At 43.7% G+C, this 54,986-nt stretch overlaps 1 protein-coding gene and 1 long non-coding RNA gene across 2 annotated transcripts; one reads left to right on the forward strand and one right to left on the reverse strand.

Moving 5' to 3' along the window:
• Window positions 1-1,174: 1,174 nt before the first annotated feature.
• LOC311233359 (uncharacterized protein) lies at window positions 1,175-41,287 on the forward strand (the record flags this gene model as incomplete). Its single annotated transcript, XM_084320335.1, has 12 exons — window positions 1,175-1,299; window positions 16,700-16,777; window positions 17,461-17,565; window positions 20,122-20,235; window positions 31,978-32,036; window positions 38,398-39,068; window positions 39,164-39,261; window positions 39,363-39,601; window positions 39,730-39,891; window positions 40,055-40,444; window positions 40,573-40,650; window positions 40,859-41,287. The coding sequence occupies exons 2-12, from the start codon at window positions 16,747-16,749 to the stop codon at window positions 41,285-41,287; spliced, it is 2,376 nt and encodes a 791-aa protein (XP_084176461.1). The 5' UTR covers window positions 1,175-1,299; window positions 16,700-16,746.
• LOC311233226 lies at window positions 5,285-5,879 on the reverse strand. Its single transcript, XR_014620015.1, has 4 exons — window positions 5,759-5,879; window positions 5,616-5,663; window positions 5,445-5,525; window positions 5,285-5,335 (listed from the first exon to the last, which is right to left on the reverse strand). It is a non-coding gene; the product is annotated as an uncharacterized lncRNA (long non-coding RNA).
• Window positions 41,288-54,986: the final 13,699 nt, after the last annotated feature.

Below are 54,986 nucleotides of genomic sequence, written 5' to 3' on the forward strand. Positions count from 1 at the left end.
TGCATACGGTTGACATTGGACAACCGTATGCAACCCAAAGCCAACCGTGCTGCCCTGTTCTGGACAATATGTAGTCTAAACAAGGGACTAAACACGTTTCGCAATTATGCCACAACAATGTGGAACGCCCTACCCAAAGCTGTAAAGGAATGTGAATCCCTGCCCACATTCAAAACCGCTCTTAAAGAGCACCTACGGGAGGCTGCAATTCGAAAATGCCCAAAACCCCCACCACCTCCTAATAGACAGTCTCCTCCCCACCGCATGTATATATTCCCTCCCCGCCGTATGTATATTTCTCTCCCACCCACCCACCCCCTCCTAATGTATACAGTCCCCTCCCCATCATATGTATATACTCTGTCAGGATCCATTCTAGGGGTAACAGTACTGTATATTGGAATACCGTTTATGTCACAAATGTATCAGTACTAAATACCTATATGTCCCTATGCCATAAATATCATGTATGTTGTGTATGTCATAAATGTCTATATGAATTGAAAATGGGGGACCCTGATGGAAACAAGACAAACGTCTTTCTCAGGTCTACATCCCCTTAACAATTGTATGTATTGAGCCGTACTGTATTGTACCCATTCTGCAATCTGTTAAATAAAGTTTTCATTCATTCATTCAGTCTCCTGATCTCACCTTTGGTGGCAGATGACCAGATCACCGAACAATAATCAACATGACACAGGACTATACTCTGAATAATCTGACGTAGACAAGACAACCCAGTACTGCTACATGCTCAGGACTTTATTAAGCATACCATTTGATGGAGAAGCATATACAAGGTCAAGGTGGGAATGCTTGTATCAAGGTGATGCTCCCACAGTTAGCATACCAAGTGATCAATTGCATATTTGCATCTCGTTATGTTAGTCATAGCCTATTTATAGGCTACTGTTGTTTGACAAAAGACACTCATTAGCGCCACTCGACTCCTATACAACCCAGTAAGCATGCTATTCATTCAGTTGTCTGTGTCAATGTCTGTCAATAGGTAGTAGCCTACTACTATTCATTCAGTTTCTCAGAAGAAACGTGTCAGACTCAGCTGAGCTCCCGATCGACGATATCCGTTGAGTTCATTGTGTGTGTGTGTGTGTGTGCGTGCCGGGGGGTGGGCGTGAACCGACTCATCACTCCGCCAGAGTTCCCCTTCGCATCAGTGACGCCAGTCCAGTTGAAGACGAGCTGCGAAATACAAGAAGTAAACAAGTGTGTTCTGTTGGACATTTCTGTGGGGATTATTAGACGTTGTTTGCGGATTCAACCAAGGCATTCAAGGTGAGACTGTAGCAATATTCCTTCTAGATAACGCTCTCTTAGCTAACGAGCTAACGCTCTGCGGCTAACGGCTGCTAGCTTGTTGTCCTGAGGTTTAGAACAAAGACGAGAGTAGCAGCTAGTTATTAGTTATGTTTCATCTGCCACTCGTTGAAGAGTGTGATCACATGTTCACGTTTCACTGGAAGTATTGTTACCAACGTTAGCTAGCTAGTAGATGTGTAAGTTAGTCACAAGCTGACTGGTTGTATACAAATAAAAGTGCTACTTGAGCTCTTTGAGACACAACATTCATATCTTAACGATCCTGGCCAAGTCTATGAACTATTGATTGATTGATTGATTGAAAAGTTTATTAACAGATTGCAGAATGGGTACAGTACAGCTCAATACATACAATTGTTAAGAGGATGCAGACCTGAGAAAGACTTTCGTCTTGTTTCCATCAGGGTCCCCCATTTTCAATTCATCATATGACACACATGACATACAGATAGACAGTACTGCTACATCTATACATTTATGACATACCAGATTTTCAAATACAGTACTGTTTGTGATACTAAAAAAATCCAGAAGAAGAGTATATACATTTGACATAGAAACTGTGCATTGGGGGAGGTTGGGTAGGTGGGGTGGGGCTGTACATTGGAGGTGGGGGGGGGGGGGGGGGGGGTTGGGTAGGGGGGGACACACTGTACATTGGAGTACTGACATACATTTGACATGGAAACTGTACATTGGAGGAGGTTGGGTAGGTGGGGTGGGGTTGGGTGGGGCTGTACATTGGAATAGCCATGCTTGGTCTTTATTGTACAACTGGGTTAGGACATTTGTAGGGGCCAGTTTTGAATTGCAGTCTCCCGTAGGTGTTCTTTGAGAGTGTTTTTGAAGGTGGGTAGTGATTTACATTCCTTTACAGCTTTGGGTAGGGCGTTCCACATTGTTGTGGCATAATTGCGAAACGTGTTTAGTCCCTTGTTTGAGCCGAATCTGGGTTTTACATGATTTGTGGAGCTCCCTCTGGTGTTGTGATCGTGGTATTCACTGACCTTTGGGAAGTATTTTGACATGTACATGGGTACCTTGGTCGTGTAGTGTATCTTGTAGACCAGGCCCATTGCAAGTTGCTGTACTCTGTCGTCTACTCTAAGCCATCCTAGGTTGGCAAAGTGTGCAGGGGTGAGGTGGGTTCTAGGAGTCAGGTCAAGCAGTAGTCTGACTAGTTTGTTTTGAGATGTTTGTAATTTGGTTTTTAGTGCCTTTGAGGTGCTTTGGTACCATGAGGTGCAAGCATAGTCGTAGTACCCTTGAATGAGTGCTCCTGCCAGAGTCTTCAGGGTATTCTTGTTTACCAGGGAGGAGATCCGGTACAAGAATCGAGTTCGTTGATTGACTTTTTTTATTACATTGGATGCCATTTTGTCACAGGAAATATTAGCCTCTAGGATGGAACCCAACTAGACCCAGGCCAACGCTTCATCATGTGATATGAAAACCATAGAGGTGCATCATTGAACAACGTTTCTCCTGAACAGCTGAATAATTCATGATGATGGTGAAATGCTCATCTCATCCCGACCAGCCTGAATCACAGCCAGCAGCCTTCTGTCTGCAGCCATTGTGCAGCTTGTGCTGATTACAGGGGGATGGTTGGTGAGAGGATGGTGAGGGGGATGGTTTATGGTCTGCATGGTGACGGAGGTGTTTACAAGCAGCTCTAGGCAATAGGGGGTATCTGCAGAGCCAGGCTGGACGGGTTGGAGGCGGTCTGGACAAGTATTAGTGGTCTGGACAAGTATTTGCACTACTGCGCACCATTTTCAACTTCACTTTCGTCTCGTTTAAGGTACATAGACAGTAATGTTACATCTAGACATTTATGACATGTAATAATAGAGTAAACTTGTAAATAGACAGTAATGTTACATCTAGACATACCAGATCTAGTAATAATAGAGTAAACTTAACTTTCGTCTCAGTAACAATGTTCATAAAGTGTACATCTAGACATGATGTGTACATAGACAGTAATGTTACATCTCTAGACATACCAGATCTAGTAATAATAGAGTAAACTTAACTTTCGTCTCAGTAACAATATTCATAAAGTGTACATCTAGACATTTATGACATACCAGATCTAGTAATAATAGAGTAAACTTAACTTTCGTCTCAGTAACAATGTTCATAAAGTGTTGAGTGCTACAGTGTAGGTTAGTTTATTAGGACAAGTGCATGACAGTAAGGTTAGTTAGGGTTAGATTTTTTTTATTTAGATAATGGTTGAAGTAGTGAGTCTTTAGTCGACGGCGAAAGATTAGACGGGATTCGGCTGTCCTAACTGGGGTGGGTAGTTCATTCCACCATTGTGGGGCAAGGACTGAGAATAGGCGACTTCTCTTTGATGACCCGGAGCTTGGATAGGAGTAGGAATAAACTGTACATATACAGCACTGTTTGAACCTGGCACACAACATACTTCACATGTCATTTTTCTTTTTGTGGAGACGAAGATGATGAGTACCGGTCTTCTCCTCAGACATATAAAATCAGTTTTTCAATACAAGTACGACTCAAGATACGGAACATTAGTATGCAAAATAAAAAATTAACACAGATTTTGAGTGTGAATGAAAACTTTATTTCAACAAGATTGCAGAATGGGTACAATCAGGGGTGTAGCTCCAGATTCTGGGCCCCATGAAAGAATGTATTAGTAGGCCCCCAGTGAATGCGAGCGCGCGTAAGCGCGCAAGCGAATTTTTTTTTGGCAATTTTTTTATTGATGAAAACGCATAATATGGTTTTTACCTATACATTCGGATCAGCAGTTCAGCACCTGCACTGTTGGTGGGTGAGCCTAGTAAAGGATGTCGCATTGCGTTCATCTTCAATGAATGGACCAATGCAATAGTCTACCAAAGCCCCCCTCTCTCTCTATATATCTCTCACACACACACACACACACACACACACACACACACACACACACACACACACACTTCAGAAACAAACATAGTATCAATGAGAGCATCAATAATACACCTGAGTGATGTCTAGTTAAAAAAAAAAAAAAAAAAAAAAAAAAACTTTTTTTTGGGGCCCCCCCCCAGTGCTGGGCCCATGGAATCATCCTAAGCTACCCCCCCCCCCAGCTACGCCCCTGGGTACAATACAGTACGGCTCAATACACACAATTGTTAAGGGGATGCAGACCAGAGAAAGAAGTTTTGTCTTGTCTTCTCGTACTAAAAACGTGACTGTTAGCACAGAGACGGCTGCAGTTACACACAGGGCCATTTTCGTTTCGTTTTCAGGGTCAGTTTTGCTTTTCAGAACGCAACGTAATGGCAGGCAAGTTAGGCCCAGTCCACACGAGCGCTGGATTTAATATAACCATGATTGTATGAGCGCAGTTGCACTGTTCGGCCACACACAACTGGGGATTTGCTACACTGCAACCCCGGTCTTTGAAAACCGGAGTCCAGGGTGAAGTTTTGCGGTTTTGTGTGGGCATAGCAACCAAGGTTGGAGGGAGGGAGTAGAATAAATTATTCGATATCAGTATAATAACTGGACTTTGAGAAGTCTTTATTCATGCAGACAGACACGCAGTTAGTTGGGTCGCTGATGCGTTTGAGTCTCTGCACTCCCTCCCCCCAAGGGCAGCATCGCTCATCGGTGAACCATCACATCTAAATGCCATGTGAACACAACAAAAAGTAGCTCTCATCTGTGTACCTAAAAACAGTTCTGTAGTCTTCATCGCCAAAGCCAGAGGTATGCTCTATGTATTTCGAGTCCAATAATAGAATCTCCTGTATGCGTGGCTTCAAGACCTATAATGGGTATGTAAAAATAAGCACAGCATGTCAGTCAGGTTTCTGTGGGAATGTGGATTCTGCTATTCTCCCAGAACGGCAGACATGATTAAGTTTATAAGACACGCATTACTAATTTCACTTACACATAGCACAAAGTGGTTTTCGGTCCAGGCTGGAAAGACTATTGCATGTTTCATCTTCATGTCAGCCTAATATTTATGAAACATGAGTTTACCATTAGAGTAGGGATGTGCCATTATGCTTATTCAATTTACTAACTGAATAATTATATTTATTTCATCAATTAATTACACTTACCGGAAATGAAGCTAACGGGTTGATACTTCGGTCCTTCCAGGTAGGAACAACATACATGTCTTCTATATAAATGTCCATGTCCTGATGAGGAAAAAACAAACATGATTATTAATAGTCTGCCTTCAGTACCAAAAGTTACTTTTAAATGTGTAATTAAAAAAGAGGTCATACACGTTTCAGAGCCAGTTCACCAATGAGCTTCAGGCATGCATTTCCAATCTGCAAGAAATCACAATTAAGACATTATAGTGAACATGACTGAAACTCTCCCTTCGGTAATAAATGTTAATCTGTTAGACCATGTGACTACTCACAGTTGAATCCATATAGCTGTTCAACCCAAGGCTCCAAAACTCATCCCGTGTCAAACAAGTTTGTCCTTCCTTCACAATTATTTCTTCCGAAGGCCTCTTTCGGTCCAGGACATAACTGAGCTGAAGATAATAACCATTGTTGTGATACAGATGAGTAGTTTTACATAGAAAGTAATTATTTGTAGAAATTTGCCTACCAGTTGTTGTTGGATAGGGTTTCGGGACTTCGCCCAGGGTTGGTCTGGTGAGTAGTCATTGTCCACTGGAATCTCAAGTTCTACAGGGATGGACATACACAAAAATATAAGAGAAATAGTAACAATGTTTAATAAAACTAATAGTGTAGAGGTAAGAATTACTGTAGGTAGGCATATGTTTTTATAGGCCTGCTTCTGCTGCAGAAGCCAGGTTCTATGGTGTAATAGTTAGCACTCTTGACTTGGAGCAATTAAGAGTTCACTATTTAAGGTGGTGGGTGGCAGTTTAATATGATTATTGGACAAATCATGCATGGTTTCAGTCAAGGCGGCTAAACTTGAATTTAAGACATTTTAAGACTTTCTAAGGACCCAGGCATGCAATTCCACTTACTTGTCATTGCTGGGGGCAGACCTGAACCCGCTTCAGGGAGCACACCTTGAGCTGCTTCCAGTGACACTGTAAGCAGATGACAAACACAGCTTAGTAAGGAACAGTGAACTTGATGAATGAAGACATTTATACATTATTTCCTAGATCAATTAAAAACAGGATTAATGCATTAAATATCTTTAATGCAAGTGCAAGTAGAAAATGTACCCAATACAGCCTGGTGGTAGCTGTTTATTGCCACCGCTGTCGTCCCAAATAACTTTTTGATGTTGTCCATTCGCTTCTTGTTTTTGTTGTTGTTGAAGTGTTCTAGGATGTTTCTCATCAGGAACAGATGGGTCGATGGTAGTTGCTGCGTTAAAAAGTAATTGTTCTTTCTCATTTGTGCAAACAGTTGTTCTGCAACTTGACTGTTTACATGTCCTGCAGTTTGAGGGACTATTATTATTATTATCTGGTATGTCTAGATGTAACATTACTGTCTATTTACAAGTTTACTCTATTATTACATGTCATAAATGTCTAGATGTAACATTACTGTCTATGTACCTATGTAAACGAGACGAAAGTTAAGTTGAAAATGGTGCGCAGTAGTGCAAATACTTGTCCAGACCACTAATACTTGTCCAGACCGCCTCCAACCCGTCCATCCTGGCTCTGCGGCTCTGCAGATACCCCCTACTCGCTCTAGGGGGTGAGAGCATGGAGGGGGGGGTGTTCTGGGGCTGACAGAGACTGAGTGCAGATTGAGTATAATACAGTACGGCTCAATACACACAATAGTTAAGGGGATGCAGACCAGAGAAAGACTTTCGTCTTGTTTACATCAGGGTCCCCCATTTTCTATTCATAATGACATACGCAACATACAGATATACAGTACTTTTACATTCATGATACACAAGATATTCAAATATACAGTACTGTTAAACAGAGATCCTAACAGAAAATACATACGAGGGGGTGAGTGGGAGGGTGAGCCGTGACCCCTTCTTGTCATTTTGGTCAGCTAGCAAACAACAGAAGGATACCTGTGTACAATAATGTGGAACGCCCTACCCACAACCGTGAAGGACTGTGAATCCCTACCCTCCTCCAAAACCGCTCTCAAAGAGCACCTACAGGTGGCTGCAATCAGAAACTGGCCCCTGTAAATGTCCACCCCCCCTCCCCCACACCAATGTACAGTTTCTACCCCTCTGGATGTATATATTTTTTTATGATATTTTTACTACACAGTTCTGTATATCTGTATGTCATAAATGTCCTGATGAATTGAAAATGGGGGACCCCGATGTAAACAAGACAAAACTATTTTTCTGGTCTGCATCCTCTTAGCAGTTGTTTTGTATTGAGCCGTACTGTATCGTACCCATTCTGCAATCAATAGACCGGAATAAGTTGCCCGGGGGACCACATTCTTTATGCATCTAACCGATTTGTTCAGGCTTACTGACGTTTTCCCAGTCCCTCCTCCTCCCTGTTCGCTAAGTGTTGGTGCAGCAGAGGTACAAAGAGTGCCCCAAGAATGTGAAGCATCCACTGTATCACTCAGGCCATGGTTAGACTAGTGTTTTTGTGGCGTTTTTTTATACGTTTTTGAATACGTTTCATGTCCCTATTACACAGAAATGCGTTTTTTGGCATTTTTTTGTGGATACGGCTGAACCGCTAAATTGTGTTTGCGTTTTGGAGAACCGCTAAAAAACGCGCCGACAACAGCGTGTAGTCTGCACGGAGCCGTTGTTGCGAAAACGCCCATGCGCAGTAGATACCATCTGCGTGCCCTTCCGGTGACACTGTCCCAAACCAAATAGCTGCAGCTACTATGTGTTGTCAAGTTATTGTTATAAGGACCCCAGTCCAAGCTACAACAGTCTGCATTCCCTTAACAATTGTTTGTATTGAGCCGTATTGTATTGTACCCATATGCAATATGTTAAATAAAGTTTACATCCATTCATTCTGCTAGCATTACCGATTGGCACTGCCACTGGATAACATGAGCTAGTGTTAGCCATCAAACCCTGTTAGCTCAAAGCTCCTCTTTCAACTTAACAAGCATTAAACAAAATGGCCCAGTCATCTATTCACCTTTGTTTAATACACACAGCGTTGTCTCTAATGTTATCTAACCACTGATAGCTCCCGATATCATCAGTTTGGTGCTGGCTAAGTAGCGTGAGCTAACGTTAGCTTCTAGCCACAATGCTATACTGTTATAATGGCAAATTCCATTGACGTTAGCATGCAGCTAACAATGCTACCGATCTTTTTTTAGACTAAACTATCCGCTCTTGGTGGTCACTTGGGTTGATGTTAGTTTTGTTTCATCAACAAATGACAGGCAGAACACACAGTGAATGTATCCGTTTTGTTTATTGCACTTTTATTAGGCTTTGCTGAAAAATAATTGCTGCATTGAGTAAATAGGCAAGATGGTGGCGCGGCAGGCGCCTGCCTTGTTGACATTTTCTTTGCTGGAGCTTCCAGGAAGTGTATTGGCACATTCAAGTTCTGATTGGTTGAAATTGCCTTCATGTTTGCCACCTACTGCCACCTACTGCTTTTGCAGTGTACTACATCAGTGTGCTCAGGTGACAAAAACGAGAAAAAAAAAACGAAAGTGTGACTCGAGGCGCACGGCGTTGCGGCGAAACGCATATGACAATGATACGAAAATGAAACGAAAGGTGTAACCGCAGCTTCAGTGTTCACACTATTCTAAAGTGATCAGAGTGAAACTATGGTGTATTTCACAGTGAAACTCTGGTGTATTTCAGATTGAATCTCTATGGTGTATTTCACAGTATATTTCACAGTGAATCTATGGTGTATTTCACAGTGAATCTATGGTGTATTTCACAGTGAATCTCTGGTGTATTTCAGAGTGAATCTCTGGTGTATTTCAGATTTAATCTCTATGGCGGGATGCATGTAAAGCAGTTCTGCGTGGTAAAATTATTGGATACAGTGCTCACTTAAAGGAAAACGCCAAAATTTTGGGAAATTAGCATATTTGCCATCTTCCCTGGAGTTAGACAAGAAGATACATACCCATACGAGAAGGCCTACCGGGAGGAGGTTGAGGTACTGGAACGCTGGTGCCAGGACAACAGCCTGCTCCTGAACATTGGTAAAACCAAGGAGCTGATCGTGGATTATAGCAGCAGGAGACACACACACCGCTGATGATTAACGGGGCTACCGTGGACAGGGTGAGCAGCTTTAAGTACCTGGGGGTCCACATCTCAGAGGATCTGACATGGTCAACACACATAGACTCAGTAGTAAAGAAAGCGAAGCAGCGCCTCTACCACCTGAGACAGTTAAGGAAGTTCAGAGTATCGGGGAAGATACTCCAGTCCTTCTACTCAGGAGCTGTAGAGAGCATCTTGACCGGAAACATCACTGCCTGGTATGGAAACAGCACGGCACAGGACAAGAAGGCCCTACAGAGAGTGGTGCGCTCAGCCGAGCGTACCACGGGTATTGCGCTACCTCCCCTGCAGGCTCTATACAACAAGAGGTGCAAATCCAGAGCCTGCAGGATAATGAAAGACCCCCACCACCCCAATAACAGCCTGTTCCAGCTGCTGAGGTCAGGCAGACGCCTGCGAACCCCAGCCACTAGGACGGAGAGGCTTAGGCTCAGCTTCTTCCCCCAGGCCATCAGAGCCTTGAACAATGAACATTGAGTGCCACAGAACACTGAACTACTGAACACAGAACACTGAACTATCCACACACAAGCACACATGAGCACACACACGACACGCACGCTGTGCACGCTCACACACTAGCAGCCACTTTAACAAGAGCGGGCACACACTCATGCCGCACACACGCACACTTATGGCCAAGAGGAAAGGCCACTTTAAACTAGTATAACAACAGGAACAGTGTATTGCACTACTAAAGCTACCTAGCATGTCCTATATGCTCTGTAAATAACTATGTACAGATACCGAGATGTCACACCATGTTACCTGTTACCTTGTTTATTGTTGTTTTTTATTGGATTCTATTATATGTTGTACCACTGTATATTGCACATCGTCGCGGGCAAGACCACCCGCATTTCATTGTATACTTGTATGCCGTGACAAATAAAACTCTTGACTTGACTTCTTCTCTGTGCGTGCATTAGGCTTAGGGAACAGCCGCTCCGTTAGTGTAGCTTAGCTTCATCACTGGAAGTGGGTCAGACCTGTACCCTGACGTTCCCTACAGTGCCCTATAGTCACGAAATACACTCCAAATACAACTCCAAAACATTCCTGTAAACATGTTGTGACCTGTGTATTTACCACGTGGAGAAATAAAAAATTATTGAATTCGACAATTACGTTTTCTAAGCAAATATACTCGGAACTATTTTTTGCCGAACCACTCCTCTCGGTGCGCAGTCAGTGATTTCACGCAACCAGGGACCGAAACTAAAGCCTGCCGCCCGCCAGGGGCGCTCAGTTTTTACCTTTGGCGCTTGACACTTAGAGGGCTGCCCGCCGTGTGGCGTGTAATCAATCAAGTTCATAACGATACTCTTATTTTGAAAATCTGTGCGGGTCTCATTTCCGCCCCAAGCGCATCTCCAGTCATAATATTGATGGCTCCGGTAGTTAGCAATATTAGGTTCGTATGATACTCTTATTTTGAAAGAAACCGTGGCAACGAGTCATATCCGCCCAGCCCTGCAGCGGGATACTATTGGCTAAGGGCTTCTGCTCGCAGTGCTCGTGTCAACACAGTCACAGAGGCAGTCTGCTCTAGTCTAGAAGAGCGGACCTCCATGAGCTACCGTTACTGTTTAAACAATGACCCAGTCAACTATTCACTTTTAGTTTAATACATGACGAGGCATTGTCTAACGGTATCTAGCTGGCTAGCTACTGATAGCTGCTGATATCAACAAATGCTCCAGCAATAGTCGACTCTAGTGCATAATACCTCCGTTCCCTCGTTAGCTAGCTCACGTTAGATCTATCTGTCCCAGTAAACTAAATTGTCTTAACGTTATCTACCGGGCTAGCAGTAGCTACAGATAGCTCCTGATATCAATGTCTTATAACATTGATTGAATGCGTATTCTAGCTGAGGGCATGTTGAATGTGATTTGACAAAAGAACCGTAACGTTATACCAATAGGGTCCAGCTGCATCGCCGGAGAATCCTTGCATGCTGAATGTAGGGTCTAGCTGAATATAGGGTCTAGCTGCAGGGCCGGAGAATCCTTGCTGGAGCTGGAGGCTACTCAAGTATACACACAGACAGTGGAGCTGTTTGCAGATAGCGAGCATTTTGACTTATTGCGTGGTGGCGATGTCTCGCAGATAATACAACTACAAGTATGATTATATAATATATATTTTATTTAAAAAAATTTTTTTATATAAAATATATATATATTTTTGTAATCAAAAAAAAATTGGCAGGTAAGAAATATGCTTGGCGGTTAGATTCTTCCCATCTACCCGCCACTGGCCGGTGAGTCAAAAAGTTAATTTCGCTCCCTGCACGCAACGCAGTGATACTTACTAACGTGACGTCGTGTTTGTTTACGTTCTCATTTCATTCAAAGGATCTGAACCGATTGAAGTTTATGGATACCATGACTTAAAATCCTCTTACCTTGACGATTAAAAGCCTCCCCAATTTAGAAAACAGTATTCCCATGGCTGGTGTTGATATGCTGCTACTGTAGCTAACGAAAACCAACAACCGGGCACTGAAGCAGATAACAAGGGTAATAACTTCCGGTCGGGGAGTTCCAAAATAAAAGAGCGACGACTATAGCAGCGGAAATACGTTTATTTTGTACATTATCTAACGTTAACACGAACCTAAACTAACCTTACAACTAACCTAAAGTTAGTTTAGGTTCGTGTTCGATACTGTATCGATACAGGGACGCCAAGTATCGATATTACATTTTTTTATTAATAAAAAAAAATTGTATAAGGAAGTTGCATTGTTCATTTCAATACCTGTAATAGTACAGTAGTCCACGCACACATGTGCATTCAGTTAAGTTGGAATATGACTAATACAAACAGTTCAGTTTGTCAGGTACATGCAACACAGATTACAGTGTTGACATCCATCTGCTTGAGAAAATACCATGTTCTGCAATAAAAATTATTGAAGTGAGATGAACAGACTGAACTTTATTTTATTAGATAAAACATGTTGACTCAGCATATCGCAATGAATATATTTAGTATCGCAATACTATCGTATCGTGACTCAAGTACCGTGATAGTATCGTATCGTGAGGCCTCTGGTGATTCCCACCCCTAATAGTTGTAGTACCCTTGAATGAGTGCTCCTGCCAGAGTCTTCAGGGTATTCTTGTTTACCAGAGAGGAGATCCGGTACAAGAATCTAGTTTGTTGGTTGACTTTTTATTACATTGGATGCCATTTTGTCACAGGAAAGATTTGCCTCTAGGATGGAACCTAGGTATGTAATTTCATCTTTCCTTGTGACAATATTGTCACCCACTGTAACCGAGAAGCCGTTGGTCTTGCTGAGTTTGTTATTTGATCAGAAGAGAATGGACTCTGTTTTACCCAGGTGTAATGATAGTTTGTTGTCAGTGAGCCAGGTGCAGATTCTGCTGAGTTCAGAGCTGAGGGTTTTTTCAACCTGTAACTTGTTCTTGTCAGAGACCAGCAGGGCTGAGTCGTCCGCGAACAGGAACAAGTTGCAGTCACAAGCTGACGACATGTCATTTGCATAAATTAGGAACAGTAGTGCTCCTAGTATGCTTCCTTGTGGAACACCACAGCTCACTGGGAGGAGGGGGGTAGAGTACCGTTTACTTCCACCATCTGTTCTCTCCCCTCCAGGTAGGATTGCATCCAGCTCGCTGATAAACTATATAAAAAAAATGCTTTTAGCTTGTCAATCAGAATGGAGTGATTGACTGTGTCGAAGGCCTTTTGTAGGTCCAGCATGACCATGCCGCAGTATTTGCCCGCGTCCACCTCTTGATGTGGTCGTTCAAATGTTGGTGACTAGCTGGTTGCTAGCTGACGAGGTTAGCATGTTGGTGGCTAGCTGACCAGGTTAGCATGTTGGTGCCTAGCTGACTGGAGGTTAGCATGTTGGTGGCTAGCTGACTGGAGGTTAGCATGTTGGTGGCTAGCTGACTGGAGGTTAGCATGTTGGTTGCTAGCTGACTGGAGGTTAGCATGTTGGTGGCTAGCTGACTGGAGGTTAGCATGTTTGTGGCTAGCTGACTGGAGGTTAGCATGTTGGTTGCTAGCTGACTGGAGGTTAGCATGTTGGTTGCTAGCTGACTGGAGGTTAGCATGTTGGTGGCTAGCTGACTGGAGGTTAGCATGTTGGTTGCTAGCTGACTGGAGGTTAGCATGTTGGTGGCTAGCTGACTGGAGGTTAGCGTGCTGGTGGCTAGCTGACTGGAGGTTAGCATGCTTGTGGCTAGCTGACTGGAGGTTAGCATGTTGGTGGCTAGCTGACTGGAGGTTAGCATGTTGGTGGCTAGCTGACTGGAGGTTAGCGTGCTGGTGGCTAGCTGACTGGAGGTTAGCATGCTTGTGGCTAGCTGACTGGAGGTTAGCGTGCTGGTGGCTAGCTGACTGGAGGTTAGCATGTTGGTGGCTAGCTGACTGGAGGTTAGCATGCTTGTGGCTAGCTGACTGGAGGTTAGCATGCTTGTGGCTAGCTGACTGGAGGTTAGCATGCTTGTGGCTAGCTGACTGGAGGTTAGCATGCTTGTGGCTAGCTGACTGGAGGTTAGCATGTTTGTGGCTAGCTGACTGGAGGTTAGCATGTTGGTTGCTAGCTGACTGGAGGTTAGCATGTTGGTGGCTAGCTGACTGGAGGTTAGCATGTTGGTTGCTAGCTGACTGGAGGTTAGCATGTTGGTGGCTAGCTGACTGGAGGTTAGCATGTTTGTGGCTAGCTGACTGGAGGTTAGCATGTTGGTTGCTAGCTGACTGGAGGTTAGCATGTTGGTTGCTAGCTGACTGGAGGTTAGCATGTTGGTGGCTAGCTGACTGGAGGTTAGCGTGCTGGTGGCTAGCTGACTGGAGGTTAGCATGCTTGTGGCTAGCTGACTGGAGGTTAGCATGTTGGTGGCTAGCTGACTGGAGGTTAGCATGTTGGTGGCTAGCTGACTGGAGGTTAGCGTGCTGGTGGCTAGCTGACTGGAGGTTAGCATGCTTGTGGCTAGCTGACTGGAGGTTAGCGTGCTGGTGGCTAGCTGACTGGAGGTTAGCATGTTGGTGGCTAGCTGACTGGAGGTTAGCATGCTTGTGGCTAGCTGACTGGAGGTTAGTGTGCTGGTGGCTAGCTGACTGGAGGTTAGCATGCTTGTGGCTAGCTGACTGGAGGTTAGCATGCTTGTGGCTAGCTGACTGGAGGTTAGCATGCTTGTGGCTAGCTGACTGGAGGTTAGCATGTTGGTCGCTAGCTGGCTGGAGTGATGATGATGAGGGCTAGACAGGATTGAAGATAATGAGGGCTAGACAGGAGTGGAGATGATGAGGGCTAGACAGGTGTGAAGATAATGGAGTGGGGATTGTGACATTGTAAAACATTTCACACTGAGTTGTGTTAATAATACTAATATACACTTGTTTGATTTCTTTTAATGATCCTATTGATTTCTTGCACAACGATTCCCGCTTTTTAAAACAAAGGAATAACAATGCTGAGCTGAACAATTCAAATGCTTTGTTTATTTAATATATAGTATTTTATTATTATTATGTGTTGTTAAAATATCCATGTTTTGTCTTAGATGTGTGTAACTCTCATTGAGCGTTTACTAACGTGCACCCTTTGACCCCTTGATTTTAATATTTTTGAAGAAAGTGCACTTTTTTATACTGACCGAATCTATTTATTTATTGGACTGACCGATCAACAGTGTAGGGATTAGTGTTGTCAAAAATATCGAAGTATCGATACATATCGATACTGAATATTTAAAACGGCTTCGATACTCATTTCCCGAAATACCGGTACCAGCTGGCGAGTGTTCTACAGCAAGTTGTTGACACGCTGTTCAGAGCGCGCTTGCCCCTCTGCCTGCTCCAGCCCTCCCCCTCACAGAGTCACAGAGCCGTCTTCAGTTTGTAAATAAACATTTTAGCAGTGCCAGTGCGGATCTCCATAAAGAAATGAAAGAGGTTCGTGACAGCTGCTCTTTCAACGTCACTGTGACTGAAGCATTAAACCATTAACTCTAGTTTAATACATGATACGTTGTCTACTGATGGCGCATAATATCAACAGCTGATTCGTTGTAACGTTACAGCTACCAGCTAACGTTAGCTACTACTAGCAGTTAGCTCTGTTAGCTTAGCTGGCCACCGTTATAATTACTGCATGGAAACGGAGTAACGTTAACGTTTAAACGTTATGTCGAGGTCATACAATACTACAGTCGACATAAGGTTAACGTTACCCCGTTTCCATCAAGTGTTTAAATAGCAGCAATCTTGTTGAAAATGTAACGTTACTAAAATGCTCCGAGCATAGTCTCTCTCTCTCTCTCTCTCTCTCTCTCTTGCTCGCTCGCTCTCGTTATCTTTAAATAAAAATCGAAACTGTTACTAACTGTAATACAAACAGTTCAGTTTGTCGAGTACATGCAACACAGATTACAGTGTTTACATCTGTCTGCTTGAGAAAATACCATGTTCTGCATTTGCAATAAAAATTATTGAAGTGAGATGAACAGTTATTTTTAAATGTGTGATCTAAAGATAAACAAAGGGTTTTAAAAGTGTTATATTTATCTTCTCTTATAGTACCAGAGAGAAGCCGAGGAGAATCAACCAGCAACAAAAGCTAAATTTGTTTAAAAAAAAATATATATATATTTTGAGAAATGAGAAAATAAATGAAAGAGGTATATATATATATATATTTTTTTTGGTATCGAAATGGTATCGTAGTATCGATACTTTTCAAGGTATCGTATCGAAGTCGAAATTCCAGTATCGTGACAACACTAGTAGGGATCCCATTCTGGCAGTGTCATGTCTCTTGTGCTTTGAAGTGTCATGTATGTCTCTTGTCCCTGTTTTGTCCTGAACATAGAAATACAGCTGTTTGCCGTATCATGCTTTAAATTGCTCCTTGCAGGACTAATACATTTTTTTAATTGAATTGAATTGTAATTGACTGTTTTGGGGAATTGCATTAATTAGTCAGAAACATCCCACAAATCAGCCAGGGTGCCAGTAGGGCTTCACTATGTGATCCGAGTGACATTTTTCAAGAATATTCTTGTCTGAAGAAGAACATCCGATTTAGATTGTGGCATTAGGCCTAAATAGTCTACTAAACGTTTTACATGTATCCTTGTTGTAGCAAAACTCCAGTTCCAGTAGAAGACGTCCAAGATCACACCTGCTAGAATGAAGGAGGAATCAGAGCAGCAGGACCTCTGTAAGTCAGAACAAGACCTCCTACTGAAGACACTTTAGACTCCAGACCAGGGGTGTAAAGTACTTGAGTAATTGTACTTCGTTACAATACCTAAGTACTGTTTTTGGGGATTTATTTTGTACTTTACTCGAGTATTATTCGGTTTGTATACTTGTACTTTTACTCAATTACATTTCAGAGAAAATAAACATACTTTTTACTCCTTACATTTAAAATGCAGACCTACAAAGTACAGGTCCAACCATTTTAATTCGTATATTTGTTTCTCTGGCCACACTAACGTTAATGTTATTAATCCTGCGGCCGCACTTTATTTAAAAACAGCCAATCAAATCCCCATCAATTGAAAATGAACCGCCCATACCCATGCTGATTGGTCCTTGTGCAAGACTAGAAAGCGGGGATCTTTGATTAAACACCTGCTATCAGAAGAATAGACAGTCAGAAAAAAAGTTTTTACTTTTACTTTTTAGTACTTAAGTACATTTATAAGTAGAAACTTTTTTTTACTTTTACTCAAGTGTGTTTTTAAGCCAGATACTCTGACTTTTACTTGAGTAATACTTTGAGACTGTACCCATACTTTCACTTAAGTATAATTTCTGGGTACTTTTGACACCCCTGCTACAGACCCACAAGTAAATAAAGACTAGTATGTTGAGTTGTGTTTCTCTCTGTCCCAGATCCACCCAGAGCTACCAGATCCACCCAGAGCGACCTACTGGTTATTAAAGAAGAAGATCAAGAGATTAAGATGAAGGAGGAGCCCACAGACCACCAGGAGATCAGTACGTTGTTTCTTTCTCTTATCTGGATTTAGGCCCCGTCCACACGAACGCTGGGTTTAATGTAACCGTGATTGTATGTGCGCAGTTGCACTGTTCGGCCACACACAACCGGGGATTTGCTACACTGCAACCGCGGTCTTTTGAAACCGGTGGCCAGGGTGGAGTTGTGCGGTTTTGCAGTTGCGTGTGGGCATAGCAACCGAGGTTATTCCCAGTGTTTACAGCAGAGCTGTCGCAATTATTCCCCATGTTCACGGCAGACCGCGGGGTAGAGAGATTAGAGCAGAGCCAACTACACCAGTGTTTACAGCAGAGCTGTCCCAAGTAGCGTTATATGAAAATGATTGTAACAAACTTTTGTTCAAAACGTATCGTCTGTGTTGAAGAGTGTTGTGATCGACGGATGTCTGTTGACGCTCAGAGTAAACATGTAGCTGCAGCTAAACAAAACTCATGTGTTGTCAAGTTATTGTTATAACTTATAAGGAACCCAGTCCAGACTGCATCCCCTTAACAATTGTTTGTATTGAGCCGTATTGTATTGTACCCATTCTGCAATCTGTTAAATAACGTTTACATCCATTTCATATCGGTAACGTTACTTCTTCTTCTTCAGTTAATTAATGGCAGATCGCGACCCAACAGGAAGTTTAGTGAGCGTTCAGTCTTTTCTGATTGGTTGAAATGGCCTTCATGTCTGAACAACATCGCCGCCTACTGCTTTGGCATTGTATTACATTGTACTAAATGTATCGGTTGCTGGGTTCCAGCTCTGCCCGTGAGTACGCAGTTATACGCGGTTGTCCACCTGTGTTCACCGTGTGGACGGAGTTTTATTTTTTCAAACTTCGGTCATATTAAATCCAAACTCTCGTGTGGACAGGGCCTTAGTCTTCTCCTTCCTCTGCTCCAGCATGTTTGTATGTCTCAGTCTTTGTCTCCATAGCTTTCTCTCCTCTCATTCTTTCATTTGATCAAACTCTTGTTCACATTTAGCCTAACTATTTGGAGCACTTTATTCTGGTATCTTTTATAAATGGAACACCTTTGTCCTGTTCCCCTGTTGGATTGAATTATTTGCAACCAGTAGGACTAAGCTGATAGAAGTGGTCCTAACTGTGATGTATTATTATTAGGGATGTCCGATATTATCGGCCGACCGATATTATCGGCCGATATCGGCAGTAAAATGTGATATCGGAAAATATCGGTATCGGTAAAAAAAAAAAAAAAATTTTTTTACATTTGTTTAACCTTTATTTACCCAGGCAAGCAAGTAAGAACCAATTCTTATTTTATTTATTGTCAAAAGTATGCATGTTGGTTTAATTCAACAACAAGAGATATGTAATGTTAATTTTTACTTTTTTACTTATCATATTTTGCACAGATAATGCTTACATTTAGAAAGCCTTTTGAATGCATCCAGTGAAATTATTAATTACCTGAAATTATTCAGTTTTTTTGGGGGGAAACCCTGCATATATCGGTATCGGTTGATATCGGTATCGAAATTAAGAGTTGGACAATATCGGAATATCGGTATCGGTAAAAAAGCCAATATCGAGCATCCCTAATTATTATTATTATTATTATTATTATTATTATTATTATTATTATTATTATTATTATTATTATTATTATTATTATTGTTATTGTTATTGTTATTATTATCTAAAGGGGTCAGTGGTCTTGCTTCGCTTGTTCTGATTTGCTGCTTGTTAAGTTACCAATTTTCTTTCATATATTTTAATAAATGTAATGGAGGAAAAGGAAGTATGTTTGACTTTAAATACAGTTCGGTATATACGTAAATATAATAATTAGTCAAATATACTGTAAATACTGGAGTATTTCCTTAGTTGCTGTCTCTCTCTGCCCCAGATCTACCTCCAACGTCAACCAATCATGAAAGAAGAGGCTCAGGACTCAATTACATCCCGTCTTAGATTTTGTATAAAGATAAAAAAAAAAACATATATATTTTTTTTGGATACACTTTTTCTCCTTTTTCTGTTTTTCTCCCATCCCAATTTAGTCGTGCCAATTCCCCCCTCCCCTGTCTTGATCGTTGCTCGCATGTGCCCCCCACTGGCCGGTCATAGGGAGGGTTGATAGATACTATCGCATGTCCCCTCTGATACATGCGGAGTCAGCCAGCCACTTCTTTTCACCTGCCAGCGCGGACTCTCATTGGCGAGGTGCAATGTGTGGGAGGCTCACACTACCCTCGACATCTCCTGTCCTTGCTGTGCAGGCGCCCTGACCGACCTGTAGGAGTCGCTCAACGACCAGATTACCACCCATCGACTCCCCTCCCGCTGACTCTGCCAATTGAGTATATATGACGGCCGGCCCAAGCCGGAGGCAACGCTGACAGCCGGATTAGATACCGGTGTATCACGCGTTGGTGACGAGCGATTAGACTGCTGCGCCACCCAGCCGCAAAAAAAAAAAAGATTTTGACAAATATGTAATCACATAGGAAATCAGAAAGTGGGCAAATACTTTTTCATGCCACTGTAAGTACTTAGTTTCTGTCTCCCTCTGCTCCAGATCCACCCAGTGATCCACTGATGATTAAGAAAGAAGAGGCTCAGGACACGCTAGACCCACCCATGGATATTTCCACTGGGCTGAAGGAGGAGCCCACAGACCAACAGGATATCAGTATGTTACTTTTCTTTTTCTTGTCTTTCTTTTCTCTTCTTGTCCTTCCTCTGTTGCAGCACAGTTGTATGTCTTTGTGTCCACAGCTTTCTCTCCTCTTTCTTTCCATGAAGCCTCAATCTATTTGTTTTACCATAACAAAGTGTGGTATTTTCACATACATTGTTGAAGAGTCTGATGGATGGAAAGTAAACTAAATGGCCATGTGTTTCATTACTCTCTATGACTGTCTTGCACTAGCTGGTAGACCCTCCTGTACAGTGTTGCGTTGCTCATATCAACACTGGTTGCACGCACGCTAATGACGCCACGTGCACGCGCGCTCCCGGGCGCGTGTGCACGCTCCCGCGCATGCGCATATTCGCATAAATGTTCCCTCGCATAAGGACAGACTAAAGACGATGCCTAATTGCCTCTACGAATGGAATGTAACACCTGACGACCGCCGCTATTGATATGCAAAGTAGCCAGGTGGGTACTGCGAGTTGGCGCATCAGTCGAGTGCAGCGCATTCCTGTGTGCACGCGCTTCTGCTCACAAAACTTTGGTTGCACGGAGTGCAACCCCGTCCCATGAGCAACGCATCACTGCTCCTGTATATGGCTGGTCCCTGGTCAAATACAGTTGGGAATAAATTAGGGATGTTCGATATTGGCTTTTTTACCTATACCGATATTGTCCAACTCTTAATTTCCGATACCGATATCAACCGATACCGATATATGCAGGGTCCCCCCCCAAACGGAATAATTTCAGGTAATTAACATTACATATCTCTTGTTGTGGAATTAACACAACATTATGCATACTTTTGACAATAAATAAAATCTGAATTTGTTCTTACTTGCTTGCCTGGGTAAATAAAGGTTAAATAAATGTAATTTTTTTTTTTACAAAAACCGATCATTTACGATATCAATGCCAATATCGGTAGGCCGATAATATCTGACATCCCTAGAATAAATCCATAGGGAAATCTTTAGGTCCAGAGATGGAAGACTCTGTGCAACGTGGATACAATCTTTTTAAGTTTCTAGATGTGAGGTTAAGAATTTACCTATGTGAATTCTTGAAAATTATTTTTAGAATTTTTATTCTGTCACCTATTGATTAACACATTCAGGGCCATTCGATTTCCCCATCATGTGCTAGCACGGCCAGGTTTTCATTACATAGTTTCACTGCGTCACCTTGTTTGTAGAGCTAAATCTATATTTTATATTATAGCTATGGATACAATACCATGGTCATTTGACAGTAACTATCTTCCGTACTTCAAGATGCAAAAAAGAATAAATGTTTTCATGAATACGTTCACGCGTTATCCTGTGGTGAATGAGTATAATTTCAGAATGATCCAGGCTAATTCCTGGGAGGCTGGCTATAGGGCGCAACGTGAATTCTACTAAAACCATTTGCGTTTCGTCCCTGGACACGCTACTATTTTCAAATCAAATGCATATGATACGTATTATGTTTCATCATGAGTGCATGATAGTGGGGGGGGGGGTCGTTTCTAATTATTTGATTGCCAGTAACGTCATTCGTTATTACCACAACACACGCCGATCAGGGGGATGGGTATGATAACCTTGCACGATCAAGCTGAAATTGACGTCAGATGGTCCTTACCTGTGGTCGGTGGTATTCCAAAAAGAATATTCCAATTATTTGATCGCCATCTGGTCCATCCTATGTCCATCTGGTCCACGACATAACCCACCACAACATATTGATCAGGGGTCCCGAAAACGATTCTATGTGATCGGGTGAAGCCCTAGGTTTCCCATTACTAGAAAAGTCCATCCGGAGACATTAAAGGAAAACTCCAACATTTTGGATAATTAGCTTATTTAACATCTTCCCTGGAGTTAGACAAGAAGATACATACCTTTTTTGTCTCTCTGCATGCATTAGGCTTAGGGAACGCCCGCACCGTTAGCGTAGCTTAGCTTCATCACTGGAAGTGGGTCAGACCTTTACCCTGAAGTTCCCTACACACACATGGGGCACACGCTGATATATAGGTAAAAACGGTCGGATTCCCCTGGTCCGCACCGTACCCCAACCCCTCCACCGACCCGCCTTCGACCCGGCTGCCGGACACCGCCCCGCAGAGCCCCCGCGAGAACCACGCCAAAGCGTGGAACCCACGAAGACAACACAGAATGGGCCGACTTCCGAGCTTCCGGCGGCGGAGAGAGGAGGGCGATGGGTCGACTGCTCCTCCAGCCGCGGCACGAGCCCAGCCCTGCTTCACACCTCAGCCTGATCAACCCAGCCCTTAGAGCCAATCCTTATCCCGAAGTTACGGATCTGATTTGCCGACTTCCCTTATCTCTCAGGCACGCGGAACACTGATTCTGCCTCCTGTTCTGGGGCAGCCTTTGATGGTTTGGCTGCTGAAAGGGTGAATCTGGAGGGGATGCGTCTTAACCCTACTGTGGTTAACACCATCCAGAACGTGCGCACTCCGTCCACTACGGCGGTTTACGCAGGGAAGTGGCATATGTTTCAAGAGTGGTGTGAGGTTGGGGGCCTGGACCCGGTGTCATGCCCCCTGGACTCGGTTCTTTCCTTCCTCCAGTCTATCCTGAATAGGCTGTCGGCCTCGACGGTGAAGATATACGCCGCAGCTATATCTTCTTGTCATGTGGGCAGAACACTGTTCAGCCACCCTCTCGTGAGACGTTTCCTGCTTGGCGCACGGCGTCCCAAGCCTGTGGAATGTGCTCTGTCTCCGAGTTGGGACCTCCAACTGGTCCTGGGACGGTTGTTGGGGGCCCCATTTGAGTCTCTTGAGCAGGCGCCATTGGATCGACTGTCCTTTAAGACCGCGTTCCTTTTGGCCATCACCTCCGCTAAGCTCGTGGGTGAGCTGTGTGCTCTCTCGGTGCGGTCAGAGTGCCTGTCTATTCGGGCCGATAGCAGTGCGACTCTGAGGCCTAATCCGGCCTTCGTGCCAAAGAATATCCGGAGCTCTTATCGCTCCAGGGATATTGTGCTTCAGGCGTTTCACCCTCCTCACGCTAGTGAGTTGGAGGCGAGCCTTCACCTGTTGTGTCCTGTCTGTGCGCTGAAGGTTTACCTTAGTCGCACGCAGGATCTCAGGGCTACCGATCAACTGTTTGTTTGTTACGGTGGCTCTCACGCGGGTAAGGCTCTGTCCAAGCAACGCCTGTCACATTGGTTGTGCGAGGCCATTGCCCTTTGCTACACTTTGGCTCGACAGGTTCCCCCCGCAGGCGCCAGGGCACACTCCACTCGTGGAGTGGCGGCCTCCGCTGCCCCTTTTGGGCGGGCCTCGGTGGAGGACATCTGCGCTGCGGCCTCCTGGTCCTCCCCGGGTCCTTTTGTTAGGTTTTACCTCATGGACATGACTGGGGGCTCCATCTCCCAGGCAGTCCTGAGGTCCGGGACCTCTCCTGCATCCCGCCATCAGGTGGGCTAGCAGGTGGGTGTGGGCTAGCAGGTGGGTGTGGACCGCGGAGTGCTGTGTCACACGTGGTCCCGCTTGCACTGTGCTTTCAAGGGTGCCTGGTTCCCTTTTTCGCACATTGGTTGTAGTTGACTGCCTCCGCCCTTTCGTTAGGACGGGCGGGTGGACGTGACTCCCCTCCTCCCTGGCAGGGGCTTATGGGCCCTCAGGGGGTGCATTTGACGTGGCCGCGCGTCCGCTCTGCCCCTTTTGATCTCATAATGGCGCAATTGGCCAGTATGAATATATAACGAAGGTTATCCTATAACCCTAGTTATATGAATACTGGCTGAGCGTCTCGCTCTTCAGCGCCCTGAGGTCCCTTGGATGTTTTTCACGTATGGAATTCAAACTTGGAAGGGCGTGGATGTGACTACTTCCTATGTCTTGTAGGCACTAGGGCTGACCCCTATTAGTCGATTAGTCAACTAATCGGTAGAAAGGAGCCGTAGTCGACTGCCAACCTCTTAGTCGAAATTTATAATTTTCTTTTTTTTTACATTATTTCCAAAAGAAAAGAGGCCTAGAAGCGTGGCTAACGCTAATGGCATGCATACCAGAGGCCAACTGCCTACGAAAACAGGCACAGAGGCACTGAAAGAGGATTTCACCCATCTGATGAACACACTAGACTAGACAAATATCAAGATGTATCCCATCAGTGGACCAATTGCATGCTTTTGCAGAGGACAAGAAGCCTTCAGTCGGGGCACCCTCGTGGCGCATACCATAGTGCCTTGCGCACCTACGCGGCCGACCCCGGTTCGATCCCAGCTCCCGTCGTTATTTGTTGCATGTCCTCCCCACCTCTCCTCCCGCTCGCCCTCTCCTCTGTCGGTCCTGCGTGGCCAATAAAGCTGTAAAAATGCTAAAAAATTATAATAAAACACTTTAATCGCCGGAAATGCCGAAACTCGTCATTGCCCGCCATGCTCATTCTGCCGAAGACGCCGTAACACGTCTTTGATATCAATATTTCAAAAATCTTTGATCGAAATCATATTTCTCCTCCGGGGACCTGAGATATACTGCTGAGCTCCACTCAACTCTCTAACGGTTCAAGAGCGCCATCTGGTGGCCGATCGGCAGATCGCCCAACAGGAAGTGACACGCCAAACAGGAAGTGCTCACCCATATTTCGTCCGGGCACTCGCGATCGTTAGCAGGACTCCATCTCGACACACTGGATAATCAATCGCTCGCCCTAACTCAATAAACGTTATTTGGATGTATATAGTATTATACAACCTGGAAATGGTTCATCTATCTAGATCAACATCCCATAATAGAAAACTGTCTACTCCAAGCTGATCGCCCAACGGCCCGAGGAGACTGGGGTAAGTTTCAGCGTTTATTATTACCGTGTTCGATATAAACTTCTCTGATGATCATATCACCCACACTAGATGAATCATCTAACGTTGCCCACGGAATTATAAACGACCCCCCGCCCATCCGGTCAACATCAGATGATAAGTAGTAACTTCTAGAACCACCTCCAGTTGAATTTTTTTATCTGGCACCGATCGCTATCAAACTGTATTTCATCATCAATATAATGCATTTGGGGCTATAAATCAAGTTCTGGAGAAAGCTGCAGAAAACGATAAAAACATACTTATACTTTAGACTGTATTTTAGTATGAATATGTGAATGAAAAGGTATAACGTTGCTCAGTGACAATAAATTGTCTCTACATCTGGGAAAAACAGAGGCCATACTCTTTGGGTCAAACGCCAACCTAAAGAAATCCCAGGGTTTTAAAATTAGAGTAGGTGAAAACATTATTGAGGATAAAGAGGAGGTCACCTACCTGGGCTTTATTTTAAATAACAAACTTTCTAACGAAAAAATGGCACAAAAAGTTATTACTAAGGTCAATCAAAAAACCAAATTTTTATTTAGAATTTCCTCGTTCATAAATAAAAACGCTCTGAGGACCCTAGCTGGAGCCCTCATCCAATGTCACTTTGACTATGCTTGCACTTCATGGTACAGCAACATATCAAAACAAATGAAGACAAAGCTCCAGACCTCCCAAAACAAACTAGTGAGACTCCTGCACAACCTTCACTTTAGGACTCACCTAACGCCAGCCCACTTTAGCAGGCTGGGATGGCTTAGGGTTGAAGAAAGGGTACACCGGCTTAAAATGCTACTGGTTTTTAAAGTACTAAAAGAAACGGTCCCCAAGTACCTAGTCAATTATTTTAATAAAGTAGGAGATGTCCACAAACACGCCACAAGAGGAAGCCCCACGGACCTGGTCCCGCCGAGAGTCAGGACATTCATGGGGAAAGATGCATTTTTTTACTCTGCTACGGTAATGTGGAATGCCCTGCCAACATTTATAAAACTCCTGAACTCCCCTCTCGGATTTAAATCCGCCCTAAAAACATGGCTCAGCAGCAACTCAAATTGGTCTTAAAATGTTTTTTTTATCTCTTTTATCATAACTTGGCTTTTATTTCTTTTATCATGAGTTGCTTTTAAGGGTTTGCGGATTTTCTTTTAACATTAGTTAACTGTATGAGTTGTCAGGTTAGGTGTTTTTATAAAAAAAAAATAGAATGTGTCCTGTCAGTGTACATGTCCATTTGTGTTTCTGTGCCTTTTTATGTTCCATGTATGGACCACAATGGAAACAAGCCTTGGCTTTATTGTGTTTTATCCATTTTTGACCTGCGCTATTGACACTGTTATTGTCTTGTCTTTTTTTTTTTTTTTTTTTTGGTCTTTTTCCCCCTCCATTTTCCTCCGATTTTCTCCCATCCCAATGTTAGTCGTATGCCAATTCCCAGTCCCTTCCTGGTCGCTGCGCTTTACCCCCCACAGTCAGATCATTTGGGAGAGTGGAGGCTACCACGTGCTTCCTCCGACACACGTCCAGCCAATCACCGCTTCTTTTCACCTGGCAGCGCGGATTCTCATTGAGAGGGCGTAGCGTGTGGGAGGACCACACTATCCCCCTCACGTCCAATCCGCGCTTAGCAGGCGCCCCGACCGAACTGTAGGAGTCGCTGTTTACAACGACCCGGACCCACCCCGCCAGCTTCTCCCACCCTCTGATATAGCCAATTGTATCAGTGCAGACGGCCAGCCAAGCTGGTGACAACCCCGGAGCTGTGAGCTGGATTCGAACAGGCGAACCAAGCTCACAGCTCCGGGGCTGGTGACGAACGCAATCTCCGCTCGACCACCTAACCGCCTATTGTCTTGTCTTTAAAAAAAAAAAATTGTCATACGATTTGTGTCAAAATAAAGTATTCAATCAATAAAAAAAAACACCCTGAACAATAGATATAGGACATTGAATGGGCCATAATAATGTCAATTTAGCAATACAATTTAAAAAGTTATAGCCCTGCAAAGAAGGGGAACTTCTCCATAGACAAATAGAGATGGCAAGGGATGGTAAATTATGAATTTAACCATGGCGATCAAAGTGTTAAGCACCACCCACAGCCCAAATGGAATAAAAAAAAAATATATAATTATAATTATATATATATATATATTTTTTTTTCGACTAACGGCAAATTTTGGCCAATCATAGTCGACCATCCAAATCCTTAGTCAGGGACAGCCCTAGTAGGCACGCACAGGAGTAGGCGTGGTCACGTACAGTAGGTGCAGGAGATGACATCTCATAATGGCAGAGCGAGACGCTCAGCCAGTATTCATATAACTAGGGTTATAGGATAACCTTCGTTATGAAAGCATGACTCAGACTTCAGCAATAATCATGAGCATTATAAAATAAAACACACATGGCATGGTGGAATACCACAAACATATTTGTTGATGTTTCCTTTTTTTAAGTAAGTAAAGAGGCCTATGTTCATATCGGTGAGCCCAATTAGTAACACAAAAAGAGAGACGTGTAGCCTATTTTTTTATTTTATTTATTTATTCATTTTATTATTATTATTTTTATTTGTTGCCATGCCTAAAATAATATTCAAGCATAGGGCTAAAACATTTTCTTAAACAATAATATAATTTTTTGTTATATGAAAGAATGTTATAAAAGCTTTTCTATACATGTCTGATTGATTGAAAACGTTATTAACAGATTGCAGAATGGGTACAATACAGTACAGCTCAATACAACAACTGCTAAGACTGGAGGATGAAGACCAGAAAAAGACTTTCGGCTTGTTTACATAAGGGTCCTCCATTTGCAATCCATTAAAACAGTTAGAGACATACAAATATACAGTACTTTCATTAAAAGAAATTGGGTTATTTAAAAAAAAAATTTAAATCTTTTTTTTTTCATTTAGGGGCACCTGTGCCCCTAGTGAAAAAGCTTAGCGTACAGCCCTGACGGGTAAAATGACCAGGTTTCACATCCCAACAGGCCACCTTGTCTAGTAGAATAGAAAAGACATGAATGATGAAATGAGCACATAAAGTGCAGACATACTATAAAATCAGTTTTTTACAGTTAAATTTTTTTTTCTGGATTACTCTTTAACAGTTCAAAGTCGTCTTTACATTCTGTTTGGTAATGCGGCTTCTCTGTTACAGTAGGTGACATTATTGTGACATGATTGTCACAAGGAAAGATGAAATTACCTACGTGGGTTCCATCCTTGAGGCAAATCTTTCCTGTGACAAAATGGCAACCAATGTAATAAAAAAAGTCAACCAACGAACAAAATTCTTGTACCGGATCTCCTCTCTGGTAAACAAGAATACCTTGTAGACTCTAACAGGTGCACTCATTCAAGGGTACTACGACTATGCTTGCACCTCATGGTACCAAATCACATCAAAGGCCCTTAAAACAAGGCTACAAACATCACAAAACAAACTGGTCAGACTACTGCTAAGGGCTGACCTTCAAAGCTTTTTTTGGCCTTCGAAGCTTCGGGGCCGAGATTTGATTTTAATTTGAAGCTTAGAGATTAAAAAAATTATAATTTTATCATTTTTATTTATTTCTTTTCTTATGTTGTGAGACTTGTACAGCACTTTGGTCAACTTTGTTGTTTTTAAATGTGCTCTATAAATAAAGTGGATTGGATTAATTAATTAAATTAATGAGTTCAGAGCTGCGCTGCCTCTGCGGCTGCTCTCCGTTACACAGCCAATGACATTACATTACATATTATGTTGCAACCTTCGTCTATAAAGCAAAAATGGTTTGTATATGGGTCGGGACACTGCTGCTGACTGGTAGGGGTGGGATGATACATCGATCCAGATCGATATATCGATCTATTATCAATAATCAAATAGGATCGATGCAACGTAAAAAGATCGATTCATATTGCGATACTCTTATTTTGAAAATCCCTCGTATCCGCTCGGCTCGGATCAACAGCACACAGCATTAGAGTCTAGAGCGTCACTAGAGCAAGGCTAGTGTGCTTATTCTGCAACCGAAAACATGTCCCTGCTGTTTTATTCCGCCACGGGTCAAATGCATCTAACCTGCTTTGCAATCCTTGCCATTCTATTATGCCCACGATGCGTTAAAGATCGAAAATAACGTTACGTTAGCGTAAGCTAACCCAGAGCCATAGGCAGAGAGAAGTGGGGACTGGGAAGGAGGGTGCATTCTCGAAATAGCCCTACTAACAGGATCTGGCACCTTCGGACTCCCAATATGCCTTTTCCAGCCAAAATACAGCTCTGTTTATGTTTATTTGGATCCCCATTAGCCACAGCAGTGCTGGGGCTATTCTTCCTGTCTTCTCTGTGACAGTGAATAGGATATTAATATCGAAAAAAAGAAAAACGAACCAAAAACAGTGAACAGGAGGTCTATTTGTATTAAAAACAATAGATTGTTTTTCATTTAAATGTCTGGAAGAGCTCAAAAATAAAAATGTCAAATGATATTTCCATTGCCTTTTTTTGTTTTTAAATGTTACTGATTGTGTTAAATGGGCATATAATATTGTCTCATATCGATCGCAGGCACCTGAATCGAATCAAATCGTATCGTATTGTGGCAGACTTTGTGATATCGGAAAATATCGTATCGTTGTCCAAAGAATCGATATCGTATCGTATCGTGATGAAACTGGTGATTCCCACCCCTACTGACTGGGTGTCTTATCAAACACAGGTAAAACAAAAAAATACTATAGAGAATTGTCAGTGCTGTAAAGTTTAAATCTTAGACAAACGAAACACTTTGTTTTTATGAAATATTGTAAGCAGTCATTTGAGGCTTTATAAAAGCAGCAAGTTGTATTCAACATGGAGAACAGTTAATGAGGAATCTCCATGTGCTTGTTGTAGTTAACAAAGAGAGGCAGAGTTAATAAGGTGTATGGCGTCCGTTGCATTGGAATTGGAGGCGCAAGATTTTGCAAAAAAAAAAAAAATTATATATATTATAAAAAGAAAATGTATATTCAAATTTTATTTTCCCATTCAAATCCCGTGCCCATCGAACGAAGCATTGAAGTATTTAAGACAGCCCTATTGGCCTTACTCCTAGAACCCACCTCACCCCTGCACATTTTGACAACCTAGGATGGCTTAGAGTAGACGACAGAGTACAGCAACTTGTAATGGGCCTGGTCTACAAGATACACTACACCACTGGGATACCCATGTACATGTCGAAATACTTCCCAAAGGTCAGTGAATTCCACGCCCACAACACCAGAGGGAGTTCCACAAATCATGTTCAACCCAGATTCGGCTCAAACATGGGACTAAACACGTTTCGCAACTATGCCACAACAATGTGGAACGCCCTACCCAAAACCATGAAGGAATGTGAATCCCTACCCTTCTTCAAAACCGCTCTCAAAGAGCACCTACGGGTAGCTGTAATTAGAAACTGGCCCCTGTAAATATCCAATACCTCCCCCCCACCAATGTACAGTTTCTTCCCCTTCGGATGTATATATTTTTTATGATCTCTTTTTACTACACAGTTCTGTACATCTGTTTGTCTTGTATGTCATGATGAATTGAAAATGGGGGACCCCGATGTGGTCTGCATCCTCTTAGCAGTTGTTTTGTATTGAGCCGTACTGTATATATATATTTTTTATCCACTTTTTCTCCTTTTTCTATTTTTCTCCCATCCCAATTTCGCTGTCCCAATTCTCCCCTCCCCTGTCTTGAATGTTGCTCGCATATGCCCCCCACTGGCCGGTTGTAGGGAGGATAGAAGCCTTGCATCACGTGTCCCCTCCGATACACGAGGAGGCAGTCTGTCACATCTTTTCACCTGCCAGCGCGGACTCTCATTCGGCGAGGTGTAACGTGTGGGAGGCTCACACTACCCCCGCCATTTCCTGTCTCTGCTGTGCAGGCGTCCACCAACCGACCTGTAGGAGTCGCTGTCCACAACGTCCAGATTACCACCCATCGACTTCCACCCTCTAACTCTGCCAATCGAGTTAGTATGACGGCCGACACCCGGATTCGAGACCGGAGTCTCTTGCATTGGTGACAAGCGCGATCTCCGCTGCGCTGCCCGAGCCGTACTGTATTGTACCCATTCTGCAATCTGTTATGCTGGGTGCATACTCTGACCTTTATCCTGTTTTGTAACAGATTACACAAGCCTATTGGAACGTGAGGTTCTGATATGATTTGCTTAATATATCTGCATTATTTTATCCCACTTTATGCTTTGATCTTGCTGCTTGTTTTACACATATTTTATGTCTTATTTCTTACTGATGTAAAGCACTTTGAACTGCAACCCCCTGTATGAAAGGTGCTATACAAATAAAGTTATTATTATTATTAAACCTACCTTGATGTGATTCCTGCTTGTTCTCCTTCTCATGCTTGGCTCTGAAGTGCCTCAGCATTGAGGACGTATTGTTATTATAGGCCAATTGCTGATGACACAGCAAGTACTTGACCCGTAAGAAAATCGAATTGCATCCAAACTGGTATCTAGAAAGCATAATAAATAGGCTACACAACACATGTCTAATCATATAGAAAACGAATGCTACTCTAATTTGTACACTCTCAGAATTACACATTATTAAGGAGTACAATGCACATACCTTATTAGGACTGATCAGATCAAAGTGTTCCCACATTTGAGAACGGCTTCTCCTCTTAGCTGGCTCCATGGTGATCAAAACAACTCTCAATAACGACTACGCACACTCCTACTAAAACCCCCACACAGAGTGACATGTTTTGGCGTTTATGCAGAGTAGAATGCCGAGCAAACAAAGTCTCGCGTTACGAAACAGTCGATGCTATTGTCGTGCTATGTCGAAACCAGCCACACGATTCACTGCCTGCTTCTCATTCATTACAGACGTGAACGAGAGCAGCACCGTGTCCTGTTTGAGTGATTCTGCACTTCCCCCTACGCAGGTAAGAATGTGGACGATTGGGTTTTCATTTGGTTGTTATTGTTATTGCTTTGTGCATGTTGCTGTTTTTGCGAAAATGCCAATGACATGCTAATTTCAATGTAAAAGCGAGTTGCCTGGTTGGATAGCATATCAACAGTTAGCCGGTCAATGTTAGCTAGTGAGCATAGACCACTGCATTTCCGCGTTACATTGAGCTCACAGGAGAGAGAAAATGAATGAATGAGAGCCTTGGCGTAAGTGGTTGTAAGCTGTGGGGGTGCTGGAGACCAATATCCAATATACTTTTATAATAGAGTCTCCTGAACATGGAGAGACCAATCCCAAGTCGATTGTTGTTGTTTTTATCTTGTGTAACGTTGTTGTTTTTATCTTGTGTAACCTTAGCCTAAGTGATTGTAGCTATGGCTGTGGGGGTGCTGTAGACATGATCCTGAACACAGAGAGACCAATCCCAAGTCGATCGCAATATTCTCGGCCGAGCTATAGTAATTTTTTCGCAACTTACTAGAACTAGACCCTAGACACCAATGTACACGTTCACGTCACTGAGAAAAAATACTATTTTAACTTAACCGTTGTGCTATCTGTACTCGAGAAATTATAGTTTTTTTTCGAGGAATTTAAACGTCACAAACTAAACTAAACCGTTTTCTAATCTATCTCTCCTCTCTCTCTGAACGAGGAGCGGGGCTGTGCTTTTACACACACTCGCGACGCGAGTCGCACACATGCACACACGCACGCTCTGTGCTCTCTCTCTCTTGCTCTGTCTGCGGGGCTCTGCTGTGCTTTTACACACACTCGCGACTCGAGTCGCTCACACGCGTGCTCTGTGCATACCTGGTCAACCCTCCCGTTTTTCCCGGGATTCTCCCGTATTTGACCCTTCTTTCCTCCCGTCTTCCCGTTTCAATATTTTTCCGTAAATGTCCTGTATTTTGCCCTTCTTACTAAAAAGGCTACATTACCCGCTGTGAAGACGACAGGCAGCAGCCTGGAGCCCCTGCCAGTAGGGACCCCCCAGAGGGCTGACATAATGACTGTACTCAACAAAAGCGACCGCAATTCAAATGGATGATATGCAATGAAACGACTGTAGGAAACCCCCTTAAGGGCCCCATGGCACTTGTGTTTGGAAAGAAAACTAAAGAAAATCTTCACGTGTAAATAAAACTTTGCGCCAGCAATACCTACGTATAATAAACAAGCAAAATGAAGAGGATTTATCCATCTAGAGCAGAAGAAAAGATGAGGAGGATAAAAGAAAGAAATACAGTGGTAAGTAGAGCATAAAAGCTACTGTTTAGTAATGGTATAGCCTTAATTAATGGGTGAGATAGTTAAAACTCCAGCTAACATTAGCTATCTAGCTAGGTCTCACGTTATTTTCAGTTATCCTAGCTAGCTAACTGTAACGGACAGGGACACTCTTATCATGTTTTTCACACTAACATGCAATTGTCTAGGGTCTCATTGCTTCATTTTATGAAAAATATGCACTTTGCTTTTCAAAAGCTCATAAACACTGTTGGTGACTTGAGCATATTATTAACTTAGCTACTGTAGCTGCTCTTGTCATTTTAAGCTATGAAGAATAAGATAAGATATTCCTTTATTTATCCCCTTAGGGAATTGCAGGCATCATAGCAGCATGGGGGAGGGGGGGTACAGGTAGTATAAGACATGGTACAGGTGACATAATTATAGTACAGTGGAGAAGTAAAAATAAAATAGAATAAAAAAGCAGTAACCCATACTTTTTGTGAACGTGTTTTTGATACTACATTCTGTTGAACACACACCTCAAAACCGTACCTAAGGAAAATTGGCTCAATTGCAAGAAAAATAATAGACAGTTATGATATTACATTCTGCTCAGCATAATTTGTATGCAAAATATTGTGGTTCCCTGCTTTAGTCTTTTGACACATTTCTATACTAAATGCTTTTGTAGTCCTGTGTCATACCTAAATGTCATATAAGTTAATTGTATAGAAACAACTCACCAACAGTGACTATTGCACAACTGATTTGACAATTTTTTTTTGTCAAATCAGTTGTATAGAAAATCTCCCTTATTTTAAAATCCCAATGTTGACAGCTATGGCTCTGTTTGCGACGAGTACCTGCCCGCACCTGCTCAGTGTTGAATTCAGTAATGAGATTGTTGCCGTCTGACTACGCCTAGGCTTCTTCTGACAACGAGAGAGAACGAGTGAAAATGCGACATTGTTGTTTTCCCCTCGTGTAACCTTAGCCTTAATGTCAAGTCTATCATCCACATTCATTCATTTTCTCCCCCGCTCTCTCTCCCTGAGCTCAATGTAACGCATAAGTGCTGTGGTCTATACAGGTGTCACGTGACCAGTTCACGCCGAGTTTCTTTGTTGTAAATCCAAAATGGGGGAGAATAATTGACTGTTTTCTTATAAAAAATATACTTGTTTTATGGATAAAAAATAGTCCTTTCAAGGCAATTGTTTAAAGGGAAAAGTCATATGTTATGTTTAGGGATGTCCGATATTATCGGCCTACCGATAGTGGCATTCAAATGTAATATCGGAAATTATCGGTATCGGTTTACATTTATTTAACCTTTATTTACCCAGGCAAGCAAGTAAGAACAAATTCTAATTTTATTTATTGGGAAAAGTATGCATAATGTTGTGTTTTTTGGGGGGGGGGGGAACCCCACATATATCGGTTGATATCGGTATCGGAAATTAAGAGTTGGACAATATCGGTATATCGGATATCGGTAAAAAATCCAATATCGAACATCCCTAGTTATGTTAGAATGTTATGTGACCTCAGGGCTCTATGCTAACCTTTTTCCCAAGGAGCACATTAGGAGCACACAAAGAAATTTAGGAGCACAGTGAAAATTTTTCAAGTAACAGTTTATTAACAAACTATTTATTACATGCATATTATACTGTGTGTGTGTGTGCGTGTGCATACTAAGGGACAAACATCTGTCCAATAGCACATACCACCAAAATCACACATTGGCCCATGCCTACTAGACGCAAAGTATATCGGTTGTCAAGCTGCAATTTGTATGTTGTGTTGTCACGATACCAACATTTTGACTTCGATAGGAAAGGTAATGGAATATATTATTAGATGACAGAACATGAAAAATTCTTTATACAATTCTTTAATTCATTATAATTTAAATGCTATTGAAACGTAAATAATAAAATTATTCTGTTACAGCTGCTGAGCTTAGCTATATACTATTATTAGCTACTGTCCATCAATATCTTCCTTTTGAATGAAATAGGTTCAGGAGAGAGAGATGTAGGGAGAGGGAGCGAGACACGCATACAGCCCCCCCCCCCTCCCTCACTATGCCTCTGAGCGTTCCCAGGGATAGCTTACACAGGGATTAAAACGCTCCGTCCTGTGCAGTCGCAACTAGGGGTGTAACGGTACACAACCATGGTTCGGTACGTACCTCGGTTTTGAAGTCACGGTTCGGTACAGTGGGGGAAAGTTTGGCTTTCCATGTTCCACTCAGGGGTGATGTAGTGTGCAGTAACTAATTGTACTTGTAGGGCTGTCAACAAATATTCTATATTGAAATTAATAATTGATTTGTTAAATAATTTTTTTTTAAATAATTATATTAGATTGTGAAAAAAAACAGCCCCCGGTCGGCGTACCTTTACACCACTAGTTGCAACAGATTTTCCATCAATTGGCTACCTGTGTACAAAAGGCTGGGAAATTATTTAGCGGACTATCCCTTTAAGATATCTTGTTGTATGTACCTCGCTAGTGTTGTGAGCTCAGAACAAGAGTTTAAGTTCAGTTTGAGACATACGCTAGTTGGAAAACTGACCGTTAATATAGTTATTTCTTTCATGTGGGATCCAGTCTGAGATCCAGATTGTTGAGTCAATGACAGAAAGTAAGTGGCCGCAGTTTATTGTTTACCTGCAAATTTAACTGTTCAGTGTGATTTGACTGGAAGAGGCGCTAAGTTGGCTAAAGTGATCCTTCTTATGATTGAGCTAATATACCAACCGTCGTTATTAGGGATACCCCGATCACGTTTTTTGTCACCGATCGTCTATGAGCCATATCGGCCGATACACTGCCGATACTGATTTGGTTTTGTTATAGCAGCTGGCAGTATTATACTGTAGGTCTAACACAGGCATTCTCAAAGTCCGGACTCCGGTCCAGATCCGGACAGAACCACAACTGTCTCTGGACTCTGGAGCAAATTATACTTTTCATATGTATTATGTATGAGATAGCGCCAACACGCAACAAGTCGAAATTCTCCGCTATATCCACTACAAGCAGCGTCTTTGCATGTCCAACAGCTCCACTGTCTGTGCGTCTGTCTACTCTGCTTTGGTCCAATAATAATAATGTGGAATAATGTGGAACGTCCTACCCACAGCCGTAAAGGAATGTAAATCCCTACCCTCCTTCAAAACCGCTCTTAAAGAGCACCTACGGGTGGCTGCAATTAGAAACTGGTCCTGGTAAATGTCCAAACTCCCTCCGATGTAAAGTTTTTTTCCCCCTCGGATCAGGGATAGAATTGATACGATTTTATCGATACGATTCCATTATCGATTCCCTTATCGATCCCCGATAAATTTATAATTCAAATAAATAAATTGGAAATGCAACATGCAACTTGACATTTCTGATTGTCATTTATTGTTGAGCCCCATGTCAGAAAAATACAAAAACTGTAACAATCTTTTTTTAACTATACACTTAAATAAAATAATGTATTTCAGATTCTCTTAAACTAATTTTTTTATTTCTTTTTTGAAATTTTTTATTCTTAAACAACCCTTGTGCAGGCCTTGCGCCTTTCTTGTGCTTTTTGCCTTTTTTGTGTTTGTGTGCACTGCACAATGGTGGCTGTGTTGATGATTATGTCATGAAATTGGGTCCATGTAGTTATTTTACATATATTTTCAATATGTCAAAAGATTATCATTTGAATCTCTCTCAATAAAAAGTTATACATATTAGCTTTGAAGAGGACCCTAGTGGCAATTTTCGTGCCATTGACTCCCATGTTAAACGCTGTTCCTTGAATCTGTAATTATACATCTAATTATTCATTTAAAATATATATAAAACAGATTTTTTGAAGGACAGAGACTTTGTAGAAAGCAATCACCTGCTTTTGTACAGAAGATGGCGCAATTTCTCTATGTTCCCCCTTACAACAGGGATATACAAGTGTCAGTATGTAGGCGGAGCGCTCGGATTGGTACAGCCTTGATTTACAGATATCTCTGCGGGGGAGGGTCGCGGTGCGTCTCGTGTGTGTGTGTGTCCGCCCGCCAAGTGGGCCAAAACAATATTCGCGTGAGGCGGTGTTTGTTTACACAGGTGCGACTGATGAAAGCAATTGTTCGGGTGATGCGTGGGTTGTTTACCACAGGTGCGACTGATGATGGTAAGTGCCACATAATCACATAAAACTAAGGTCTACTCTGTTAGAATTACGTGTTCACTACTGAATTCATCCAAGACAAGACACATATAGATTACTTCACCCATTTAGCATAGCATTTAGCGTATATTCATTCATATTCACACATCCATTCATTCACACATAATCATTCATTCACATACACTGTACATCATGTCCATGAACGCTGTCCAGGCCCTAGCCCAGGGGTCAGCAACCTTTACTATCAAAAGAGCCACTTTTCCCCCGTCCCACAAAACGCAGTGTATAACGTTTTATATATCCCCAAGCATACCCCACATTTAGCATAAAACGCCTGACAATTGCATACCCAAAGTAATTTGCGATTTTTTATAGTTTATACTTATAGCACAGTTTGTTGCATTAATGGGATTATAAATCAACAAAAAGAGAAATTTTGACTTTTTATTGCTGTTTTTACCTGTTATAACAAAGGAAAACCTCAAACTCTTATTAAGAGGAGAAAAAATACTGGCTGTGTAGACCTATTTTTAAATAAAACACAGAAGAGGAGACAACACTGATGTCTGTAGACCGACTTTGAAATAAAACCCTGAACTATTCAGGTATATTTGAGTCCTTCCCTTATTTGTTGAACATTATAGAATAAAAAGTAGTCCACTTTGAAAAAAGACTACCATGTGTAGACCTACTTTGAAATAAAACACAGAAAAGGAGAAAAAACACTGGCATCTGTAGACTTACTTTGAAATAAAACCCTGAACTATGCAGCTCTATTAGAGTCCTTCCCTTATTTGTGGAAAATCTATCAAATAAAAAGTAAATTTTTTGTTGTTCGCAAATTTCGCACCACATATCAGGCATACAGGTAAGCCTTTTGTTGACTAAATATCTTAGTTGATGAAATATTTTTTCATTTCAGTGTCACAGTATGACATCGATCTCCAAAAAAAGAAAAAAAAAGTTAAAAGCGAACGAGGAGGAAGGCCCCGCATCTAGCTCTGAGTCGGGCGAAGGGGAGGACGACGCCGACTGGGTCCCGGACGAAGTGGAGGTGGAGGTCGAGGAGGACGAGGACATGACCGCCGTCCAGGGAGCCGCAGCTGATAGGCTAAAGAGCCGCATGCAGCCTCGGAGGCGCAGGTTGCTGACCCCTGCCCAAGCCCTATTCGATCTGATGAACGAGGAGGAAGGCCCCGCATCTAGCTCTGAGTCGGGCGGAGGGGAGGAGGACGAGGTGGAGGCGACGAGGAGGAGGAGGAGGACGAGGACAGCGGTGATGCCGCCGGAAAGGCTGCCGCTCCGGGCTGGCGAGGAGGACGAGGACATGACCGGCGTCCATGCCCTAGTCCTATTCGATCTGTTGAACGAGGAGGAAGGCCCCGCATCTAGCTCTGAGTCGGGCGAAGGGGAGGAGGACGAGGACGAGGTGGAGGAGGACGAGGTGGAGGAGGAGGACGAGGACAGCGGTGATGCCGCCGGGGAGGCCGCCGCTCCGGGCTGGCTTTCCCGCAGCGGCATAGAGTGGTCTCCGGTCAGTGACCTGACCCATCGCTACCTGCCGACAGCCGTACCTCGGCCCGGGATTACGAGGTATACATTTGGTCATTTAGCTGTACGAAAGTGTTGAGTGCTATACAGTGTAGGATAATAGGACAATTATATTTTTATTTTATTTTTCATTTTAGGTACGCCATCGCTCGTATTTCGGAGCTGGAGGACACGGTGACATTCTTCATCACTGAAGAAATCGTCGAAATAATTGTCACAATGACCAACCTCCACGGTTAGTTATTTTATCTTAGTAATTTGTAATTACTTTTATTGTAAGTAATCATGTCATCTGTATATGTGATAATAAATAAATAAATCTCTTGAATATTGAAGGGCGTCGGGTGAATGCCCAGTGGAGGGACACCAACTTGGTGGAGGTCAAGGCCTACATTGGGCTATTAGTCCTTGCTGGTGTGTTCCGCTCCCGGGGCGAAGCCACCCGGAGTCTGTGGGGCAAGAAAACCGGCCGGCCGCTATTCCGGGCCACCATGTCTCGTAAAAGGTTTGCCCTTTTATCCCGCACCCTCCGCTTTGATGACCGGACGACCAGGGATGGTCGTCAACCCGATAAGGTATTTATTATTTCATGCCTCGTGTTGCTAATCTGTGCATTTATTTATTTATGTATGATATATGATGTGAGACTAATTGTATTGGCCTCATCTAATTTCTTTTTGGTTTATCTTGTTTGACTATATAGCTGGCACCTATCCGCAATGTGTGGGATAAGTGGGTTGCGCGGCTTCCCCTGGCCTACTACCCGGGCACCGACGTCTGTGTCGACAAACAGCTCGTCGCCTTCAAGGGGCGCTGTTCCTTCAGGCAGTTCATGCCCAGCAAGCCGGCCAAGTATGGGCTGAAGGTAATAATACGAATAATAAGAATAATAATAGTTGGTTAGACTAGAAGTCTTTATTTGTCATGCAGTGTCATGCACACACACGCGAGATGGGCGACGCACAGGAACACACACACACACACATGCACTGAGTCGCTGATGAAATGTCTTTCTGCACTTTCCCCAGGTCTGGGCCCTATGTGATGTTCAGACGTCATACGCCTGGGCCATGCAGCCATACCTGGGCAGAGCGCCCCCAGGTGCCGCACCGGAGAAGCATCTGGGGAAGCGGGTGGTGACGGACCTCACGGCTGGCCTGGGGGCAGGCCACACCGTCACCACAGACACATTTTTTACCTCGTATGAGCTGGCCATGGAGCTTCTGCGGAAACGAAAAATGGCTTTGGTGGGCACCATGAGGCGCAACAAGCCGGAGCTGCCTCCGAAGGTGCTTAGCATCAAGGACAGGCCTGTGCTGGACTCCCGCTTCGGGTTCACGGCCACGGCAACGGTCGTGAGCTATGTCCCGAAGCGGGGGAAAAATGTCTTGATGCTGAGCACCAAGCACCGGGAGGAGGTAATAATACATTTAATTTGTAACGCACCCTACATTCCTGAGAATCTCAGAGTGCCACAGAAGAATAAAATATAAATAGATATACAAAAATAAAAGACATAAAAAACTAAAAAGTCCTTTCTAAACAGGAACATAGGAAACATAGGAAGCCCCAGATCATACTTGACTATAACTACTGCAAGGGGGCGGTGGATAACCTGGATAAGGTATGTATTCTTATTTTATAGTGCATGCCTGGTGTAATTATTCTGTTTATTTATCGATATATGATGTGAAAATTAGGGAGGAGATATTATTTAATTTTTTTAGACTATTGCGTAATTTCTCCATGTACGACGGGTGCCGTCTAAATGTGTGTTAACACTTATTTGTTTTTATCTAATTTTATTTGGTTTATCTTATTTTTTATTTCAGCTTGTGGGGACCTACAGTTGCCGGAGGGGGACGCGGCGCTGGCCGATGAAGATGTTTGCGAACATGCTGGACGTGTCCCTCTATAACTCATTGGTGCTGTGGCTGGCCATTGAACCTGGCTGGAACAGCAAAAAGAAGTACAGACGGAGGCGGTTCCTGGAGGAGCTCGGAACAAAACTAGTCATGCCACAGGTCGCCCTCCGAGAAAGATTTCCCCACGGGCTAAGCGCTGCCGCAATGGTCAAGGAGGAAAGGGACTCCGCCGTCCAACAATCCTTTCCCATACAACAATCCTTTCCCATTGGAGCTAAGCGGCAGTGCCATCTCTGCGTGCGCAAAAAGAGCCGCCTGGAGCGGCAATGTCACAAATGCAAGCAGGCTATATGCAAGGATCACAGCCTCGCTGTGTGCAACAAGTGCAATAAATAAAAGGTATTATAAAGAAATCTATTTGTCATTTTTCAATTCAGGTATTTTCATAAACGTTAGCGTTTCGCCATTTCCTGACCAATATGCGTAAATTCTTTTTTCTAATGAGCACATAATGTGAGTATAATGTGCAGCTGGTTGAAACGCTGGGATATTATGTATAAAATGTAGAAATGAATATTTTTATGTACGTCAAATATACTTCCCTCAGAGCGAGCCCACTTGTGTCACCAGCTGGATCACTTAAATTTTTATTTTTAATTTTTTTATTTGTTTATTTGGACGGGACAATGCGAAATTAATGAACACTGGAGTGTAAAAATTGCCGGATTTAGCACGAGGCTAATTTCCATCCGTTGTCCCCAAACATAAAAACAGGACTAGAAACAGTAAGAAATGTACAAATACATAAAAACAGGACACATAAAAACAGTAAAACATTTTACAAATACATAACAGCATGTCACATGTGTTCACATGACTGGTTGGACTTCAGCCATTTTTTTAGTTGCCCTCTAAAAGAAGCAAGGGTGGGACTTTCCCTTATGGAAATGCGGAGACTGTTCTATGTTTGACTGCCTTTTATGGACAGGATGTTTTGGCCAAACGTGGTCAGTCTACGCTGGACCATGCAGTCACCTCTGGTGTCTGACCTGGTGCAGAGTCCAGCGTTTCTTTTTTTGTAGATGAATTCCTGTAGAGGAGGGGGAGCTAGTCCATGTAGGCATTTGTAGATGAAACGAGAGCTTTTTAACACTTTGGCTTCCAGGAAACGTGTTTAGACGTCATTGCCGGCCATGCTCAAGTTGTATCAATATTTCAAAAATCTGCGATCGGATTCATATGTCCCCTCCGCTGGCCTGAGATCCACCAGGAGGACCCACTGAGCTCTCTGGCGGTTCAGGAGCGCCATCTGGTGGCCGATCGGCGCAATCGCTTAAACAGGAAGTGGCATAGAGGTTGTGCTGGACGTCCGTATTACTTCCGGGCACTCGCTATAGGTCCCGGCATTCTAGCTCGTCACAATACACAGTGATCGATTGCCAATAACTCGATAAACAACATGATTTGGACGTATATACCATTATACAAGCTGGAGATGGACCGGGTAAATCTACATCCCATAATGATAAGATTTCTACTCTACGATGATCGCCCAACGGCGCGCGGAGACTGGGGTGAGTTTTAGCGTGTAACGTTACCGTCTTCGATACTAACTGCTATTATCAACATTTGACCCACATTAGATGATTGGTATAACGCTGCCCACGGAATTATAAACGCCCCCTAGCCCATCCGGTCAACATCAGATGACGTGTAGTAACTTCTAGAAGTACGTCTAGTTGGAATTTTTTATATCGCGCTGATTGCCATAAAACTGTATTGCATCATCAATATAATGCATTTGGGGCTATAGATCACGTTCTGGAGAAAGCTGCAGAAAGAGATGAAAACATACTTATACATTAGACCATACTTTACTATGAATATGTGAATGAGAAAGTTTAACGTTGCTACACAATGAACAATACATATAGGACTTTGAATGGGCCCTAATAATGGCAATGTAGCAATAGAATTTAAAAAGTTATAGCCATGCAAAGAAGGGGTACTTCTCCATAGACAAATAGAGCCGGCAACCTATGGTATATCATGGATTTAACCCAAGGCAACCAAAGTGTTAAGACTTTGAAATTTTCAAAGCTCAAAAAGCTATATTGTTTCAAACTATTGCAATGGTGGTATGCCAATGGTTTCCTGGCAAATACCTTGATGGCTCTATGATAAAACTGTTCGATGTGTTTCATGACAGTGACACCAGCAAATTACCAGTTTGTGAAGCAGTATTCAATATGGGAGAATATCATGCAATGAAGATACGTTTTTGCAGCATCAACTGTTAAGGCCGGATTTGTCTAAAATTAATTGTGCGTTTCACTTTTTGACATGTTTCTTAAAGGATAGGTTAGAGTCCAAGATGATGCAGAGGTACTTTAAATGGGAAACCAATTCCAGTCCCCCCCCCCCCCCCCCCCAGAAACACATTAGATCTTGTGATTCTGACGTCGTTTGCTGAACATCATGCACACAGTTTTTTTTGTATTTAGCAGTAGGCATGAGTTTTGCAACCAGTGTTGGACCTTGTTCATTGCATTTGAGAGGTTACATGAGATCGGGTCAGTTTTTTTTACCATGTACAAAAATGACTGCGTCGTCATCGTACATCTGTACATTGAAGTCAGGGCATATGTCCGGCAGGTCATTGATGTACAGGGAAAACAGCAATGGCCCAAGGATCGATCCCTGTGGCACACCGACTGGATTGTCAAGATAAGGAGATTTGACACCATCAACCATGACACATTGTTTTCTGTTTGTTAGGTAAGACTTAAACCATTGAATTGTATCAGCAGAGAAATTGAAATGAGACAACTTTGCCAAAAGTACTTGATGGTTGACAGTGTCAAACGCCTTTCTAAGATCCAGGAACATATGGGTTTTTGTCCAACATATATTTAACATTTTCAATAAAAACACAGTTTGCCGACTCAGTGGAGTGCTGAGCACGGAAGCCAAATTGAGGTGGGTGGAGTGGGGTGTGACCTTTGTCCAGATGTTTAATCATAAGTTTCAACACCCACTTTTCAGCAACCTTAGATATGGTGGATAGGATGCTGATTGGCCTGTAGTTGGCTACCAACATCCTGCTACCAGATTTAAAAATTGGTGTTACCGTGGCCACCTTCCAGGTACCTCCTTTGAACTGATCGATTGATTCACTAATATGGTGATAGGTTTTACTAGAGCGTCGGAGTGTGTTTTTATAAAATCTGTGTCCAGGCCATAAGTGTCCCTGGCCTTAGAGCGTTTCAGCGCCACAATGATTTTTCTTACCTCATCCTCTGTTATTTCCTCCAGCTCAAAGAGGGGCTCGGCTTCCACAGTTGGGCTGGGTGATGCACCAGAGGGGGCAAAGAGTTTTGTTATTTCCAATACACTATTTAAAAAATGATTATTAAAAGTACACGCCAGTACAGTGGGGTCTTTAATCAGGATGTCGTTGACTTTTAATTCCAGGATGTCATTTACCTGTTTGTTCTGTTTACCTAGTAATTAATTTAAGATATGCCATACCTTTTTACCGTTACACTGATAAAAAAAGTTGGCTTTGGCCTTTCTTAAGGTCCGAGTCACCTTATGGGTACATTTCTGCCTGTCTGTCGACAGCCCAGATTTCAGGCTTTGTTTAAGGAGTGAGTCCCTAAGCCGTAGTAGTGAACTGCAGCTTTGGTCCCACCAGGGGAGGTGATGCTCCTTCCTGGCCTTTTGGCTTCCCCTCCTGGAGAAAGAGGACATTATTTCTTTGATTTTATCTGTGAACAGACTACAGTTTGTCTCTGTGCTGGCAGAGGAAAGGGTCTCATCCCAGTTTTTTAATAGCATCTCCAAAGCATTGTTGCATGTTTTTGGGGATGAAGTTAGAAGAGGATTTTTTTTGGTGCATTAAGGAACTGTTTTTTATTTAATTTCCTAGTGAAAAAAATAAAATTATGGTCAGAAAATTGTAGGTTTTTAGCAATTCTGTCAGCTTTGTTTGTGAATAATAGGTCTATCCTGGTTTGGGAGGTTTTGGTTACTCTGGTTGGTTGCTCAATTAATTGTACTAGGTTATGGGCATCCATGGTTTGCTTGAGGTTCTTTCTAATCCGTTTATCATCCCAATTTATGTTAAAATCTCCTAGAATAATGGTCTCTTTATTAGAGTCACAGGAGCTTTAACTGATCATAGAATTTTTGGCGGTTGGTTGTCTATAGAGGCAAATCAAAAAGAAGGACATTTCATTTGACAGTGATTTCTACACCAACACAATCGAGATTAACATCAGTTGACCAAACAATTTCTTTGCAGGCAAGTGTGTTCTTGATATAGAGTAATACACCCCCACCTTTGCCCTTAATCCTATCCTTCCTGAAAACATTGTATCCTGGCATGGATACAAGGGCTTCTGGAGAAGACTTTTAACCAGGATTCCGATATACCTAAACAATCAATATTGGAATCAAGCAATAGATGCTCTAACTGTTTGTTACCAAGACTGCGAAATTTAAGTGTGTTGACAGAGTCTGGCTATGGGGCGACAATAATGTGGTCAAGAGGCATGGTTTCTACCTTCTGCCATTAATCAGTGTGGTTTATTATTTGCATGGTAAGGCAGCAGTACATGAGTTCTCCTCTCCGTGAGAGGCAGGTGGGAAAGAGGTAGAGAGGGAGGAGACATCTCCTTAAATACTCTCCACCTGGTGGTAGCATTAGTGGCTCCGCCTATAGCGCCCTCTAGTGGAAACAGTTATGTACAGTCAGTGGAAACAGTTAAATACAGTTAGACAGTTACTTGCAATCCTACATAGAACCTCTAACTTTAACACTCCCACTTAGGGTTGTATAGCACACTGTATAACTTCTTCAAAAACAATTTACAAAGAAAATAATACAGTTCAGAACATCAAAAAGAATATGGCAGTCAATATTTACACACCAAACATGACCTCTGCAAATCTCATCAATTTCAGTTTGGAAACAGGTTTCGTCATAGTGTCTGCTACCATGTCGTCCGTTGGACAATAAATCTGTGTCATTCTTTCTTCTCTGATGACAGATCTGATGAAATGATATTTTATATCGACATGTTTACATCTCTGCCGGCACACGGGGTTTCTAGCAATCGCAATGGTTTTGATTGATTGATTGATTGATTGATTGAAAAGTTTATTAACAGATTGCAGAATGGGTACAGTACAGTACAGCTCAATACATACAATTGTTAAGGGGATGCAGACCAGAGAAAGACTTGTCTTGTTTACATCAGGGTCCCCCATTTTCAATTCATCATAACATATATGACATACAGATACAGTACTGCTACATGCTCAGGACTTCATTAAGCATACCATTTGATGGAGAAGCATAATACAAGGTGGGAATGCTTGTATCAAGGTGATGCTCCCACAGTTAGCATACCAAGTGATCAATTGCATATTTGCATCTCGTTATGTTAGTCATAGCCTATTTATAGGCTACTGTTGTTTGACAAAAGACACTCATTAGCGCCACTCGACTCCTATACAACCAAATAAGTAGTATGCTATTCATTCAGTTGTCTGTGTCAATGTCTGTCAATAGGTAGTAGCCTACTACTATTCATTCAGTTTCTCAGAAGAAACGTGTCAGACTCAGCTGAGCTCCCGATCGACGATATCCGTTGAGTTCATTGTGTGTGTGTGTGTGTGTGCGTGCCGGGGGGGGGGGGGGGGGGCGTGAACCGACTCATCACTCCGCCAGAGTTCCCCTTCGCATCAGTGAAGACGAGCTGCGAAATACAAGAAGTAAACAAGTGTGTTCTGTTGGACATTTCTGTGGGGATTATTAGACGTTGTTTGCGGATTCAACCAAGGCATTCAAGGTGAGACTGTAGCAATATTCCTTCTAGATAACGCTCTCTTAGCTAACGAGCTAACGTTATTGCATGTTCCGATTCACAGTGTTTACAAATCAGTGTTTCCCCTACCATTGCCTTGGCGGGGGTAAAAAAAAGTATAAAAAAATATATATAATAATATAATGTTGTCGAGCTAGCTAAATTATACATACATCAATTTTCATATAAATCAATCTTCACTAAGACTTTAAAACGGTGGTGCGGCACGGTCTACGGAGACGCAGCAAAAAGCTACCAAATCCATTCCGAGACAACTCCGAGACTGACTGAAGTCTCAGTCTCTCCTTCAAGTAGCCAAACGTTACACTATAAAAACCAACTGGATAGTTGATATATGAACTGGATAGTTCATATAAGCCACTCACTTTCTGTGTGTGTGTGTGTATGCCCGTCCCAACTCTGGTCTTTGGAAAGTTGAACTGCATTGAACTGAACTAAATTGGAAAAAAGAAACCTCATAACCTAACTGGCACTGAACTACACTGGCATTGTTTGCAGATGTACACTGTTATTAAAGTTAGTTAAAAACATAATTTTGTATAGTTTTCTTTGGTCAAATCCAAAAAGGAAAAAAATATAAAATCAGAGAAATCCGAAAACGGGAAAATTAAAGACAGAGAAATCCGAAAACAGGAAAATTTTTATCTGAAAAATTTAAACGGATTTCATAGGGCCCTAGTTAAGGTGAGTTAATAAATTCACTCTGAAAATCTGCTCCGCTCTGATAAACTGACTCTTCGGTCAGAGCGTCCAGTGTGCACTCTGAACCCTCAGAATTTCCGAACAACTCGAGTGCGCTCGCTCCGACACTGGTTGTAAATAGTTCATATGTGTGTTGTCACTACTGTATGTATAATTGTAAATAAGTTAATTTATGTGTTGTAAATAAATATTGTTCATTATTTTATTATATATTATTATTAATAATATATTATTATTATATATTATTGTTCATATTTATTTACCTAATTTATTGATTGAAAACTTTATTAAGATTGCAGAATGGGTACAATACAGTACGTCTCAATACAAACAACTGCTAAGAGGATGCAGACCAGAAAGAGACGTTCGTCTTGTTTACATCAGGGTCCTCCATTTTCAATTCATCAAGACATTTATGACATACAAGACATACAAATATACAGTACTGTTTCATCAAGACATTTATGACAAGTATACATCATTGTGTTTTCACTCGTTTTGAATTGAGTTGAGCATGGATTAAGGACATTTTTACCCAACTATTCCAGTTGTAGGTGCTGTACTGTGGTTTTTGGTAATTCCTAATACACTTGGGTGGTTTCTGAAATATAAAACGTTTTTTTATTATTATTATTATATGTTATTTAGCATTATGTTTTCTTTTAATGATAGTGTGATCAGCTTGCTGATTTTATTTTAATTTTTTAATGATGGTATGGTGTCTTTCAAGATTGACTATTTGGTAGACAAGAGTACTGGTAAAGTCTGATTATTATTAGATTTTTTTTTTTAAGATATACAGTTTTACACTGGATACCTTTGCATGATGGAGGGTGTTAAATATTCTGCAGGTGGGAGGGGTGCATTGATGTACACTCCGATACCATCAGTTGGGAGGGGTAGCACCAGATTTCAGCATTCATCACCTCTCACATCTACACCTATGCCTGATCTTGAAAAGTTATCAGACGACAATGATAGTTACTCTGTTCCGCCACAATTGAGGGCAGTTAAATCAGAAGTACCTGACATAAATATTGGGGATCCTTCAGTGGAGATGGTAACAGGCATAGCGAAGCAGATTGGGATCTCCATAGGGGAGAGTATTGCCTCATGCCTAGAGTCAAAGGGGAGCTGTAACTGAGGGGTACAATTCCCTGACTGTATTAATCAAGTACTAGTATCATTAAACTACTACCGTGTATGTACATTACTGGCCAATACCGTACAAAGGTATATGAGATTAGAACACTTCCACAATGAAACGGTTTCCACACAAATACTTGTTTAGAATATTTATTACATCAAAATAGTATTACATAATATACTTTGCTTAGATTGCGCTTATAAGGCAAAGAATGTGCGTAAGCAAATCAATATGAATATTAGGAATTAGATCTGGTACTCTGGGATGGGGGGTGTACTACCGGTTGTAAGCCAGCAGAGGGAGGCAATGCTCTATGAAAGTCAAGGGTCCACGGAGCTTCGGCAAGGCACCTGGAGACGGTGTATTACTCCCTGAGTCAGCGGGGAAAAGCAGCCTGGTCCCAGGGTGCGCGCCGTGCAGGTGAAAGCCGTGGAGCCTCTGGTACGACAGAGACGGGCTCGAGTGATGGTCTCACGAACATGTGTAGATCCCACAGTAGCAGCGGGGTAGGCGGTTCTCTGCTCCAGCAGCTTGGTGAAGAATGAAGAATAATAATCCTTGCCGGAAAGTGGCTCTGCTGGTCCGGTGTAGATATCCTCCGTGGTGCGCGGTGGTCCACGGTTGAACTTGACGTTACTACTGTCCTATTAGCACGCGGCAATAAGTGCTCTATGTAGACGCACAATTACCCACTTCACGTGGTCTTTGACTCGTAATGAAGGTTTACTAATAAATAGCGAACGATACGTTAAACAAACGTAGTAGGATAACACGAGACTCTATCTTGGGGCGATGCGAGCCCTACTCTGCCCACGTTGCGTAGTGGGGAGAGACGTCACTTGGATAACTGGAACTGAACGAGACTGAACGGGACAAGGCGGACTGAAAGGGAAGTTCTGTATTCGCTGGTCATATTTATACGTACGAGGAAGAAATAGTGCCTATCTCATTTCTGTCGCCTCTCTGTCTCGTAGCCCTGGGCGAAAGCGGGCATGTTTGGGCAAGTCCTGGCGGTAGCTTTCAAGTCAGCTCTAGGGGGGTAAGACACTGGCGCTGGTGGGCGCTGTCCAATAGGAGAACGAAATATTATGGTCTGTCCTGTAGACTAAAGGGATATTCAGTGTATATGTACAAAGAATACACAAGGGATATCAAACGACATACAAATACTATTCAATATATATCAATCAATAAATACATATATTCGGTTTAATCTGACCCTTTGTAACAGCCGCCCCCTAATTAGTCCCACCTAATTAGCTAAGCAGAGACAGATTAACCGCACTGTCCACTACTCAATGTCCGTTGTGAGGGGTCGGGCAGTTCACAAAGTCAGGGGTCATGATCGTCATTTAAGCGAGTCGGGGAGCCTTGGCGACTCTATCAGCCTCGCCACGGGTCGGTTGTAGATCCGCCCTTGGCCGAGCACTTCTGCCACTCTGACCTTTCCGTCGGCACCAGTGGTCACTTTGCTTACGCGGCCGGCCGGCCACGCAGCTCGGGGTGGTGACTGGTCTATGGTCATGACGACTGGACGGGATGAAGGGGGGCTTAGGAGGGAGCGGGCCTGAGACTGCTTTGATCTGTGCTTGGCTGTGCTTTCTCCTCCTCCGTCTGTTTCTCTTGTTCGCTCTGTACCCCGTGTGAGGAGGGGCCGGTCCCGGCCGCCCCGTCAAGGAGTCGCTTGGGGTGCTGGGTTCGAGGTCAGCTACGTCTGAAGCGCAGCTGAGGGGGGTGGAGTTCCGAACTCCCTCTGGTACCCACGGTTCTCTCACGGGCCTCTCGCTTAATGTCAATAGCCTCTGCTGTACGGGGGAGAGGCCGGTGTCGCTCGCCTCTGTGTGTAGGCAGCGTGTAGACGTGGGTTGACTGTCAAGTCCGTAGAGGGGGCCTTGGAGCGTCCATCCCAGTCGGGTCTGAACCGCGACTGGGCATCCTTTAGGTCCGACGTGGGCCGCCTCAATTGGGAGAATGAGGTCCGCGTGGTCGGAGCCGATGAGCAGGGTCGGTGTGGCGCCGTCGATAAGCAGTATAGGTAGTTGACGTAGGTGCCCATACTTAGCCATCAGCTGTGGGATGGGGTAGGTGTACTGCGACAGGCCTATGTCGTGGCTGGTGAAGACGTTGCTTATACTATAATGCTTCTCGGGCTGGTCCACCGCTGCTATCTCGAAGGAGACCTTTTCACCCTTTATGGTCTTCTGGTCCCTTCTGATGGTGCGTATGGTCATTGTATCTTTGACACCCCGCAGGCCCAACTGGGCTGCTGCGGAAGCGAGGAGGAGAGTCTTTTCGGACCCATCGTCCAGGACGGCGTAAGTGTCCAGGACCTTGTCCTCGTGGCTCAGGAGCACCCTGACCACTTTGAGGAGCACACGGGGGGTCCCGCTGTGCTGGTCAATGTGGAGCACTCCTGTGGGTGGTGACGTAGACTCTATATGGTGCGAGTCGCACCGTGACTCCCAGTGTCTGCTGTGGCAGTCGGGACACCAGGGAGCGGTCTGGTGGAACTTTGGTTCTGGTGCCACCGCCTCGGCATGGTACATCACCGCGACGGGCCCACTCTGTTGTCCTGGCTGACGCCTGTTGATGTCATGTAGGACCTCCAGGTGGGTGCCACCGCACCTGCTGCACTTCTTTTTCAAGCGGCACTCAGCTGCTAGGTGGCTGCGCGCGCAGCGGAAGCAGCGGCGGTGGTGCTTGACCCACTGAGTCACATCATCCGTGGTCAGCTTCTTGAAATCTTCGCATTGATAGAGCCGATGTTCTCCCTCACAGTACTGGCACTCAATCTTCCACTGGTCCTCTTTCGTCGAGGGGGTGTTGTGGTTCTGGTGCTGCGGTACTGATTCGGCTTGGTGCATGACGGTCACCGATCTTCGGCCATCGTTTACTCTCCTAGGTCCCTCTCTGGAGCTTGGTGTGCTCCGCACGAACGTATCCAATCGTAGGCTGCTGACTTCTCTCGCCAGGAAGTCGGCCAAGTCTAGGAGGGATGGTTCTGGACCGTTAGGATCACGGTGGTCTCTTTGCCGCCTGAAGCGCTCCTGTCTGGCGGGCGGCAGCTTCTCTAAAATCCTCTCGACGTTAGAGTTGGCGTATAGCTCGTGCATACCCTTTTCTCGTTGCGCTCCCAGCATCCCTACCAGGGACTGTACTTTTATAGACAGGTCGTCTAGTGAGCGATTGTCTGTTGCTGGGGGTAAGCGGTCAATATGCCTTATCTCTTCTATTACGTAATCCCATATATACGTCCATATCTCTGGTCCAGCGCTGCTAGAGCCGCGGTGTATGGGGTCGTAGAGGTGGCATAGGCTAGCGCTATGTTGTGCGCTCGGGGCACTTTCAGGTGCTGCAGTAATATTGCATACTTGTGGCGTTCATCAGCGACATCCACCATCATTGTCTCTAAGCACATCCGGAGCTCCGTATACTGTGCTCGATTCTCATGGGTGAAGTCTTGAAACGTCGGTGTGCCAATGTATGATGTCATGGATGACTGGCACATCGGTGAGCGTTGGGGGAGAGGCCTCCTAGGCGAGTCTCCTCTTGCGTGTCGTCTTGGGCTGGTACTTGGTGGGTACCGAAGGTCGGGTACCCAGGTGCTGTTCCTCGGGGCTGACGGTGCGTCAAACTCACCCGTGAGTTGAGTCAGGGGTTTGTAGCGCAGGGCCTCGGGGCTGACTTCTGGGCTGTACTGGACCTCCTGGTCCTGAGTACGTTGCTGCTGGTCGGGGCTGTACTGGGCCTCCTGGGCCAGAGCCCGTTGCTGCTGGTCGGCTTGACCTTCCTCCTCTTCCTCCTCCTCTCCCTCTGCTAGGACCTGGAGTCTTCTGTTCAGTCTCTCGGCGTGGTCCGGTTCTTCCCGGTTGCTGGGTCTCGTATGGACCGGCCGGGGAGGGGGTTCAGAGACGTGGACAGGATCCTCCTGTTGGCGGGGTCCCGGGTCGCTTCGTCGGGTAGGGGAATGTGTCCTAGACCCATGTCTTGACGATCTCTGGGAGCTCCGTGCGGAGTGAGGGGGTGTCGCCATGGCAACCAGTTTGTCCATCAGCTCCGCCTGCAGCCGGTCGCGCTCTGCCTCGCGCCGGGCATGGGCTGCGTCGCGCGCTGCTTCGCGCTGGGCATTGGCGATGTCGCGCTGCGCATTGGCGCTGGCCTGGGCAGCGTCGCGCTGTGCGTTGGCGACGTCGCGCTGGGCATTGGCGCTGGCAGGGGCGGCGTGGAGCTGTGCATTTGCGACATCGGCGCGGCTTCTCTCAATGTTCTCTTCTATCTGGAGGTGTCTGGTCTCCAGTCTTATTCGGTCGTCTTCACTCCTTTGTTGCGCCTGGAAGCGCTCTCGCTCGCCTGCAAAATGTTCGCGCTCGCACGTCTGTTGCGCTTGAAGTTGATCGCGTTCGGTGGAGGCTGCCAGGGTGGCGATGAGTGCTTGCGACAGCATCCTCTCCGCCTCGCTGGGGGAAGACGCTTGTTGAGGTGAGCCGCTCCTGGCAGTACCCGTTGGGGATGCGTTCCCCTGCGGGGAGTCCTGGAGCTCTATCTCCTCGACGCTCTCCTCCTCTTGTTCCGTGCAGAGTTCCATCTCTGGAGGGTTGTCTTCCTCCCGGAGCTCTTGGGGGACTACTTCTTCGGTCTTGGCGGGGGGTAAAGTCGTGTCAGTTCCCTCCTGGTTCCCACCGTGAGCTTGGTCAGTTACATTAGGACCCACTAGGGCCTCTGTGGTCGGGGTATCCTGGTTGATAGGGTCGGACATAATTTTACTTTCTACTTTTACCGCGTTTACCGTTTGTAGAAGGCTAGGTAGTATACTGGCAGCGTAATCCTCTAAGTACTGAGGTGGCTGTCGTCTACGCTGCGGGCGTTCTACTTTAGGAGGACCGTTTCGTGGAGTGTTCATCATAGGCCATTTCAATATTAATACCACTATATTAATATTACGCTAATTATTCTCCGGCTCGAAGGACCAATTGTAACTGAGGGGTACAATTCCCTGACTGTATTAATCAAGTACTAGTATCATTAAACTACTACCGTGTATGTACATTACTGGCCAATACCGTACAAAGGTATATGAGATTAGAACACTTCCACAATGAAACGGTTTCCACACAAATACTCGTTTAGAATATTTATTACATCAAAATAGTATTACATAATATACTTTGCTTAGATTGCGCTTATAAGGCAAAGAATGTGCGTAAGCAAATCAATATGAATATTAGGAATTAGATCTGGTACTCTGGGATGGGGGGTATACTACCGGTTGTAAGCCAGCAGAGGGAGGCAATGCTCTATGAAAGTCAAGGGTCCACGGAGCTTCGGCAAGGCACCTGGAGACGGTGTATTACTCCCTGAGTCAGCGGGGAAAAGCAGCCTGGTCCCAGGGTGCGCGCCGTGCAGGTGAAAGCCGTGGAGCCTCTGGTACGACAGAGACGGGCTCGAGTGATGGTCTCACGAACATGTGTAGATCCCACAGTAGCAGCGGGGTAGGCGGTTCTCTGCTCCAGCAGCTTGGTGAAGAATGAAGAATAATAATCCTTGCCGGAAAGTGGCTCTGCTGGTCCGGTGTAGATATCCTCCGTGGTGCGCGGTGGTCCACGGTTGAACTTGACGTTACTACTGTCCTATTAGCACGCGGCAATAAGTGCTCTATGTAGACGCACAATTACCCACTTCACGTGGTCTTTGACTCGTAATGAAGGTTTACTAATAAATAGCGAACGATACGTTAAACAAACGTAGTAGGATAACACGAGACTCTATCTTGGGGCGATGCGAGCCCTACTCTGCCCACGTTGCGTAGTGGGGAGAGACGTCACTTGGATAACTGGAACTGAACGAGACTGAACGGGACAAGGCGGACTGAAAGGGAAGTTCTGTATTCGCTGGTCATATTTATACGTACGAGGAAGAAATAGTGCCTATCTCATTTCTGTCGCCTCTCTGTCTCGTAGCCCTGGGCGAAAGCGGGCATGTTTGGGCAAGTCCTGGCGGTAGCTTTCAAGTCAGCTCTAGGGGGGTAAGACACTGGCGCTGGTGGGCGCTGTCCAATAGGAGAACGAAATATTATGGTCTGTCCTGTAGACTAAAGGGATATTCAGTGTATATGTACAAAGAATACACAAGGGATATCAAACGACATACAAATACTATTCAATATATATCAATCAATAAATACATATATTCGGTTTAATCTGACCCTTTGTAACAGGAGCAGTGGGATGGGGTACAATGTTGCATCTTGTAAACATGCTGGTGAAGTCTGAGATTAGGGAGCCAGTGTGCTTTAGAGGAGATGGCTCTGATACATGCACAGTGCATGAATAGGAGTCAGTAGTCAGGACATACT

The sequence above is a fragment of the Notolepis coatsorum genome, assembly GCF_963971535.1.
Source record: "Notolepis coatsorum genome assembly, chromosome: 8".
In the NCBI taxonomy this organism is placed as follows: domain Eukaryota; kingdom Metazoa; phylum Chordata; class Actinopteri; order Aulopiformes; family Paralepididae; genus Notolepis; species Notolepis coatsorum.